The following is a 70,705-nucleotide window of genomic DNA, read 5'->3' on the forward strand; positions in this document are numbered from 1 at the left end:
TTAGTGCTGAGTGACAACAAAAAGGGCTGAGGACATCTTCCTGTGGCAGAGATGTATGGCCAAGGCTTTACGTCCATACATTAGAAGCACAGGGTGGACCAGAGAGTGTGATATGCTCAATATTTGCAGATTTTTGTAAAAGATTTGCTAAGAAGATATGAGCAGGTGGTGGCAGCAATAACTCACTAACCCAAATTACTGCAATTTGCTTTGCTTTATCTGAGCCGAGACCTCCACCCTTTGATGGCAGAAATGGCTATGTCTCCATCAAAGCCTTCTTCCTTTTCCCCCCAGGTGCCAGCAAGACTACTTTTTGACCAGTGAAATGTGGGCAGAAGTATTGTGCACCGCTCCAGGCCTGCCTGGAGAGCTCCCACAGGATTCCCGGGGCTCACTCTTCTCCAGGGGATGCACAGACACAGGAGCTTGGTCCCCAGATGACTGTGGAGGGCTGCTGCTGTCCAGTGACACTGGCAGTGAGCCATGAAGGAATGAGAAATAAGCTGTCATTGGGCAAAGGCCTTGGGGCTCGGGTGTTGTTACACATGGGCCGAGCCCTATCCCTTGCCTTGCTTCGGTCAGGGACCTATTTTTTGTTTTTCTGAGCTGCTCAGTGTCCTCTGTGTGGCTTTCAGCCCCTCTGCCTCAGTACATCTCCATTTCCAGCTCCCTTCTCTCATCCTTCTCTCCTAGCTGTCTGTTTTTTTCAAATATAACCTCTCCACTTGTGCTCTTGACCCTGACCTTACCCACCTTTAGTTCCTCATATATCTATTGTTCTTCAAGTCCGTGTTTTGGAAAGCATTCTCCATTTCCAGCGTCCTCAGCTCCCTCTCCTCCCTCTCTCTGGGCAAGTGCAATCCGCCTTGGCTTCCACCACCTTTGGTTCATGACTCGCCCAGAGGCCACCTTGGTGGTTACATCTGCCAGTGTCTTTGTAGTTCCCACGGCTCAGCCTTGCTCTGGCACCCAGCACCTTCCCCAGGCCCTCCCCTAGAGCAGGGCTGGCTCTTGTCACCACTTTCCTGGTCTTCTGGCAGCTCTTCCTTTCTGGCCCTGGCTGGCTTCAGGGAAGCAGGAAAGGTCTTCCCGACTCAGGCCTCTCCTGTTCCAAGCTCTCTCTCCTTTCACATTCTGTTTTCCAGCTGCCACCTTCATGCAAGATGACAACAAAACCTACCTTTCCCTTGTCCTCTAGGTCTAATCCTTGTACCTCTGTGTCCTAGCCTGCTGCTTTAGGGTGTCAGAGATGACAGGTGGGAGTCAGCAGCTGCCTGTCCCCAGTGTCTGTCTCCTGAGGGGTCCTAAGTCTGGCTTTTCATGTTTGTGGAGTCTCTCTCCTGCTTTGTGTCCTCATTGTCTGTGTAGTTAGGCCTTCTAAGTGGCCAAGTTACCACCTTTTGTTCCTCATCTCCTTTTCACCCCACCTTCCTTTCCTGCCATCTGCCAGTGGGAGCCGACTGACCTGGGCCGGGAGCACAGGCCAATGCATCACGTGCCTGGACGTGGCACCCAGATGGGAAGAGCGTGGGCCTTGGGCTCAGGGAGATCTGGATTCCTGTCCTGGCCCTGCCACCCAGGAACTGTTGACTTTGGCAGTGACTTAATCTTTCTGAGGCTCAGGTTATACATGTAAAATGTGATAACACCTACGTTAACAGGGCTGTGAAAATAAATGAAGGAAGTACGTGATGACCCCAGGGCACACAATAGGTGTCCAGTACCCCTCAACTGCCTCCCTCCCTTCTCCTGCTGGGGGACACCTGGCTGGGGCATTAGTACTTTCCAGTGCTTGTGGCCACAAGGAATGTGGGAAGTGACCACGGCTTGTTCAGTCCTTCAGGCTGACTATGGTTTCCTGCTCAAGGTTCTTGCTGACCCCATAAGGAATTAAAAAATTTTAAACCATCTTTTCATCTCTTCTATTTACTTATTTATTTGTGGTGCCAGGAACCCAGGACCTCATGCATACTAGGCAAGCATTCTACCACTGAGCCATATCCCCAGACCTTCAATCCTTCATTTTGAAGCTCTTATTTCTAGGTCATTTACAGCAACCCACTTCTTCTAAGCCTTAAGCCTTATGTCCTGTGAAAAGAAATGGGGCCTCTGGAAACTCATTTTGTGCACTGCAGATAAAACAGAGGAGCCTGCAGGAGCCTCATGTGTGAGGCCACCTCCCCAGGAGAGCTATTGGCACAGGGGGCACTGTGGGACCCAGATTGGAGTCATGGTGCCTTAGGAAGGGCGACCCAGAGCCATGTCCACACCCAGGGCACCAGAGAGGGGGAAATTCCTTGAAGCATTCAGACCTTCTTCGAGGAAAACACATCTAGCAGCTGGCCTGAGGTCTGAAGAGAGCCTGCAGGTGGGTCCAGCAAGCCAGCACCAGCCCAGTTGCTCTGCCCCTAGTGCAGGTGGGGTGAATCAGGGGCCACATATTTCCAATTCATTTCCAGAGCTTAGTAAAGACCTTCAATTCCTGAGCCAGATCCATTGTAAAGACGAAGAAGTAACAAATACACATCATCATGGAGGTGCCCATTGCAGAAGGGTAACAGCTTTTGGAGAAAGTCCTGCCCCTGTCCAGGGGACTTCACCAACACCTTCCTCTGAGCAGCTGTTGAGGATAGTCAGGCCTGTGGGGTAACAGTCACTCAAGTGCCATTCTGAGCAATGCCACTCACCCTCTGGATGACCCAGGGCAACCCAACTGCGGGACCCCATAGATGTCTGGTTTCAATGGGGGTCATGCAGATGGTGCGTGTGATCTGCTTTGCTCTCTGGGCCCCTGTGTGGCAGCAAGGCTGGTGCAAACCTCCTTGTGCTGAGGCCTACAGGGGCCTTGGCCAGGTTACTCCAGCTTGGGCTGAGTCTCTTGCACTAAAGGCCTTGGCTGCACAAATCTCTCCTAGGGTGAGCGAGGCTTGATGATATAATGAATATGAATGATCGAGCCACTGGGCTGGGAGGACACAGCCATGGAACAACCTCATCCCTCCTAGCTTTGGAGTCTGTGAGAATCTTAGGTAGATGAAAACCAGGAAAATCCATGGACAGAACATGGAATGGCTGCTGATGAGGCAATGTTTGCTTCTCATTGGGTTTTTATCCTTTCCTCACATTAAACAGGTTTTTTATATGGTTTTATGTTTAAGCCCAGCTTCTTTTAAGATTCTGGAAGATTAGGAAGCTCTGCTACCTCACAGACTCACTCTGCTGTGGTCTGACTGTGTCCCCCAAAGTACATGTGTTGGAAACTTAATCCCCAAATTCATGTTAATGTTATTTGAAGGTGGAGCCATTGGGAAATAATTAGGATGGTCATGAGGGTGGGGCTCATAATGGTATTTATGCTTTTATAAGAAGACAAGAGACCCGGGGTGCCATACTTGCCCTGTCTTGTCACATGATACCCTCCGCCATGTTATAGCACAAGGCCCTCACCAGGGCCTACGCAGACGTCAGTGTCGTGCCTTGGACTCCAGCCTCTAGAGCCATGAGCCAAATAAATTTTATTGTTTATAAGTTACTTTGTTTGAGGTATTTTGTTATAGCAACAGAAAATGGACTAATACACATTCTAGACTCAGAACTTGACCCAGGTAACAGATGCGTGAGCACCCTTGATGGCTGAGGAAACGTGGGGAGAGAGAATGGCTCAGTGACTACAGAAAGAGGTAGGTTTTTAAACTACAAGCAGTATCAGAAGTGAATTCACTTGGTATAATCCACATTTGTCTACAACTAGTTTAACAATAGGCTTAAAAAATCTTACGGGGGGCTGTGGCTTTAGCTCAGTGGTTTGGCCACCTCTCCCGTAAGTGCAAGGACCCGAGTTCAATCCCCAGCGCCAAAAAAAAAAAAAAAAAGTCGTGCAGTAGTGCCACTTGTAGCTGAGTTCAGGGCATGTTATTGTCAGCTGCCCCTTTGTTAAGGCCGAGGGACAGGCCAGGGGACAGGCTGACACTTGTGGGAAGTGGCCTTTCGCTTGTTGTCTGTCTAGGTTCTGGTAAGTTCAGCAGCAACACAGAGGAGAAATTATATTTTAATGCTTTTTTTTACATGAGTTCTCTTGAAAAACATTTAAAAACAGGCATATTATCATAGTGGGTGTGGTTTATGTTCTATGCGGAACAAGTCTGAACACAGATCTGGGTCCTATTTTTTGGGTCTTGCTTTTCATTTTTATGTGAAGACAAAGTAAAGTAAGAGACTCATGTTAAATTACCTGGAAATGAGTTTGGTCAGGTTGGCGTAGTCATGGAAACTCCTGACAGCCACATGGCTCCCGTAGTTTCTCGGAGCATATGCAGGCCTCTGTGGTCCCATTAGAACTAACCTAGTCTCTGAAGAAGGATGTTACTCTAATTCATGAGGGCAGTCTCCTTGATCTAATCATGTCTCACCGGGCTCAACCTCTTGAAAGTCCCATCCCTTTAACACCACCACACTAGTGACCAAACTTCCAGCATGTGAACTTTTAGGGGACAAACTACGAACAAACCATAGCACTTATTTTTAAATACATGGTTTTAATTAGAGTTAATTGGTCTATTCTTGTGTCTGTCATTCAACATGCACACATGCGTGTGTCTGTGATAAATATGTGTGCATGTTATTAAGGGCTGAGACATTTATAGGAGTTCAATAACTTGAGAGGTGCTGGGGTTCCCAGGGGTTCCATTTGGGGTCCTCAATGCCCTACATAGGGAAACAGTGCCCATCTCTTTTGCTGTTGGTGCTGTGGTAGGGATGCAAGAACGTTCCTGCCCATGGAAGGCCTGTTCCGTACCAGATGACACAGTCTTCTCTCTGTGTCTCAGCACTGTAGAAATACTTCAGGCGGTCCTCTGTGGAGGAACCTTGCCTAGCTCCCAGTTCACTCTGCCTAGCCCATGAGGCTCACCTTAGCTACCTTGCTGGGCCATTGTTCCACGGAAGACCTCAGTGCTTGGCCTGGGTGGCCCTTCATGGCATGTGGCTCTGCCACACTCTTGCTTGTGGACCAGACAGTCTTCTGCCTCTAACACTTCTCAGTCCATGTCTCTCCATGGGCCCCACCGTGGCCCACCTCTCCCACAGAGGCAGCCCTGGGGGCTTGCATGTCCTCCAAACACACACCTCCCTCTGGCCCTTCGTTATTGCTTTGGGTGTCATCTTCTTGTATATGTGGTACCAAACTGTTTGCAGGAAATTACGGTTTCCTTTACATCTTCCTAGCTCTTAGCTTGAGGGTATTTCCTCGGAGATGGTTATAAGTGAGCTGGGCATGGTGACACATGCCTGTCATGTCAGCTACGTGGGAGGCTGAGACAGGAGGATCCCAAGTTAGTCTAGCCTGAGTAATTTAGTGAGATCCTGTCTCAAAATAAAAAAATAAAAAGGACTGTGGGTGTAGCTCAGTGGTAAAGTGGCTCGGGGTTAATTCTTACTACTGGGGGGGGGTGCGGTGTGGGTGTTAGGCTAGCTTATCTGATTTCAGAGGTGGCCAGATTAGAAATGTGATTAGAAAGGCACAGGGACTGTTTGCTGTTGGTGCAGACCCTCTGTGTTTGGGACAACTGTCATGTAACCTTGACATCTCATTGTCTTACTTGTTTTCCATCCCTGAATCTGAGAGGGTCGACTGGCCCTTTGCTCCTGAGGGGATGTGGAGAGGCAAAATGATGTGTTTCAAATGCACACAACTCTTGGTTGGAGGCTGTGATTCTTATCAGGCTTTTCAAGAGCAGGAGGAGAGACCTCCCAAGCAGGCCTTGCCACCACCTTTGCATAAGCACCTTGTGTGTGCATGTGTCCGTGGCACCATGTGTATGCACACCCACGCACCTGCCACTGGCTCCTGGGAGCCTGAGCAGTCCTAGCCACTGCTTCCTGCTTTGTCAAACTTGTAATCTTGGCAGCTGCCAGATGTGTTGCTGTTTCCAACTCTCCTGGTTGGTTAGCTCCAGGTGGATGGCCCAGACCTGGCCACCCTCTTACTGCTGGCTTCTGGCCATCAGGAGCTCTTAGCTACTGTCACTCCTCAAATGTTGCTGTCTGCCTGAGATCTTGGGGACAGAAAGGGACCTGAAAAGGTCATCTGGTTCTCCTTCCTACTCTGAGATGAGACCATACCTAGGCTCAGCCAGACACCAAAGATCCAGCCTATTAGTAAAACCCACAGAGGAGCCTCCTGGGGATAACTTGCTCCAGTTTCCAACAAGGGCCCACCAGGAAGCAGCCACACTTTCTTCTTCAAATCCTGCTGCTGCTTGTTCCCAGAGGGGCTTTTGGTTGGCTACCTTTTGGACATTAGGTGGAGGGTTTAGGAACTTGCCTATCTGCCATTCCCGCAAAGAGCTTGTATGAGCTCAGGTGGTTATGTCACCTGCCTGCAAGTTGGCTGGCACTCTGGGGCAGTCTGGGCACAGGAGTGCTCAGCCCTGCAGTTGGACAGTGACTGGGTCCAGAATTCTATGGAGCTCAGGCCCTTGTTCTAGAAAGAAATGAGGGCAAAACAGGAGGGCAGAATGAGTCAGAACCTACGTCTATTCATTCACTCACTCAGCAAATTCTCGTTCAGTCCATGTTACATGCCGTGCTGTGTGCTAGGGAGAAAGTATAACTGTAGGCGCTCAATTCCTTGGGCCGCCGAGGCCTATGAAGTCTGTGCCATTCACTGGGTGCACATAGATGAGCATACAGCTGCCCCTTCTCCCTGGGGGATATGTTCCAAGACCCCCAGTGGATGCCTGAAACTACAGATAGCGCTAAACCCTACAAATACTATGTTTTCCCTTTACATACAACCTATGGTAAAATTTAATTTTACATATTGGGCATATGAAGAGATTAACAATGATAGCTAATGATAAAATAGGACAATTATAATGACATACCATACATAACACAAGTTGTGTGAAAGAGGTCTCTCCTCTCTATCTCTCAGGATCTCTTACTGTACTTGTCCTCCTCATGGACCACAGGTGATGGGAACCGTGCGTAAGGGGCGGCCATATTTGCAAAGCCTCTTGTGTGGTCTTGGCTTTCCTGGGGAGTTGCTGAATTGTTGGGCACAGTGGCTTCCTTTATGCTGTCCTTTCTTGGCACCACATGCGTGGCCTGATGTGGTGTGGGCATTCACTGAGCTGGTGCTCAGAGTCAGTTGTCCACCATTCCCGCCCCTCACCTGAATGAGCCCCCGGGGGCCACACGGTTGCTCTGGCCACTTTACCTAATATCACTGCCTTCACCCTCTGGCACCTGAGTGGTGACTCCTCACAATCCATACATTCAAGCCCCAGCCACAGGGCCTCAGCATGTGAGCATATCTGGAAAGAAGCCCTTGGAGAGATGACAAAGGTAAAATGAGATTCTATGGGTGGGCCCTAATCCACTAGGAGTGGTGTTCTACACACAGACACATGCACATAAACACATGTGTAAGGACAATCAGAGAAGACAGCCATTCACATGTAGAGGACAGAGGCCTTAGGAGAAACCAACCCTGTTGACACCTATATCTTTAACTTCCACCTCCAGAACTGTAAGGGTTCAAACTTCTATTGGTCAAGCCACCCATTCTTTGGTATCTGGTCATTGTTGGCCATAGTAGTCCACTTTGTTACTGCGACAAAAAAAAGTCTGAGGAGACTAACTTATAAAGAGAAGTTTATTTAGCTCACAGTTCGGAGTTTCAGACAAGATTGCTGCGCAGTCATTATCTTGAGCTCAGGAGCAAAAGAGGGAGTGTCCTGCCGTCCGCTTTGAGGACATGTCCTCAGTGATCTAAGGACCACCTCCAAGAACACCAGCATATGCACGTTTGGGGGACACAACCCACATTGAAACCAGAGCACAGCCATTGCTGATGAATAACTTACCTGGTATGGGTTGCCATTTCTGTCATACGGCTGAAGGCTGTGACTGCCAGACTCCATGTATGGAATATTAGGCCAGGTCCGGAACCCCTCAGAGTTCCTGTCTCCACATTTCCAAAACAGGATTAATTATAGTTTTGTGGTAAGAATTGAACTGATTTGATGTGGGCTGGGGCAGAGACCAGCTCTGAGTTCCCTACGTGTTTGGAAGCTGGTGTTGAAGAATGTTACATAAAAAACTCCCAAACCCCCAAACCTGCTGCATTCTCTGTAGAACCTGGCATCAGAAGGGCTCAGATCCTACTCCTTGGCAGATTTCTCTGGGTGGGAGCTTGAAGTGTCATCACAATTTATTATTTATTTATTTATTTATTTATTTATTTAGCTTAAATTCTTTTATTGGTACATTTTAGGTATACAATATGTTTACATTTATCATTGGGTGCTTGTACCTGTACATGATGTATCTTGGTTCTTATTTTTTCCCCATTACCTGTGCACCCTTCATCCCTCCACCCTTCCCTATTTACATACTTTGTTTCCATTTTTTTTTCTTTTCTCATAATTTTTCCTTTCCATTCTTCCCTTTCCCCATCTCCTTCCACCACCCCTTACCCCTTTGGACCTTTTCCTATTTCAAAGTATCAATTGTTAGTTATTAATCCTTTTAATCCTTATTTACACTCTCAGTTTCTCACACTAGAGAAACTATTTGGTATTTACACATGTGTGTCTTATTTATTTCACTTAAGAGTATGGCCTCAATATGCATCCATTTAGCTATAAATGACTCTAGTTTCTTGTTCTTTATGGCTGAGTAGAACTCCATTTAAAAAAAAACCCCACATCTTCTTTATCCAGTTTCCAGTTGTTGGGCACTTGGGCTGTTTCCAAGCTTTAGCTATTACAAACTGTGCTGCTATAAACATGGGTACACATATATCTTTTAATTCTTTTGGGAAAATACCCAGCAGGGGAAGAGCTGGGTCAAATGGGACCTCCAGCCCTAGTTCTTTGAGGTATCTCCACAACGATTTCCATAGTGGTTGCACCAGTCTGCCCTCTCACCAACAATGGAGAAGGGTTCCTTTCTCTTCACACCCCCACCAGCATTTGTTATTGGTTGATGTCTTGATAGCAGCCACTCTTTCTGGGGTGAGGTGGAGTCTCAGTGTTGTTTTCATCTGCATCTCTCGAATGACCAGTGATGTTGGACATTTTTTCATATGTTTATTTGGTACTTTTACTTCTTTGTCTGAGAAATGTCTGTTGATTTCAGATGCCCATTTTTGAATTGAGTCTTTGAATTTGGTGGGGTCTGATTTTTTTCAGTTCTTTATAGATTCGAGATAGTAGCCCTTTGTCTGAGTTACAGCTGCTGAAATTTTTTTCCCGCAATGTAGGTTGTCTGTTAGCTCTGTTGGTGATTTCTCTTGCAGTGCAGCAGCTTTTTAATAAGATGAGATTCCAGTTGTTGATTCTTTCTGCTAGTTCCCGTGCTATTGAGGTTTTGTTCATGAAGTCTTTTCCTATGCCAATATCTTCAAGAGTTCTACCTAACTTATCTTCAAACAATCTTAGTGTTTCTGTCTTAATATTTAGATCTTTAATCTACTTTGATCTTAGTTTAGTGCATGGTGATAGATATGGGTCGGGTTTTAATCTTTGGCAGGTTGAAATCCAGTTTTTCCAACACCATTTATTAAATAGGCTATCTTTCCTCCAATGAGGGTGGTTGGCTCCTTTGTCAAAGATGAGGTGGCTGAGTGTGTCTGAAGTTGTTTCTGTATCTTCTAATCTATTCTACTGATCCTCAGGTCTGTTTCTTTGCCAGTACCATGCTGTTTTTATCACAATAGCTTTGTAGTATAGTTTCAAGTTGGGTATTGTGATACCCCCAGCCATGTCTCTGTTGCCCAGAATTGCTTTTGCTATTCTAGGTCTCTTCTGGTTCCAAGTGAATTTTTGGATTATTTTCTATAGTTCTGTGAAGTACATTGTTGGAATTTCAATTGGCATTGCAGTGTATCTATATAGCAGTTTTGGAAGTATGGCCATTTTCACTATATTGGTTCTTCCTACCCAGGAACAAGGGATGTCTTTCCATTTTCTTATATCCTCCCTGATCTCCTTTTTCAGGGTACTGTAGCTTTCAGTGTAGAGGCCTTTTGCTTCCTTTGTTAGATTGATTCCTAGATTTTTTTTTTTGGTACCGGGGATCTAACTCAGGTCCTTGTGCTTGCACAGCAGGTGGCGAAACCACTGAGCTAAATCCCCAGCCCCAGATTCCTAGATATTTCATTTTTTTGAATGCTATTGTAAAAGGAATTTTTTCCCTAATTTCTCTCTCAGTGAGTCTGCTATTTGTGTATAAGAAGGCCATTGTTTTTTGAGTGTTGACCTTATATCCAGCTACTCTACTGAATCTGTCAATGAAATGTAGAAGTCTATTGGTAGAGTTTTTTGGGTCTTCTATGTAAAGTATCATATCATCAGCAAATAATGACAGTTTAACTTCTTCATTTCCTATCTTTATTACTTTTATTTCTTTCTCTCTTCTAATTGCTGTGGCTAATGTTTCCAGAACTATATTGAACAGGAGTGGTGATAGTGGGCATCCTTGTCTTGTTTCTGATTTTAGTGTGAAAGTTTTCAGTTTTTGACCATTTAGTATGATGTTGGCTGTTGATTTTTCATGGATAGCCTTAATCAGGTTGAGATAAAGATCTTCTATTCCAATTTTCTGTAGGGTTTTTATCATGAATGGGTGTTGGATTTTGTTGAATGCCTTTTCTGCATCTATTGAGATGATTGTATAGTTTTTGTCCTCGACTCTGTTAATATAGTGTATTACATTTATTGATTTACGAATGTTGAACCATCCTTGCATCCCTGGGATAAATCTGACTTGGTCAGGGTGTGTGATCTTCTTGATGACCCTCTGTATTCTGTTTTCCAGTATCTTATTGAGGATTTTTGCATCTGGGTTTATTAGGGAGATTGGCCTATAGTTCTCTTTTTGGGTTGGGTCTTTCCCTGGTTTTGGAATCAAAGTAACACTTGCTTCCAGAAATGAGTTTGGAAGCCTTGCTTCCCTTTCAATTTCCTTGATGAGTTTAAAGAGTAATGGCATTAGTTCTTCTTTAAATGTCTTGTAGAATTCAGCAGTGAAGCCATCAGGACCTGGGCTTTTCTTTGTTGGTAAATATTTTATTACATTTTCAATTTCACTCATTGTAATTGGGGTGTTTAGAATTTCTATATCTTCTTCATTTAACTTTGGCAATTCATATGTATCTAGGAATCTGTCCATTTCTTCTGTGTTTTCCATTTTATTAGAGTACAAGTTCTTTAAGTAGGTATTGATGGTCCTCTGGATTTCTGCTGGTTCTGTTGTGACTTCCTCTTTTTCATTCTTAATTGCATGTATTTGTGCCTTTTCTTTCCTTTTTTTGATAAGGTTGGCTACAGGTTTATCGATTTTATTTATTCTTTCAAAAAACCAACTCTTTGATTCATTATTTTTTTTAATCATTCTCTTAGTCTCTATTGCATTGATTTCTGCTCTGATCTTTATAATTTCCTCTCTTGTTCGAGCTTTGGGTTTGTTATTCTCTTCTTTTTCTAGGAGTTTGAGGTTCTGCATTAGGTTATTTATCTGAATTCTCTCTGTTTTCCTAATATGGGCATTCACTGCTATGAATTTCCTGAATAGAACTGCTTTCATTGTGTCCCATAGATTCCCGTATGTTGTACTGGCGTTATCATTTACTTGTAGAAACTGTCTAATTTCTTCTTTAATTTCCTCTGTGACCCATTGGTTGTTCAGGAGGGTGTTATTCAATTTCCAGATATTTGTGGGAGTTTGTCATCACAATTTATGTCACAGCTTTCCAGTGGCAGCCCCTTACTTGGTGGCAGTGGTTGGGGGGACATGTCTCCCAGGCACTGTCTACCTGCCTGGGTTGTGCTGAAGGGTGCAAGAGAGCTAAAGCCCAGAGACTGAGCCCTCAAGGCCAAGGCAGGAATGGAATGGGCTTGGGGGCTGCATGATGGTCTAAGCCATTGGTGCAGAGTGTCAACCAAGCCGACATGTCCCATTTAGCATGTATCCTGCTCTGGTTGCTAGAGTCAGCTTCTTGTCTGTCTGTGGACCCCTGGGGGCATCCAGAGGCACATACCAAAATGTTCTTGGGGTCAGGTGTGACTTTTGACTTCTATTTGGAAGTGATTTCTCACATTGAACCAGCCTTTGAGCCTGTGACCTCTCTCCCTCTCCTCTCCTGAACCCTAACCTCCTGTAGGGCTACTGAAATCCTAGATGTCACCCTGTGAGAAACTGAGTCTGGGAGGGGCTGATGGGGTGGGGCAGGCAAGGGTGGATCATTCTGGAACTCTTCTTTGGGTCAGTTCAGGGACCTCCTCTATACCCCTCAATTATATTTTAATATCTATGCACTTTCACACCACAACGACTGAAACATCCTTAATTAGGTTACACTCACACACACACACACACACACACACACACACACACACACCCAGCTTAACCATGATAGAAAATGCCAAATTCCAGTTGACAGCAAGCCAGCAGCCCAGCCTTTCCTCTGGCTAAACAGAGGGGCCCATTATGCTGGAATATGATTTTCTCATGGTTTGGAACCATTACATCAACCTTGATGTAATAACATTGTTCAACTTCAGAGGTATATTTATTTTGGTTTGGAGTTCAGATGGTTTAGCCGTTAGCCAGAGATTGAGCAAAACCCAGACAAAGCCTCTAAGGTTTGAAATGAAGCACTTTATCTGTTTCTCTTTTCCCCTCCCCAAAACAAATACACTTCACATGGAGTTCTTGTGTCACAGCAAAGGTGATGACCTAGGGGATGATAGATTTTGGATGTGATTTTATTTTCTTTCTAAGGTGGTTGGCCCATGTGCTACTGACCAGCTAGGTGCTGAGGGGGCCAACAAGCCCCCAGCCTGGTAAAGATGCAGGAATCCACTGGCAGCTGATCTGAGGACAGACTGGTCTTTCCAATGAGCCTCCACAAGCCCACTTTTCCTTAAAGAAGTTGATGGGGGAAACGTGTGGATCTACCACTGCCAGGCATGGGGCCTAGTCTCCAGATAAAAGCTCGGGTGCCCCAGGATTCACTGGGGGCTTTCAATTGTTTCTTCCTAGCCCAATCCTTAGAAGACAATTGCAGGCAGAAGGGGCTGTGATAGTGTAAGCAGATGGGCTACTGAATTGACTGTTGAAGCTGGGTGAAGAATGCAAAGGGCTTACTGTATAATTCTCTCTGTTTTTGCTTGCACATGGAAATTTCCACTAGCAGGTTATAATGAAAAAAACTCCTGGGCCCGTTATCTTTGGCTAGCCCCTTTCGTCCTGTAAGAGCTAGGGAAAGGGCAATGCAGGGGGCAGAAGGGCTGGGGAGGGCAGAAGGAGTGGAGTTCTGAAGCACCCAGAACCAAGTCCACGTTGCAGTGGGTGTGGTTGCAGATGGATATCAGAGAAGCATGGACGAAGGGAAGCCTGTGCAGAATTGAGGTGTCATGGTGTTTTTACTTAAAAGAATGTTTTGGGCCCGGGGTAGGAGGTGGGAAGGAGCACACAGTTGGCCTGACTTCCAGAGGCCTTGCCAGGATCGAGCAGCCTAGTATCCACTTTGGCACAGCCAGAGGATCCTGCAGCTTGGGACCCTGAGATGCCAGGAACAGCTGTTCTTGTGCCGAGGTGCTAGAACCTCAGTTTCCTCAGGATGAGCCCTACACCTCCTTCTAGGCCAGTGTGTCTCAGCCCTGGCCCTACACCACCTGGGAAGACTTAAACTTTCCTAATTCCCAGGCAGCATCCCTTTCAAATCTTGTCATAAATTTCTCAGGGTGGCATCCCAATGGCAGTGGTTTGTAAAGCTCCCCAGCAGCTTTCTCTCTCTTTTTCTTTTTCTCTCTTTCTTTCTTCCTTCCTTCCTTTCTTTCTTTTTCCTTCTTTCTTTCATTTTTTCCTGGTACTGGAGAGTGAACCCAGGGGACTCTACCACTGTGCTATATCCCCAGATTTTTTTGTTTTTGAGATAGAGTCTTGCTAAGTTGCTCAGGCTGGGCCCAAACTTTTGATCCTACTGCCTCAGCCTCCTGAGTAGCTGGGATTGCCTGTGTGTACCATCACACTTGCATCACAGGTGCTTCTCAAGGGCAGCCAGAGTTAGAGTCATTGGTCTCTAGGCAGGTGACAGATTTGTGCTCAGCATTGGCCCCTGTGTCACTGTACTCCATGCAGCAGAAGCAGTGTCTCCCATAGAATAGTCCTGCTGAGTTCCATTGCATCCTGTCATTCCAAAGAAATGCAAGTTTGAGCTGGGCTTCTCAGTGCACACCCTTCACCCCAGTGCTCTGGGAAGCTGAGACAGGAGGATCATAAGTTCAAGCCCAGCCTGGGCAACTTAGCAACTCAATGAAACCCCATCTCAAAATAAAAAATAAAGAAGAACAGAGGATGTAGCTCAGTGCAAAAGCCCTGGGTTTAATCTCTAGTACCACTTTTTTAAAAAAATGCAGGTTTGGGAACCTTCCACAACACAAGGTCCTCACCAGGGCAGAACAATTGCTCCAACCAGTGAGCAGTGCCCCCCACCCCCCAGCTGCTGGGTTGAGGTCCTGCTGGGGTGAGGGGAGACAAGGAGATTAGAGGCTGATAGCTTTCCCTCCTCTGGTTTTTGACTCATGTAATAAATGCACTGGATGAGACCACTTGGAACAAACACACACAGAAATGTTGCAGAGCCACCAGTGTCCCGAAAAAGTATTTACCTTTTTATGTGTGATTTTATGTTATTTTCTATTTTGTTCCTTTTTATTGCATCGAAAAGTGAACACGCTGCTCTGAGGAACATGGAGTCCTGAGCCAGTCTTGCTGGACAGCCTGCAGTGTGACAAACGCTGCTCAGATTGTCAGCAGGATGAATTCTAGGACCAGTGACACCCGCTTCCTCCACTGGATGCTGCCCACCAGGTCTTTATGCTATTCTCTGCTTGTCTGTGTTAGGGAATCTCTACAAACCACTTACCATAAGATAAAGTGTGGGTCCCACTCACCTAGCCTCACCCCTTTCCTCTCTACTGCCCAGGGCGAGAGATCAGGAAGCCCCAACAAGGGGCATAGGCAGAGGCACAAGGAAATGCCTGAGTGCCAGCACCTGCACATCCCCTGACTTGGGGGACCTGAGTCAGAGGCTACTTCAGAAAAGTGGCTCAAAGCTCTTCACTTGCAGATAATGAGCAGTCCTGGATGGCAAATTGAGGCAACTGTCCCTGGCACAGGGCTTGTGCCGAGGAGAACTTGGTCCAGCTGTGCTTGGCTCTAACATGACTCTGCCATCCCAGGGAAAGGACAGGTGACCTTGTATTCCACAGTGGGGTCCATGTCTGGACTCCAGGGTATTTCGTTTCCCCCACCTCCAGGGATCTGGCAGAGCCAAGGTGGGGCCTCTCTGTTCTCTGGGGTAACCTGGGACACTTGAGCTTGCCAGAGGGGACCTCCCTACTGTGAACTCCTGTTTCCTCCAGCTCTGCCCCATTTCCCTGCTCTGCCCCACAGGGACACAGCTGGGAAGAGCCTCCTGGCTGGCCTGCCCTCTCTGGGCCTGGTTTCCAAGGTCTCCTCTTCACACTCCGTGGACAGGGCTGGCTCTAGCCAGGTTGGACACCAACCTCTGTGTTGTCAGATCTAGGGCAAAAACTCCATTCTTACCACCCTCAACAGCCTGCGGCACTCAGCTCAGCCTTCATGTCTCACACACTGGCTGCTTTCTCTCCTTCTCTGGCCCTCCCATCTCTGCAGGCCAAAATGCCCAGGGCCCTTGTTCTCCTCCACTGATATTCTCATGCTAGTGAACGCATCTTGCCCCCAGCTTTCAATACTATTTACCTGCTGGCAGCTCCCAAATCTTTTTGACCTCTGCTCTGTATCCCAGACTTCCATATCTACCACCTATTCAGCAGTCCTGCCAAATGCCTGATGGACCTCTCAAAATCAGGAAGACCTTCCCCTGCCCTGGTGCCTCTACCTATCTCTCTGGCCCGACCAGTGGCACTGAATCTTTCTGGTCACTCAGCCTGTCACCTGGATGCTCCTTTTTCTTCTTTTTCTTCTCATAAGTAGTCTATCACCAGGTCCTGGCAGTGCCAGCCCCCAACCCGGGGACCAATCCAGCCGTTTCTCATCACCTCTACTCCAAACCCCCTCATCTCTTACCTGGTTTATTGCAACAGCACCCAACTCACCTCCCTGCTTCAGTTCTGCCTGGCCAGCTCCTTCACCTGCAGCCAAAGTGATCTCACTGGGTAAGTCAAGTCACAGCAGCTTTTGATAAAAGTCTTGAATTCTTTCCCATTGGCCTTGGAATAAAATCCTAGCACCTTTCCATGCCCACTGTGACCACCCAGTATTTATTCTTAGTTTTTTACTTTCTGATTGAACATTTACTTTATTTGGAGCAGTACAGTAACCAGATAGCTGTCTATGTGCACTTTGGGTGGGGTTTCTAGTATTGTCTTGTGAAGGGAGCTACCTCAGCTAACAGAGTGCAAAGTTTTGTTTTTCTATGCTTTCCTTCTTCCTACTGCTTAAAATGGAGACACAATGGATGGTGCTTTGGCAACTATCTCATGATTTATGAGGCAACTGTGATGATGGAAAAGTAGAAGGAGCATGGATCTAGAACAATGATGAAGCCCCCATATCCAGTTAGGATCCTTAATTCTGAGCCTTTCTATGTGCTAGCCATAGATTGAGGCCAAATCTAATCCTAACAAGTAGAACTTACATTTGTCATATGAGCTGGCCTCTCGCTCTCCTATTTCAACTATTACCTTTCTCCTTCACTGTGTCCTGGCCACATTGGCTTTCTTTCTGTTCCTTGGAAGAGCTTTGTCCCATTGTGGAGTCCTTCCTCCAGGTCTCTATGCCTGCTCTTTCTCAGCTTCTGACCTCTTAGACATGCCTTTCCTGACTAATGTGGTCCCTGACCAGTATACTTCCCATTGTTTTTCTTTTTCCTTTTCACTCTGTGAAATCATTTACTTAAAAAAATATGTATATTGCCCATTTCCACCCTTTAGATTATAAGTTCCATGAGAACATAGATTTTGACTTTTGTTCTGCTATATCTCCAGGGCCTGGCATATGATAGGTATTTAATAAGTATTTGTTAAATTAATGAATGGAATAAGACAACTTTTAGAATCTTTTGCAAGAGCCTGGTCTTGAGTATGGCCACACATCATGGAATCCCTCCAGTACATTTGCAAGCAGCTCAGCTGACACCATAGCTCACCATGGGCTGCTGAGCCCAGTCACAGCAGCAGAGACCAGAAGTCAGGGTAGCTCAGTATCTCACGAACAAGACAGAGTTGGACTCATCTGGATGGTGAAGTGTGGACATGCTGTGTGGGAGCTCTATGCAGGCTGCAGGAGGGTACCTGCAGAGGGACTACTGGGAAGTATTTAGTTTTAATGGAGTCAGGAGCTGATTAGGAGAAGCCAAGGTGGGGGCTGGGGTGATACTTGAGCCAAGTTTGGAGAGAGGAGAGTCTTTTCCTGGCAGAGGAGGTGCCGGGAAGGCGCTGCTGGCTGAGCAAACAGCAGAAGTCGAGCTATGGGGGTAATGGGGGAGGGGAGGCCTGCAGTGTGGCTTGGTGTGCCTGGGCTATCCTGGTTCAGGAAGTGAACTTCTTCCTGGGGAGCAGAGGATCACTGGAAAAGACTGCAGGATGGGAGTGAGGTGGTAAAAAAGAATGAGCTATGGACATGTCAGCCGAAGGATTCCTCCTACTGTGACATGCAGGGAGCTCAGCTCAGCAGCCTTGGGCTCATGTAGCAGCCTTTGTGGGCACTGCTGGCTTTACAAACGCATCATGTCCTTTCCCCAGGTCAGGCTGAGGACAGGCACCTCTTAAGGAATTGGCTTGCTCATAGCACAGAGGTGAGTTGCCCCTGACTCCTGGGGCTGATGCTCAGGGGCTCTAGCGAGCATCACTGATTCCTTTCTGTGGCCCCTTGGGAAGCTGAGATAATGGAGAGGACCACCTCTTTCCTCTGCCCACCTCCTCCTGTAGAGCAGGTCTTCTGTATGCCCATCTAATAATTTTCTTTATTGAAATTTATGTAAATTTTGCCATGAAATTTTTCAAACATATTGGAATATGCCAATTAAATATCAGGAAAAAATAGTTCAATGGTGTTGTTATATACAGTATTGGCTAATTCCAGTGGCTCCTCATCTCTTACTGCTGACATTATCTCCAGTATTTGAATTATGTGGCAGGGTTCATTTCTATCTTTTAAACAATGCCTATTTTCCCATTTCTTTTTGGTAGGAAATGAAGTTTTTATATATTTCCTTCCACCGTGTGTACTTTTGACTCCACACCAAGGCGCATCGGTCTCAGTCATTAATTTTTCACTAGGTATTGACTTCAAAACTTCCAAATTAGCCTCAGTTTTCAGTGAGCAACCATTAAATCCTATATAAAGATCCAAGTCAATCAAAGCAGCTGCTGCTTCCTTGGTACCATCAAATGAGTGTACCACTCCACCTACACACGGATCTCTGTTTCTTTTCATTATGTCGAGCCCACATTCCCCTACTGCTACAACTTTCCTCTTGTTGCTCTCCGCAAGATTCAGCAACTCCTCTAAGTAAAGATCAGGGTTCTTCTTTTCAAATTCACCACATCTTGTAGGATGGCAACCAACTGTGCTGAAAAACCTATCTTTTGTTTGCGCCAACTGCAGTGCCTCTTTGCTGCCTTGTAGATCTCCGCCTGTAATCAGAAACTTCTTGACACCAATCTGGAAAGCTCTCTCTAGCCCATCCCTTAAGTCATCTTGATGCTTCTGAACCCCTCTATAAATTCCTTGGAACATAGGGTCTGTCAAGTTGATACCAATATCGACGAACTTGTAGCGACTCATGGCTGTGCCATGGGGTCCTCCCCGGCGGAGCCTGACTGCCCCTTTCCATTCCTGTCTTCCTTCTCCTCGTGCTCCCTAACTTAGCTTTTAGTCTCTGAGTCATCCAACCTCAGGCTGGCTGCATACGGTGGAAATTCCAATATAATGGCAGCGTCATTCCCAAGATTTTCTGTTCTTGTGTCACAGCGGAGCTTAGACAGCACCCCAGGCTGGTGGTATGGCCCTGCAAAGTCACTGTGACCCTATTTTGCTCTTTGGAGGTAGCTGTGTGGAAGGCCTGCCAAGACAGCCCTCCCTGTGTGCACCTGTCAGTGACTGCTCAGGAGGCTTTCCCGAGCCCCCTCTTCCTTCCACCCTATGCAAATCCCATGGTGCCAGAGCCTCCCTGCCACTCACTCTTACAGCAGGATGGTGCTGTGACCTGTTACTGTCCCATATAGTGCTCTGTCCCTACCAGGCCCTCGGACAAGAGTATTATGAATAAAAGAGCAGTTTTTGAACAAAGGATGGAGGCAACAGGAAGGGCTAATCATATTGAGGGGGTCCTGAACCCCAGAAGTCTTTGGAGTGGAGGCAGCTAGTCATCCCCAGTATGTGAGCATGTCTGAGAGTACCTCGATTTAATCACTAAAGGATTTGCGGTGAGCTCCGGTAAATGAGTGTGACTACCTTATCTATAGATACAAACAATGTCCTAGAGGTATTGTGTAACAAAGCATGCACAACCTGCTTTTGACCAGTGACAGTGAATGTCAGCTGAGGAGTGGTTCAGTACCCGTGTCCCTGATGAAAACTGAGACACCAAGAGGTCATTCTTTCTAGGTTTAATTAAGACCCTTGTTCTGTGCTGATACTTGTGAATCAGTAGGAAATTGTAGGTGTGTAAGAAACACTGGGTACACTAAGACTGATGAAGGTCAAATGGAAGTTGCATGCTTTTTGTCCTAAACATGTTTGTTCCCTGTCTACTCTTTTCCTTCTCCCCCTCATCCTCCCCCTCTTCTTCTTCCTCTTCCTCCTCCTCTTCTTCCAGTTTTCATGGGAAATCTCTGGGCAGTCAGGCTATGTTGGCAGGGAGAGCGCTGTGCTCTGCTCAGTTCTGTTGGTGGCACTAATGCCCACTGACTGGGAATCATTTACAACTTGAGCAGAGAGGGTACAATGCATGTGTGTCCTTCAATCGCCAAAATCGCTGGAGCCCTTTACAGTGGGAGCTTCTAATTAGATACAAATATAGTTAAGCATCAAGCAAGAATTGGGTCCTTCCCCTTTTATCCTTTTATTTTTCTTGTCTAGTATTTCAACTCATAACATAATCTACCGTATGGAGAACGGAAGGTGCTGAAAGAGTTGAATGCACTGGGATACAAGGAGGTGTGTAAAAATGGGCTCCTTTCTCAGATTAGCATCTGCTTCATGAGGCCTGGGGCCTGAGGGTGGGAAAGAAGAGTGAAGGCAGGGGAGAGGAGAGAGAATGAGGGCTTCTGCCCAATGCCCAGCCAGGGATAGGGCTGAAGTCTGAGAGGACTTGAAACTAACACAGCTGTAGGAGTCCATCAGGAGGCTGGCTGGGGGAGCTTAAGCTAGTAAAGACTCTAGGGTATTTCTTGTGCACCACAGTGGCTCTCCCTGTGGGGTTTCCTTCAATGGCAAGACTGAGATTCATTCACTGACTGCAAAAATTCAGTTAGTCCTCCATTAGGAAGGGGAGAAATAGGTGAAGCCCTGCAAAATGGTGGGTCACTCTTTAAGCTACCTCATGCTGGCAACTTCGCAGGTACTGAGAACATATGTGTAGCTGGGGGAGGGGGATGACTATGAGGAATAGAGGTCCTCAGCTTTCCTACACCTAAATGGACTAGTGAATTTATTGGTTTTGTTCACAAAGTAAAAAAAGATGTCTTGTAAGCAAATGAGCATAATTTCCTTTATTTCTCTGTTGGCCTTGTCCTATGTTAAAGAGTCTCAGAAATGCTTGGGGGCTATATATATATATATATGCAGAGACAGGTCACATCTCATTCTCTACTGAGTAGATCTCAAAGGTCAGCTCTGAAGTTCAAGAATATCCAAAGACTGAGGAAGGCTGCTTGTGAGAAGTTTGGCACTTAGATCCAAGGATTCCCAAAGGAGACATAGGCAGGATTGGAGACCCAAAGAAAAGTGATCTTAGAAATACCCACTTTTTCTTTGTTGGTTGAAAAATAACCAGCCTACTGGGTTCTCGGCCCCACATAAGTGTGGGGGAGCTGTGTACAAATGCCCATTGCAGAAATGGGGGCATTCTCTACTTTTCTTGCTCACCTTGCCATCTCCTAGATGCTCCCCAGTCCTGAGTCCTGATGCAAGGAGTCCAGTCCTTCCCTGTCCCCTCTTTTGGTCCTCTTTGGCATCCTCCTTTCCTCCAGCCCCCATCTTCTCCATGGAGTGAGACTCCAGTCACTACGATGTTGCCTGTGTCCTCCCAAAATACTCCTGCAAGGAGTGTTTGTCACCTCGTTCCAGGCAGTCAAGGCCCTCTGTACCTCCGCCAGCCTGGATAACTGGACTTGTCCTAGATCTTCGCCTGACCCTATTCTCATGTGGTTCTTTGACCTTGATCACCTTGTCTCTCAGACCCTGCCTCTCTGAGACTCCTCTTACAGATGAGATGCCTTGCTGCTCTGCTTCATCTGCCCCTTCCTGTATGGGTTTGGTCTTCTCAGGAGAATGACAATAGGGGTCAGGGTCTATGACTTATGCATTGCTAGACCCTCAGCAACTAGTTCATCATGAATCAATGGGAAGGAATTCTGTGCTAGGAATAGTTTGTAATTAGCAATTTGAAGTGGGCCACTAACCAACTGCTGTATTTAGCGCTTTTTTTTCCTAGAAAATATATCAACTTGGACAGCCATCCCCAGGGGCCTGCTGTTGAAACATTTTCTGAATGTACAAAACACGTTAAATCCCACTCTTGCCTCCAAGAGCCCCACCCCCATCCCTGCCAGGTGAAGCAGAGGTGAGTCCTCTCAAGCCAGCTCCATCCTGGCTCCATGGTCTCAGTCCTGGATCTGTATGGCTCCAGCAATCTGTATCTTTCTTCCTTCCTTCTTTCTATCCTTTTCTCTTTCTTTCACTGGAGATTGAACCTAGGGCCTTGCGCACGTTAGGCAAGCCTTTTACTAGAGTCACATCTCCACTCATTTTTATTTTTTGACACAGGGTCATACTGAGTTGCCCAGAGTGGCCTTGAACTTTTGATCCTCCTGCCTTAGCCTCCCAAGTATCTGGAATTACAGCTGTGAACCACCACACCTAGCTCTGTATGATTCTTGAGAACAAGCAATGGATTTTAGGTGTTTAGAGACTGAAGAAGTCAGCTCAAAAGTAATGCTACAGATGAGAAGCTGTATGCAATGTAGGCAACAGAAAGGGGGCATAGAATATGTGACATGCCTCTTGTGCCTATGCTTATTTCTGGGAAGAGGACAGCAGCACACACAGAGGGACCTGCTTTAGGGCTGAATGGATACAGACTCTGCCTTGGAGTCCCAGGCTGACCTTTCAGATGTTGGCCAAAGCCCATGTGGGCTCCTTAGTTCCTTCATTTGTCCTGAGTGATGTAATGAAGCACTCACTAAGTCAGGCACTGTGCTGGGTGCTGGGCAGCTCCAGATGAACTGTGCAGAAGGTCTCAATCCTGGAGCTTATGAGTTGCCTGAGATTGCAGGCATCCTCCTGGAGACCACAGCTAGACCTAAGACACAGTCACTGGGGTCCTCAGGATGTGGAGCTCTCTGGCTGTCCCCATGTGAAACCACACCCCCATACACACACATGCTCTTTTGTCAAGGAGTTGGCTCTGTGACCTCAAAGGCATGTGGTGTCTTGGATGTTCTGTGGGTTTGATGTTAGTGTCTGAGCTTGGCCTCTTGCCCCATGGAGGCCCCCTCTGCTGTATCCTCCTTTGTACCCAGGCTTGGGGTCCCATTTCCTGTGCTCTGGGCAGCAGGATACTGTTTGGGCCTGGTATGCAGCTTCTTCCTTGCAGAGGCTGAGTTGTTCTGGAGAAGCATGATGTAGGATGGTGATGTTTGGCAGCATGGCTTGCTACCAGTGGGGAAACACGAAAGCCAAGTCTCTGAGCCCAACTCTGCCAAAGCCTTTCTCCAGCCAAGGGCCCTGTCTTTATCATTGCACCCTTCAGGGGCTGTGGGGCTACGAGATGCACTTGGGGGTCTCAATTTTTTTTGTAAATGAGTCCTAAGACTTGATTTTATGGTTTGCCTTATCATTTTGGAAAATTTCACAAATTGAAACTTAGCAATAGATTATTAAAACAAACAAGCAAACAAACAAACAAAATGGCATGAAAGCAAGTGCTCTGGGCTCCCTGGAGGACACCGCCTCCATCCTACGTGGACCTAATCCATAGTGTCGACACACTTCCTTCCTCCCATCTCCATTGGGCCCCATTCCTTGATGGCGGCAGGGAGCCAGCATACTGTGTGGGGGCGGCCTGGTCTTGCAGCCTGTGTGGAGGGCGTTGGCTACAGCATTGATGTGCATTATTGTATTCAAAACTGACAGGTGTGGTCACATCCCTGGCTGAGACTGAAAGCTGAGGTCACCAGGATAAGGAGGACTGAGCCCACAGCTAAATGAGGCCTTGAAGCAACCCGAACAGGTCTGCATTTCCCAGGAGGGGATGGGGAGCTCCCCCTCCAAAGTACAAGATGATCTGGAAGAACTCAATTTACACCCTTGGCTCCTGTGGGCTGGGGGATCAGCAGAGGGCGGGATAATCCCAGCTTCTCGAGCAGATGGTTTCTGACTACCACTTGACCCAGTTCCTCCCAGCAGATGACTGGCAGCAGGGCCGACAGCTTTGCCACCAGGGAAGAAAAGTGTGGACCCTCCTCCCACCAGCATGGACATTGTGGCATTTGCCTCTCCCTGGTGCCAGGTCAATGGGCAGGATGCTGTACCCTTCCCAAGGTGGGGACCCCTTACCTATCCTTTTTCTCCAGCCCTCTCCAGCCCAGGTGAGGGCTGCTGCAAGGCAGGCCAGGAATGCTGCTGCCCAGGCTTGTGCCTGGGTGTGGGGGGTGTTAAACTCTTTACAGGCTTAATGACTTTTCTCATTCATTCAACCAATCATTCCTTCAATAAGCTCTCCCTAACGATCTGTCAGATCTGACACCAGATAGGACTCATGAGGCCCAGTCGGTTCCTGCAGTGAAGATGGGTGAGTATGTAACAGCCAGGCAAATCACTAATCAGGGCACAAGAGGGCCAGAAAGGGCTTTACTGAGGAGCTAGGGTGGGTCCCAAAGACGGAAGATGAGTATGCCAAGTGATTGGTGACTTTGGTGATGCAGAAGGCCAGAGTGCAAGTTCCTCGTGAGACTATGCAAACAGCATAGTGGGCCCAGCCCGACTTTGAGCATCCCCCTCCTGCCCAGGAACCATGGGCTCCAGCAGAGGGCAGGTGGCGGAAGCCAGACGGGGGCAGCAGAGAACGGGACTCGAATGTCTTAAGAGGGCAGAAGGGCTGCTAAGCGTAGGGAAACTCAGACCGGCCCTAGTTTTGCCCGGCGGACTTTGGGTCGGTTCCTCGGATTGGGAGGGAGGGGGCGCTCCGCCTCCAGACTTGTGGGGCTGTGGTCCTGGCCCAACTCCGTAAGAAAAGCTGGCCTGAAAGTTTCTCCTTTGGGGGAGGGGGACTCCCTCAGCATTGGTCGTCCTTCAGTGTCTGAGGAAAGCCAGAAGGGCCTCCCACCCTACTTGTCCCTCGAAGTCTCGCCTGTTCCCGAGTGAGGCCCAGGTTAGTGAAAAGAGGTGGAGAGGCTGTGTTCCTGACCCAGGGCATTGTACCCTGTGAGCTCTGTCCTGCTGTTTCAGACCCAGGTGGGCACCTGAGGACGATGGGAAGGAACTATTGCACTCGGGGTTCTGGACAGGGCTAGGAGTCAGATTTCCATTGACAGCGTTTCTTGTCTAGTGGCCGGAGCACGGAGTCTGGAACCATTCTTTCTTGGGTTCTGTGAGGAGCTTGCCCAGTCACTTCGTTTGGAGCTCCAGCCAGTCTGACATAGGTGTCACCGAGCCCCTTTATAGCGGAGGAAGCAGAGACAAGAGAAAGTGAGGACTCTATTCGAGAGAGCACTCCAACAAAGCAGGCAGTGTCTGAGCCCTGACTGAAACCTGGGTTTGACTGAGGACAAGATTTCTCAAGGTGGGGTCTGAGGTGCGGAAGACCCCTTCTGCAGGACTATCCCTGGTTCTCAGAGGCTTCGATGCTTGAGGCTGGATCCTCCAACAATCTTGTGGAGGTAGCACCTGACCAGGAGGCCACTGTCTTCCCTGCCCTCCAGCCCGGGAGACCCACGCCTCGCCCAGTTCGACGGCAGCCCTGGGCACTCGGCGAGGGCACTGCTGGCCGCCCTTGCCTCCCCAGGTCCGCCCGAAATAGAGCACCCCGGGAAGGCTGGGGGCGGCCGCCAAGGCAGGAGTCACTACCTGGTCGGGGATGGGGAGGGACGGCGGCGAGGGCGAGCGCCCAATCCCGCGTCTGGAGTCTGTCGGTGTGGCCCGCTGCACAGCCGGGCGAGGGTCTGGGCACCCACGTGGTGGGAAAGTTTCGAGGCAGCAAAAGTGGCCTGGCATTGCGGGGTGGGTGGGTGGGTGGGGGACGCACAGGACAGACTCGCCCCTACTGGAGAAGGCAGAAAGCAAAAAGCAGAGGAGAGCAGAGGTGGGCGGGGGAGCGGGCAGCACCGACCTGAACAGATTCCGCCTTCCCCTCCGCCCCGGGGAAGCCCGAGTGGGGAGGCGCGGACCGTCTCCTCCCGCACGGCCAGGACGACACTCCTCCGCCCCCTTTCTGCCGACGTCTATCTCCACGCGCGCGCACATATGGAGACTGTGCGGCTTTTTTACCCCTCGGGATAAAAAACCCGGAGTGTAAAAGAGAGGGCAAAGCGAAGAACTCCTTCTCGGCGTGCTCTGCTCTCCGCGCGCGGCGGGGCGCAGAGACGCCACCGCCACCCGCCCGCTCTCCCTCGGCCTTGCGGCTTGTGCCAGTGTGAGCGCCAGCGAGGGCACCAATCCCGCGGGAGCCAGAGACTTTTGGGGGCTCGAGTGGACCTCGCCGCCGCCGAGCCAGGCAGAAGACAGGGACGAGGAGGGCTCCGCGTCCCGCCAGCCCGGGCAGGCACGCAGGCGGAGGGAGCGAGCGAGGCGGTGCGGAGGCCGGGGGAAGCGCGCCGCGGCCCGTTCTACAGTGGATGCGGCGCCGCGGGAGCCTGGAGACAACTTTGTCGCGTGACGCGCCGAGAGGACTGCAGGGCCCGCGGCCGAGGGCTCGGCTCCGCCTGTGAGCGGGCCCGCGCGGCGGCGCTTCCCGGCACCGCGCTCACACGCGCCGCCGCCCGCCGGTCCGCGGCGGGGACGACCTGCTCGTCCGTCGCCGCCGCTGGTGGCGCTTCCCCGGCGCGAGGCAGCGAGGGCGAGGCGCTCAAGTGCGAGCGGGGGCCCCGCCGCAGCGCCCGCCGCAGCGCCGCGCCAAACGGCTCCCGGCTGCGCTCCTGGGGCTCCGGCACCTTCGCTTCCGTCTTGACCAAGTTGTGCCGATCGGCCGTTTCGTCACCTTGCCAGCCCAGCGGCCAGGCCGCCGCCGCCGCTGCTTTTGCTTCACCCGAGCGAGGACTGCGGGGCCCCGACGCGGAGAGGATGGGCAGAAGGCTGCAGATGCTGAGGCGCCCCGAGACGCCCGTGCAGCAGTGACCGGCCGAACCCAGCCTACCCCGCGCGGCCCTCCCGACCCCATCGCCCCTTCCCCGCCGCGCGGGAACCCCCGCGGCCGGTCCGGTCCCCTCCCCCTGCGAGCCGGCGGCGGCCCTCCCGGCAGGCAGGCGGGCGGGCGGAGGCCCCGGCGGGCAGGCAAGGGCGGGGGCGGGGCGGGGCGGTGCGCCCCGAGCCCGAAGCCCGGAGCCCGGCCCAGCGCTCGGCTCGCTCGCCTCGCGGCGGGCGCCCTCGTCGCCAGCGGCGCACCATGGACGGGCTGCCCGGTCGGGCGGTGGGGGCCGCCTGCCTTCTGCTCCTGGCGGCCGGCTGGCTGAGGCCCGAAGCCTGGGGCTCCCCCACGCCCCCGCCGTCGCCCGCTGCGCCGCCGCCGTCCCCGCCGCCTGGAGCTCCGGGTGGCTCCCAGGACACCTGTACGTCGTGCGGCGGCTTCCGGCGACCGGAGGAGCTGGGCCGAGTGGACGGCGACTTCCTGGAGGCGGTGAAGCGGCACATATTGAACCGCCTGCAGTTGCGGGGTCGGCCCAACATCACGCACGCGGTCCCCAAGGCCGCTATGGTCACTGCTCTGCGCAAGCTGCACGCGGGCAAGGTGCGCGAGGACGGCCGCGTGGAGATCCCGCACCTCGACGGCCACGCCAGCCCGGGCGCAGACGGCCAGGAGCGCGTTTCGGAAATCATCAGCTTTGCGGAGACAGGTGGGTCCGGCCTTCCGGCGGTCCAGGCGCCCTCCCTTCTTCTCTACCCTCTTCCTTCCCTTTCTCCCTCCCTGTCTTTGCCAGCTCCGGCCGCCGCTTCCGCCGCATCCCGCGCGCCCCGGGGACAACCTGGACTCCCGGCTGAGATTTTCGGTGTGGCTCTGTGCGTTCCGCCTAGGTTGCAGTCCATTTCCCCCAGGCCGCAGACCCCTTTCCTGCTCCCCGACCCCCGCCCCCGAGAGCCCTGCCCTTCGCCCCTATTCTCGAGAATTGGGCCCCAGCGCCTCTGGGCGCACGTCCCCCTCCTGGCAGATGCGAGCAGCCCTGGCTCTGCGGGCACTTGCTTGGTGATTGCTTAATGTTTTTGTTTCCCACGATCGGAGTGTAGGCTTAGCAATGTGGATGGAGATGTGTGTGCTTGTTGATATACATGGGCCGGTGGAGTGTGGAGTGTGTGTGTGTGTGTGTGTGTGTGTGTGTGTGTGTGTGTGTGTGAGAGAGAGAGAGAGAGAGAGAGAGAGAGAGAGAGAGAGAGAGAGAGAGAGAGAGAGAGAGAGAGAGAGAGAGAGCAGGCCCTCGGGCTGCTTCCATTGCCGGGTGGCGTGGGCTTGCCAGGATTGCTGAAGCCTCTGCGGGGAGAGCTAGGCAACCTCTCTTCCAGAATCAGGCTGAAGAAAAAGCAGGCTTCTCAACAGGTCTATCATTTAAGCAGAGAAAGACACGACTTTGGGGACATCCCCGTGGTTTTCCTCTTGTTTGGCAACCGCGACAGCCTTCTGGTCAGAGAGCCGCAGAGTTGGTAGTTAACAAAGGGTAGGGCTCTTCTGGAATTTTACCCTGGCCCCAGATTGCAACTCCCTACCTCTGTTGAAATGTAAAATTCAGAAAGAGAAAAATCTTTGAGAAGTTTAAAACAGGGAGGAAAACGTGCCCGGTGCTGAAATGCTGCAAGTGCTTTTGACTCTGCTGTCCTTTTCAGGACATGAATGAGCCAGGCTGGCTTTTGTGCCTGGAGCTCAGCTGCATTTGTGCAGAGGGGACTGCAGAGAAGGTCGCAGGAGAGGGGGACTCCCTGGTGCAGTGGAGGGGGGCAGGCAGGGAGTCTGAGAGAGGAGGGGGGATTGGTTGTGGCCCTGGCTGCAAATCCCCCCTCTCGAGGCAGCAGGAAGACCTTTCTGGTGGCTCCTGGGGATGAAAAGGGATGAAAAGTTTTGCATGGCCGGGTGTGGAGAAAAGCAGAGACAATCAGGGTTAGTTTGTGCTTAGAAAGAAATGCATTGCCATTTTAGCTGTCTGCCTGAGTCAGGGAAAGCTCAACATGCAATTAGAGGGCTTGGATTAAAAGGTGCCTTTGGGCCCAGGGTAGAAATGTGATTTGGGAAGGACGAGGAGGCCTTTTGGTCCTGGTGGCACAAAATGACAGCGGGGGCCGTTATATTTCTGGTCCGTTTCATGGAGCCAGCTCTTTGACTTATAAATAACAGATTCAGGTCACAGGCAGCTTGTCCAAGACCAGCTTTTAAGGCTGCAGTTTCCCCCATTTTGAAGTCAGATGTCAGTGTTATTAGAGGAGCGAGGGAAAGCCTGAGGAGGGGCCAGGGCAGCCATAGTGGACAATTTGATAAAACCAGCCGTGTCCAGAGTTACCTTACTCCTGGAAAAAAAGAAAAGAAAAAAGTAGAGATTGCCAGAGGGAAGGGTCACGGAAATGTAGGATGGGCTACCCCTTTTTCCTTGGAGATTTTGAACATGCCATGAACAGGGAGCCAGGGTCTTGTCAAAGAATTGGACCTCAAGTTTCAAGGGTGAATGCCCTATACCTTGAAACTCCTCAGAAACAAGGGGTGCACTTTGCAGCCTGCAAAGCAGACGTTCCTATGTCAGAAATCTGAGCAGAGCTTGCTTGTTTGCAGTAGAGGTTCCACTGGGGGTTGGATCACATCATGCTTAGGTAAACACTGGAAAGAGGCGGTAGGTGGCTCAGCTTGATTTTGCAATGCCCTAAGTTCACCAAAAAATAGGACCTGCTTAAAACAATCCACCCCCAAATCTTCTCTGCCATCCTGGTTTTCCAGATTTCACAGATACCCATAACAACTTGTTAAGGTCTTGGTCTTCTGACAAGTTCTTCTGTTGAGCTTTGAGGCCCAACAGCCAGTCTCTAGGGAGCCCTGTAAGGGGGAGAGGTGAGGCAGGGTTTTGGAGGCCCAGGCTCTTAAGCTCCAACCCGGTCTGGGTTTCTCAATGGGAAATGATGTTTTCTGCCTCTCCCAGGTTACAGGCAGAGGTCTGGGCGCCAGGAATGGTATTTCTGGTCAGTAACATATTCCAGCTGCGTGGTGAGTGTGTGTTCAGCACCAGGCAGCGGAGTGCATTTCCCTGTTGCCTCATGTTCTCCTGAAGTTAACTTGGCCTGTTCTCCCCCTTCCCTGCAGATGGCTTGGCCTCCTCTCGGGTCCGCCTGTACTTCTTCATCTCCAATGAAGGCAATCAGAACCTGTTTGTGGTGCAGGCCAGCCTGTGGCTTTACCTGAAGCTCCTGCCGTATGTCCTGGAGAAGGGCAGCCGGCGGAAGGTTCGAGTCAAAATATACTTCCAGGAGCAGGGCCATGGTGACAGGTGGAATGTGGTGGAGAAGAAGGTGGACCTCAAGCGCAGTGGCTGGCACACCTTCCCACTCACAGAGGCCATACAGGCCCTATTTGAGCGAGGCGAGCGGAGGCTCAACCTGGACGTGCAGTGTGACAGCTGCCAGGAGCTGGCCGTGGTGCCAGTGTTTGTGGACCCAGGCGAGGAGTCACACCGGCCCTTCGTGGTGGTGCAGGCCCGGCTAGGGGACAGCAGGCACCGCATTCGCAAGCGGGGCCTGGAGTGTGATGGCCGGACCAACCTCTGTTGCAGGCAACAGTTCTTCATCGACTTCCGGCTCATTGGCTGGAATGACTGGATCATTGCACCCACTGGCTACTACGGGAACTACTGCGAGGGCAGCTGCCCAGCCTACCTGGCAGGGGTCCCAGGCTCTGCCTCCTCCTTCCATACAGCGGTGGTGAACCAGTACCGCATGCGGGGCCTGAACCCTGGCCCTGTGAACTCCTGTTGCATCCCCACCAAGCTGAGCTCCATGTCCATGCTCTACTTCGATGATGAGTACAACATCGTCAAGCGAGATGTGCCCAACATGATTGTCGAGGAATGTGGCTGTGCCTGACAGTGGCGGGCAGGGAAGCAGAGGAGGTGCTGCTCAGGGGACAGAGCCCCCTGTGGGGGCAGGAGGTGCATAGTGGGCTGAGCATGCTCATTCCATCGGGCTGCAGAGAGAATGTCAGGGTGGGGCTCAAATGCATTTTCTGCTACTTTGTAGTGCAGCCAGTCAAAACCAGAGGATGAGCCCTCGACCAACATGAGACTTTCAAATGCACATGTAGACACGCACAACCAGATGCATCCTGCCATCCACACAGCAGCCTCCAGGATACCAGCAAATGGATGTGGAGACAAATGGCAGCTTAGCTACCAATGCCTGTCAGTTGGAGAGAATGGGGTGAGCAGCCACCATTCCCACCAGCTGGCCTGGCCACTCTGAATTGCGCCTTCTGAGCACACATAAAAGCACAAAGACAGAGACACAGAGAGGGAGGGAGAGAGAGAGAGAGAGAGAGAGAGAGAGAGAGAGAGAGAGAGAGAGAGAGAGAGAGAGAGAGAGAGAGGGGAGAAAGAGAGCACCACTGAGAAGAAAAGCAGGGTGGGAGTGTGCAGCCAGGCAGAGGGCTGTGTGCTGTGCATCCCCTTGGACTATACCAGGTCTGCTCTGCTGCCACAGCTCTTGGTAGAATCGTGTTTGCTTCTTCCCCACCTGGCATTCTCTGTGCTGCAAGACTAGGGGAGCTGTCCTTCCACACCTTGGAGAGGGAAAATGGCCCAGGAAGGACACCACCTGTCAGACCGTAGCACAGGGCAATGACTGACTTGTCATTGAGTCCCTGATATGTGTGTGTGTGTGTGTGTGTGTGTGTGTGTGTGTGTGTGTGATTGTGGGGTGGGGAGGGAGGGAGGGAGAGGAGGAGAGGGGTCTCAATTTGATGCTTTAACTGATCTCCAGCAGCTGACAGGTTGACAGGTTATTTGTGCCAGCTGTAGAACTGAAAAGAGACTTATCTATCAGGTATGACCTTTTAAGTGAAAAGCCCAGTTGTTCTAAATGAGAAGAGAAAAAGTTGCAATCTGTGCCCATTGCTGGGGTCATTCCTCTAGGGCTGCTTGCAGAGGGGTGAGAATAACCACTAGTCCAAGGGCTGAGCCCAGAGGAGGCAATGTGGGATAAGGGCATTCCGGAAATGCTGGTAGGGGTTTCCCCAGCTCGGGTTGAGAAAGGGGAGCTGCTTAGCTGGTCTTGGAGAGATGGGGAAGGCTTTCAGCTGCTTTGCAGAAGTTGCCCATGTGGGTGGGCCTTGGCCAGCAGAGCTGGCCGTGGATGTGGTCCCTGCCTGCTCACCTGCCCACCTGCCCGCCCCGCATAGCACTTGTAGACCTGCCTGAATGCACATGATATAGCACTTGCCGATCTGCGTGTGTCCAGAAGTGGCTGTGGGAAGAGCGCTGGACTGACTTTCCCCATACATGTCCAAGTGCCATGTGAACTATGCAATTTAAAGGGTTGACCCACACTAGACGAAACTGGACTCGTACAACTCTTTTTATATTTTTTATACTTGAAATGAAATCCTTTGCTTCTTTTTTAAGCGAATGATTGCTTTTAATGTTTGCACTGATTTAGTTGCATGATTAGTCAGAAACTGCCATTTGAAAAAAGAAGTTATTTTTATAGCAGCAAAAAAAGAATACAGTTAAATGTATTATACATAATTTTGGAACCAAAGAGGCCAACAGATCAGTTTTAATTTTTATTAGATGGTGAGGCCATCTTCTATGAGGTGAACGTTCTGAACAATCCTTTGAGTGGCCTGCCAATGTTTCAGGGTATAAGTGGATTTTGTTTATTCAGTTTGATGTGTCTTTTCTATTCTTACACACCCAGAAGGTAGAGTAAAAATGACTATGGTAGAATGCAGGTGTGTATCCTTAAATCCTCATTTTTATGTTTATTTAATAATGCTCCCCTTAGGTTCTGTTTCATAATAATTTAAAACCAAACAATTTCCCCATAGACTGGCTGTTAAAGTATTTTACGTTTGTGTACAGTTTAAGAAAATAAAAGATTGAGTGCCACAGGCTTCCTGCCTTGTGTGATGTCTGGGCCTGGGCTGGAGGTGGGCAGCTGGGAGGAGGGTCAGCCCAGGTGTCCAGCTGGGATGCCAGCAGCCTCACAGCTCACTCCCGGCTTTCTCTGAGTCCTTGCCATGAGACGTATGTCAGTCAGAAGCCAGGAAACATGGCAGAAGATCAAAATGAAGGACAATTAGCAAATTCATGAATTACACATTTGTTTACCCTTCTAGTCCCAAGGCTAATTATGCTCCACTGAGGCTGTGTCCGTTACCATTTGAAAGTCCCCATCCCGGGAAGGAAATGGACAGCCTGGCTCGGCAAAGGCCCCTGACCTCACTCACCTCCAAGTGCTGATACGAGTGATGGGAACCCAGAAGGAGCTTCCCACCTTGGGATAGGAGGGTGACTAGAAAGACTGTGAGTTCAGTAATTATCCTTTCCTGTGGGGGCTTAAGCTGGTGGAAAGTGGTGGTGGTGATAATACAGCTCAGCTACAACCTCAAAGTGACGGAAGACCTGTGAGCCCTGATCTGTGCAGCCCCTGCACCCCACATCTTCATTTCCAAAGGTTGGGATCAGAAGTCCAGAGAGTCCAAGGGTCATGGCCAACCTATTTGTTTCCCTAGGAGGACAGCAGTCCTGTGGTCTTCCTTCAGGCTGTGCAGGCCCAACTGGGCACTGTCTTGAGTCTGTATCACTTGTGGTCTTCCCAGAAAAATCTCAGGACATTTGGGATTCTCTAACCATTAAGGTAACAATGGGGAAACAGAGGGAGGCCAGACAGCTACAGGGGGTATTTGGATTCACACAGCCACCTGGTGGCAGGGGATATTCTTCTGGCCTGTGTGTCTTTCCATTCTTTGCCTACCAGGAGAATGTCTGCTCTGCTGGGGGATTATGTTGATCAGTATAAACTTCACAGGGGGAAAAAAGTAAAATGTGCTAATGTCAGGGCTGGCCTTGCCATTTTTGGGGAGTATGTTGTGACCCACTTGTCTCCCAGCTCTGTGTGCTGGGCCTAGCTGCTAATGGTTCCAAGCCCTCAACCTACCCCCTGCCTCACTCCACCCTAGGATTTTTTGCAGATGAAAGCCAGGAGGGGCAGTGTGACCACAGGGCCCTCTGCTATTTGGGTATTGAGCACCTGTGGGTGTCTCCTAGGACTGGGCTTCCCAGGCTGGTCCTTTGGGTACAAGGGAGGATTCCAGAGTCATGAGAGTAGGGTCCTGGCAGGCATTATCCCTGAGTGGCTCTCTGCTGCCCCATGCTAGCATATGTCCCTGTGGGGTCTGGCTGCCCTGGGGTCCCTTTCCTGGGACCACACAGCCTGGCTTCCTGTGGTCACAGCTTCCTTTGTCCTTCTTTCCTCACTCAACACTCTGTTCTGTCTTCCTGTTGCTTTCTTTCCATTCTCTCTCCTGTCCCCAGTGGGCTTTCTGGCCTGAGGGCCCATGTCTCCCTGAAGAGTCCCCTTGAACCCACCCCGCCAGGACCTGAGAGCAGGCAGCCCTCTCCATCCAGACCTAATGCCTCTGGCTGAATTCCCCCAGCAAGACTTGAAGGTGTCCCTCCTTCCTTCCCTGCCATCCTCTTTCTTCTTATTGCTTCCAGGCCATTACCACTCATGCTGGGACCAGGGGGATAGGCAGAGCTCCGAAATCACTGTCCTGATCCCTCGGATGCCTCTCCCCAGCCCTCTGCAGTGCCTGAGGGCCCCCATGTGGGGCTCACACTGGCTAACCCTCAAAGTTCTTAGCAACTTGACGGAGCCCGAGGCTTGATTTGGAGGATCCTGGGGAAGGAGAGCATTCACACTTTTCTCTTCTCTTCTCCACATCCCAGTAAGGAAGACTAAGGGCTGGGATTGGAGAGCCTGAGGACCTTCTCGGTTTGCATTGCCCTTCCAGCCCTCTCAGGGCCTGGCTCAAAATGGGCACATGGGCTCCCTGTGGGATAGCACTTAGAAGGGACTCTGATATGTCAGAGCTGTGCCCCTGCTCCCCAAGACATGGTGTGACACTGTCGCCAGGCAGGGCCCTGCCATGGTGCCAGGAAGGGCCTGGAAGAGGGACTCAACAGCTCTAGTGCTGTGGTTGGGCCCTGACCCACCTGGAAGTCAGGCTGGCCCTGGGCCACACCTGCCAGGCCCTCTGCAAAGCACTGTGAGCACCATTGCTAGGGATTCCCAAAAGGCTCTAAGCCCATCTTGCCTTTGACCTTGGAGAACCCCAAAGTGCCCAGACCTGTGAGGATCCTGAGTTACCAGAGGCAGGGACTGTATGTATGTGTTGACAAGGAGGTCACAGGCTGCCACCAAACCACAGAAACTGCTGTGGGCTGAGGAAAGCATGCCTTTGCAGGCAAAGCAGCAGAAACAAAACCCGTTTCTGTGAGTAGAGGCCCTGTGTGCTGCCCAGCCAGGTTGCTAGGCTTTCAGCGGGATGCTTGGAGCCCAAGACAGGCCTCCTGGTGGGGTTGTGAGTGGGGAAGTAGGGGGCAGAGTGCTGTAGAGGCTGCGCATGCACAGTTGTAGTGTGCAGTCGTGGTGTGCACGGAGGTGCGTGTGTGAGGGCTGGGGTAGGTAGGGCACCAGGGGTGTGGACGGGGAATTGTGGGTAAGATAGAGTGAAGTGCTGTTTGGAGATGGTAGGTGTGACTGTGTGTGCTGAGCATGTAGGGCTCGAGGCTGGGACTGTGGGCGCGTGCAGTTGGCTGTTTGTTTGGAGTGCGTGGTTGGCTGTTCCTGAGGTTGTGAGGTTGTGTGGGTGAGTGTGAGACCGTGTGTGGGGTGAGGACTGGCTGACTGTATGGGTGTGGCTACACGCTTGGCTGTGTGCACTCCTTGTCATTTTCATTTCCTCCTCTTCAAGTGGTAGTGCACCCGGCCAGCTGTGGATTTTGCCATTGGGGTAGTTTTTTAAATTGGGGCAATTGCAGAGAATTCCCCTTGCAGCTAGCATTCATGATTTCCTTCATGTACAGAAGGTGCTGGGCAAGCTGGGCTGTGTGGGCACAGGTGCCACTTTTGCAGCCTGTGCAGGTTACCTTGGTGTGGTTTTCCAGTCTCTGCTGCCCTGCTCTGGGCACTCAGTTCCAGGGCATCACCAGGGTGTCAGCAGCCTCAAAGCCAGAGCACTTGGAAAGTGGAAAGTTACCATGTGGTCATTCAGTCTCTCAGCAGACATTACTGGGTGCCTTTTCTACTCAGGTATCATCTCAGTTTAGTCCTCACAACAACCTGGGGCTGGAAGGGCACAGGTATCATTAATGTCATTTATGGTCGAGAATAGTGAGACTGACATCAAGGAAGCAATGCACTGGAGGCTGCACAGCTCAGGAGGAGCAGAGCGGGGATTTTGGCCTAGGCAGCTGTTCCAGAGTCACTCATAACCAGTTGGCTGTGCACAGGACTGTGACAGTGCCTATCAGAAGCTGCTGAGAACACTGACATGTCTAGGATAGGGCTAGGCTCTGGATGGTTTCCTTCTTGTTGTTTTCCAGCATATTCTCAGGAAGGGTGTTGGGCACCCAGCTGGAGCCCCGCCCTTCTGTCTCTGCAGCACACCTCTTTGTCCTCATTCATTCCAGGAGTATTCACAGGGCCCTGGACCATGACGTCAGCACACATTCACTAGAACCGGCCTCCCTACTTCAGTCTCTGCAAGCTCCCTAAGGACAGGTGGGTGTGGCCGTTTTACTGATGGGAAGTTAAGGTACAGGGGAATAGAGGGTCTTTTTCAAGGCCTCACGGCTGTTCAGGGACAACCAGCCCATGGTCTTCCAGTTGCTGCCTTCTCTTCCTGCAGTGTTCTGGAGAGACCCTCTGGTCCTTGAGTCCCAGGGAGCTGGGGAACAGAAGGTTCAGAGGGAGTGTGGCTGTAAGGGCAGAGGGGCCTACGGCTGCTGCCCCCCAGATGTCCTGGTTCTCTCCACCCCATCTTGTCCCCAAAGGGGGCCCTGAAGCTCCATCTACCTCCAGGCCCAGGTGCCTGCCCATCTGTAGGTCCCACCTGCTGAGAATGGCCCCACTTGTGAGCAGGAATGGGATCTGTCTGGGGTCATCCCAGGTCCTTGAAGAATCTGATGGGGTGAGGACCCACGGGGCTCTGAGAACATGGGCACTGACAGTGTTTTCCAGTGGGATTTCAAAGGTGAAATCACCCTATGGGGGCACAGAGAGCAAAGGAGAGGAGACATAAGGAGCCTTTACCTCCTTCCTCCTACTGCAGGGAGCTTTTAGTGCCTCTGTGTCCTCTGGGAGGGGCTGTGCTAGGGGGCCTGTTGGGGGACAGCCCTGCCAGGCTGCTGTGGCTCCCCCCTCGAAGGCAGCCTCCTGTTCTAGCCTCCTGGCTTTCCACCCACCCTTCCCTCATCTTGGCTCCTGTGTCTGCCCTGAGAAGCCCCAGGGACAGGGGTGAGGGTAGGTGTCAGGGTGGTATTTCTGGTGCTTGTGCAGGATAAGGGTTGTGGGGGGTAGGGCTTGCTGTGCTTAGCATCTGCCCCTCACACTTACTGTGGGGCCTATAGATACAGCACAAGTCAGGCTTCAGGGTCCTCCGGGTAGGCAGGGGGAGGGGACGCTTCCTGGGTGCCAAGTCCATGTGTGTGTGTGTGTGTGTGTGTGTGTGTGTGTGTGTGTGTGTAGACACCACAGGACATCTCTGTCCTCCAGGGAGCTCCAGTCTGGTGGACACAGCCCAGCTGAGCTCGTAGCTTGTTCTTAGGCCATTGAAGGCCCCCATTGACTAGTGGGTAAGGGAACCACCAGGCCCCAGAGGACCCTTCTGAGCTTGCCATCCTCTGTGAGGTTGTCCAGCTCTGCACTGGGGCTTCCTGGATGTCATCTCCTCCTTAAAGAATCCTAGAAGGGAGGCAAATCAGAGCTATCATCCCCTATTGCAAATGAGCACCATAGAGAGCAGGGCAAGAACGCTGAGGCCCTAACTTCCCTGCTGAGGGGTGGGCAGAGGGCTGGCAGGCCTTGTGCTTCACAGGCTGGGCACAAACAGGCCCCCTCCCCACCCTTGACTGGAGGTGGTAGAAACCCCTGCCTTGGGGCATAGCTTTACTCCTGGGGTACCCCTGATCTGTAGGAGGTAGGCCTTGGACATCGGGAACTGCTGGCCCTGGAGCTCAGAAGGGGCTGGTGCAACCTAGTTCCTGCCACAGACTGGTACTGCAGACGACACAGGAGAGAACCAAAGAGTTTTCCAAAGTAGGGCCCTCCTGCTGCTGTCCTATGTGGCACTGTCACTCTTGACCCCCAGTAGCAAGTTGGAGGGCTCAGGGTTACTCCCCTCCCCACCCAGAGCCAGAGGTCCCTCCTCCACTGCCATGTGTGGGTGGAAGTTGCATCCCCACCTGGCAGCCCTTGCTTTTGCATCTCCCAAAACGCCTCCCTTCCCTGAACATCTTTTCTTCCCTGTTGGGCTCTGCTGCCTGTGACTCATCCTCCAGGGCTTGGGTGCAGGAGCTGGACTCTCAGGACCCACGGAAGCTGGCTCCAGCCTCACCCATGGGTGGTTGACTGTGTGCACCCTTGCCTCCTCCAGAGGGTGCAGGATGGATTTCAAGGGAGTAGGACATGGTATGATCTACCACTCTACCCATAGGGCTGGGACAGAGCAAGGCACATTTCTTTTTTTTTCATTAAGTTTATTGGTACATTTAGGTATAAAAGACAGTTACATTCATCGTTGGGATCTTGTACCTTTACATGACGTATCTTGGTTCTTATTTTTTCCCCCTCACCTGCCCTCCCTTCACCGCCCCCCCCCATTTACAAAGACTTTGTTTCCATTTTTTCCTTTCCTCATATTTTTTCTTTTCCCTTCTTTCCTTTCCCCTACCCCTCCCACTTCCCCTACTCCTTTAGACCTTTTCTTCCTATTTCACATTATCAATTACATCATTTGAACCTTATTTACACTGTTAGTATTTTCACACCAGAGAAACTATTTGGTATTTACACATGTGTGTCCTATTTATTTCACTTAAGAATATGGCCTCAATCAATGCACATTTCTTAAATGACAGAAGGAGTGCTGGGCTCAGGCACAAGCTGCCTCTGCTCACCCATTTCCTTGCTGGAGCATCTGAGGCTGAGGTCAGCAGGACCCAGGGAGAAGCTCAGCACTGGCTGGGACCAGAAGCCAGCACTCCAGGCCACACTTTTGTTATTTTTCTTGCTTTTAAGAGCATCCTGTACTCCGCAGGTGATTCATGTAATAGCATTTTCAAAAGCCTATAATTTGCCCCAGTATTCAGGTCTAAGGCAAGACTGCCGCCGCAGGCAAAGGCAATGCCAATCCAAGCGGGTGGCACTGGGAGCCAGAGCGCCAATAAAGATTCATGCTGGCTTCCTGTCCTCGCTGGCTCCCGAGCAGGCATCTCTCCCACCTCGAGAGAGTGTGGCTTGTCACCCGAGGGTGTCTCGTAAAGCTCAGCTTTAATTAATCAATTGCTGAGCGATGAATCGGTTAATGCAGAGCCTCACTCCCCCGTGGGTGACTGGCACATTAACAAGGGCCAATTATTTCAGCATTAATAATTAATCTCCAACCAAGCAAGGGAAGAGTGGAAATCGGCTCCACCAGCCAGCCTGCCACCCGGTGCTGCTCACAGTTGAATCCAGAGGAGCTGCCTGAGGCCTCACAGTTGAGAGTCTTCTTTGCTATTGTAGGGCAAGAAAGTCCCCGGAGGAGGCCTCAGGGCCTAGACCCTTGAGGGCAGGGGCTGTGTGTGCTGTGCGGTGCTATGGCTGCAGCGCAGGGAGCAGCACCTGTAGGTCTTCAGTGAGTAGTTGTTGATTGACAGCTTATCCAGGACCAGCCACCCCATTGTTATGTGACTGTACCTCTTTTTCACCCTCTGTAGCTGAACTCAGGACGTTGTACTTGCAAGGCAGGCACAGTGCCACTGAGCTAAATCCCTGGCCCTGTAGCCGACAGATTTCTCATTTGAAAGGTGATGGGATTAGACTTAATGTTCATTAAAGTACCTCCTGTGTGCTAGGCTGGTTACTTGTCCACCTGGAAGCCACATGCCTGTCCCTTGAAGGACATTTATCTGTCAGTCTGTGGCCACAGCCATTTCTGCCCCTGGGACGGCACTGGGAGTGGCAAGCTGTCCTGAGCTGGCCAGGCAGAGTCGTACTGGCCTCCACTGCAAGATCACCCAAGGGCCTCGTTGGCAGGTCAGTGACTCTAGCCATGGTGGCAGGAGGATGATGGCTTCACGCAGGCTTGCCGCTTCAGAGCCTGGACTGGCTGGCATGCCAAGTTGGAAGTGATGGGCTCTTCTGGGTCAGTGACAAAGCAGGCGACTGTGCTGTCATCCGCAAGTTGGGGGAGGGCTGGTCCTTTGAGTCATGGTGGTGTCAGTGGTGGGAAGTGGGGCAGGGGGAGACCATTCACAGGCTGTTGAGGTCTGAGAACTGTAGAGAAGCCCCATCTTGTTCTACAAATGGGGAAACTGAGGTCCAAAGAGGGGCCCCACAGCTAAAGGAGCTCGGTTTAATAGTCCAGAGTCTTCCCAAGTGCTTGCTCTGTGCACCTGGCTGTGGAGCTCCTCCTAGGCCAAGGCTCAGCCCCCAGATTCCATCTTGGGCTGGTGCTGTGGTATATCCAAGTGAGCACACAGCTCAGGGAGAGAGGTAGGCCATGGGACCAGAAAGAGGAAAGCAGTCACACGGAGGGCTTCTTGGAGGAGGCAGTCCCAGGCAGTTTCCTGCAGGGTCCACCCTAGGCCTGGGACTCCCTGCTCCTGTTCCTGCTCCTGTAGTTTCTGACAGGGTCCAAGGATGGGTCTCCAGGAAGACTGTGGCATGGCGCCCCAGACTTCCACTGTGTGCCCTAGGGGTGGTTGCTTAATCTGTCTGTGCCTGAGTTCCCTCATCATACAACGGAACTAAAAATACTATTTACATCGTGAGCTCACTCGGATTAAATGAGATAGCAATAATAAGAGCTACTTCTGGCTCGGTACGCATGGTCTTTATACTGTTTGCGCAAATGTTTTTAATCCAGCTGATCTGTCACAGCTCCAGGAGCATTGGCACTTCTACCTCACAGATCAAGCTGAGTCTGTGACTTACTTGCCCAAGGTCACACAGTAGGACAGGAAGGAGCTGGAGCTAAGTCTCAGGCCTTGTGCTCCAGAGTCCAAGTCCCTGGCTCCAGCAGGAGGACTCGGAGCTCTGCTGAACTTGTGAAGTTGGCTCAGCCTATAGAGGGGGTTGATGCCCCTCTCCCTTGCCTCCCTCAGGCATTGAAGAGACAGGCTGCTCCTCTTAGGGCCACCAGGATGGCTGTGACCCTCCTTCTAGGACAAAGCAGAGGCAGGGCTTGGGAGTCATTTCAGGAAGTAGTGAACCAAGTTAATCCAGCACTGCTGGCCCCAGAGTTCACATTCTCTTATTTCCTTTATTGCCCTTTAGCAGGTGCCCGGGGAGCCCTCTCTTCCATCAGCAGGGCCAGCTGGCTGGGCATGGATTGGTGAGCAATGCTAAGGGGCACCAAGGAGCAGTGCCCCAGTTCACTGTTGAAGCCTCTCTGAGCCTGTCTGCCTTGGCCCTGGCTCACCTGGGGGTAACCAGGCCCCGCTGAGGCCACTGGGCTGCAGACAACAGGGGACACTAAGCCTTTGAGCCATGCAGGGGCCCCTGCCAGCCCAATGCCTCCAGCACTTATTCCAGAACAGATAACTATGGCCAGTGACCAAAATCCATAGGCTAAGCATGATTTTTACATTTTTAAATGGTTGAAAACAAATCAAAAGAAGAATATTTCACAACATGAAAATAATATGGCATTGAAATTTAGTGCCTATAAATAAAATTTTATTAGAATATGTCTATTCATACATCAATTAGGACAGAAGCCTGTGTGGTCTGCAAAACCTAAGCATATACTGTCTGACCCGTTGCAGAAAGCATTTACTGGCCACTGGTCTGGAAGCCTCTTAGCAGGGCAGATGTCCTAGCAGGCCACCATAGTTGCCCCTCATCCTCCTCCTGGGAGCCACCCTATTTCCATGTCCCCACTATTCCGATGGATGCAGAGATGGACTCGTGACCCTGCCAAGACAACCAGTCACCTGAATGTTGAAATGTACCATGAACATGAGTATCATGAACATAGAGTAAGGGCTTAGAGGGTTCACATGGTGCTCTGGGATTCTCCAGCATCCTCCTAATATCCAGCACAGGGGAGAGTAATGAAGAATGGCAAATGGCTGGCTGTGTGCATGAAAACGAGCAACATCACCATGCATGTTAAGATGGCTACTCCAGAGGTTGGCACAGGAGACAGAGAGAGAGAGAGAGAGAGAGAGAGAGAGAGAGAGAGAGAGAGAGAGAGAGCTGGGCGTGGTGCTACGCACCTGTAATTCAGCACTTGGGAGGCTGAGGCAGGAGGATTATGAGTTTGAGACTAGCCTGGACTACGTACCGAGGACCCTATCTCAAGTTAAAAAATAACTGAAAGCAGGGTCTTCAATGGATATTTGGACAGTCATGTGCATGGCAGCACTACTCTAGGTAGCCCAAAGTGGGAAGCAATGCAAGTATCCACAGGTGGGTGAGCCTGCACTCTGTGCACAGGGGAACTCAGTCCAGTCTTGAAAAAGAAGGAATTCAGCCACATGGGGAAACCTGAGGATGCCATGCTCAGTGCAGTGAGCCAGACACAAAAGGACAAGTACTGCAGGTTCCACCTGGATGGGGCCTAGAGCAGGCGCAGATCTGTGGAGACAGCAGAGCCCATGAGGGGGACAAGGAGCCAATGTCCACTGGGTACAGAGTTTCAGTTTGGGCCGATGAACACGTTCTGTTAATGGGTGGTGGAGGTGATTCCACAGAACATGAACACGCATTACACACCGACGTAAGTATACACCCGGACGTGGCTAAGATGATATATTTTATGGTAGGAATATTTTTCAACAATTAAAAAATTTAACAAACCCATAGGACACCCAGCAACAGAAGTGACACCCCCAGGGCACCGCTGTATGGGCCTCACTGGCTGAAGATGGCAGAGTCCTTGGGGCCCACAATCCTCACTCTTCCCACGGCAGGTGCTCCAGGGGTCACCTTGCTTGGCCACACTTGCCCCAGCCCCCTCAGGTCCTCTGTGAGTCAGTGGCTGTGTGCACCCCATTCCTTTGGGTGCCAGGCCTCCCCTGAGGCAGATTTGGAGAGAGGTTCCACTGCAGGAACCTCCCTTACATATAGGCCTGGGCAGAGGTGCCCTCATGGGCTCTGAGTGTGTTCCTCTTGGTGGGCGCCGGACAGGTGCTTTTCCATCTTATTTTATCCTGGCCAAGTTCCTCAACCTGACCTGGACATTGTTCCCTGCCCTTCACTGGATGGCCTCCAGGCTGCAGACTGAGGGGTGTGAAGGGTCTGGAAAGGCCTGGAACCTGTGGTCTTGCCAAGTGGGGCACTGACAGCCAGGGGCTAAGTGGTCAGGAGGGTGCTGGGTCCTGCCAGGAAGGCTTGCATCTGTCCCTGAACACTTGTCTCCCACATTGCTGCTTGAGCATTTAAAAGTAGGCCCTCCACCATTGATGGGCAGAATCCAAAGGGGAGAGCAGGGCCAGGCCCAAGCAGGCCTCTGCAGGGAGACTGGGGAGTTGGGTGAGCCATGAATAAATGGGAATTGTGGTATATGCAGTGATATTAACCAGGAACTTTCTTCTGTCTGTTAGATGCGGTCATAATGCATGTCTGAAATGTCTTCCAACACATTGTCACAGTTCTTTGTCTGTTGTGGAAGTCTGGAGGCCGGTGGATAGGAGTATCAGAAAGATCTTCTTGAAGGAGGTGGTTCCTGAGCCATGGGGACAGATGGAGCTGGCCAGGAAATAAGGGCAAAGGGAAAGCTATTTTAGGGTTTGGACACAGCAGCAGCAGGCCCAGCCTTGGCATTTAGTGTTCCCCATTCCCCAGGTATCTCTCCCCCATCCAGGTCCCCAGAAGGTCAACATGATGCCTCTGGCTCTCATATTTCCTTCACACACCTCTCCCCCATTTCCCTCCTCAAGGCCATGGGCTGTGTCCCCATCTTGATTCGTCAGAGCCTTTGGAGAATGAATTGATATAAAGATGCTTCTTCAAAAGGACACTCACACCTTCTATTATCTATTTACTTTTTTCTTTTGAGGCAGTGGGGTGGGGTTGTCTCATTAACTTCAAACTCCTAAGCTCAGGCAATCCTTTTGCCTCAGCCTCCCAAGAATCTGGGACTACATGTATGCTCCATGGAGACTGGCAACATTTTATTTTTCAAAAATAGAATATCATCTACTGGTTTCACTGACATGGGCATAAGGCATATCCACTTAGGAATTAGGAAAACCCAGGAAAATTAAAGGAAATGAATAAAACCTCACCAGTAATCTCAGCAACCAGGGCTGCCCCCAGTGAACTTGATGATGGATTTGTGCATGTGTGGGCCTATACTGCAGATCGTATGCACAGAGCTAAGCCTGCCTTCTCATGTAATAGCATGGCTGGGGAATTTTCCTCCTCCACCAAACATTCTTTAAAGAGCAGTATAGTGGCTGCATCTTAATTGAGGACCTTCTTTCTTATTGTTGGATAATTACAGTGTTTCCAGTTTTTCCCCTTGGTAAACAACACTGTGATGAACAATCCCATGGCAATGGAGTCACTGATGGACAGGTTACTGACTACCAGCAATGGGGTCATAATGGGGAGCAGAGGCCCAGCAGGCAGGGCACAGGGAGTACTTGGAGCAGAGCTTCTTGAACTTTAGCATGAAACAGAGCCCTGAGGGTCTTCAGAAAACAGATTAAGGTGTAGTGGTCCTGGTGGGAGTGAGAATTTGCATTTCTCACAAACATCTAGCCAGTGAAGCTGGCAGTAGGAAAGCCACACCTGGAGCAGCATGGCTTCTTTGATGAGTCTTCCCCAGGGCAACCACCAGCTAGGATGGGGCTCTGGGGAGGACCTTAGCTGGCCAGGACTCCTGTACCTTTTGGGAATGCAGCCCCTGTGGGGCCCCAGGCAGTATGCAGCCAGCAGTCTCTTCCATCTCTCCCTGAGCTGCTTGGGGGGGGGGGTCCCTGATTCTCAGCGGATCTGGGAGGCCACTCTGGCTCTGTGGTCTGTAGCACATCAGTGCTGCTCAGCCTTGGTTGGTCCTCCCTTGCCCCTGGGGGCCACCTGTGCCACTGATGCTCTTGCCTGCTGTTTGGCTGCCCAGATGCTCCTTTCTCTGCTGGTGGCTGTTCTGTGATGGCTGTGTCTCATTTTGCCCATCACTAAGATGGGAGAATTGTAGGAGTCCTGGTACAGAGATAGTGTAAGATGACCTGAGTGGGGTGAGTAGCAGTCAGCAAGATCTCAGTATTGTTGGGTTTTATTACTATGAGCAGTGAGTAGGTGACCAAGGGGGCAGAGGTGGGGGGTAGAGGCAAAGCCAACTCCCAAGCTGACCTACATTTCCATACTCATCTGTGAACCCCTATTCATTTCTTAGCTTCTTGAAATAAGAAGTTAATCACTCACATGGTCGTATCAGGGGTGCGGTGAATGGGGTATCCCAGGCAGAGGGACTGGGATGTGCAAAGGCCCTCAGGCCGTAAACTGCTTCCTCTGTGTAGAAACTGCAAGAAGCCCAGGGAGTGAAGGCAAAGTGAGTAGGGAGAAAACATCACTACCAAAGGTCAGAGTCAGTGGCTTGTGTGTAATGGAGTACTGGGGTAGATTATGGCAAGAGCATGGTGTGGCTGGACTTATTTTTACAAAAGATCCCATCCCTCTAGCTGCTGTGTGGACAATAGGCCTTAGTGAGAGAGATGCAGTGAGCCTGCAGAGGCTCCCCAAATTCCAGGAAGGGGCTCATGGGGTGGGGTGTGGAAATGTGCAACAGGGCCTAGGCTCAGCTGGGATCTGAAGGTGGGACAGGCTGTGGTCAGTGCAAGGCAGGGACAGGCTCAGGGACACAGAGCCTGAGGTTGTGATGTAGATGATGAAATGAGGACACCCAAGCAGGAGGCCTGGCTCCTTTGCCTACTGAGCGTGGTCTGTGGGCCACCCCAGGACAGGTACTCAAGGCTGGGTGTGGGACTTTGCACTGCTGCCCACCAGGATGCCACCTGGGACTCACCTCGTGGCTCTGACCTCCCTCCCAGCCACCCCAGAGCGAGGACCCAGAATATGCTTCGTGTCTGGGCAGCCACCGGCCTCCTGTCCTGGGGCTGGGAGATGGGCCCAGTCCCTGCCTGGCCATGAAGTGGCTGAAGGCCCCATTCTATTTCATCCTCCATGGCCTCATTTCTTGTGAAAGAGGACGCGGAGGGTTCTGCAGAATTCCAGGGCATCTTCGGGACTGGTACCCAGGAGAGATGAGGTGGGTGGTGTGTGCGTGTGGGTGTGCCCGTGTGTGCATGTGTGGGCATGCTGCATGTGTTGGCTTGGGGGGCACTGTCTGAGATGCGATGGGCCAGCTGTCCGCAGGGAGGAGCTGGCGGAAGTTCAGCAGCTTTTGAGAATCTGTCCCAGACAAGATCCCTGCAGGCCCCAGAACAGTTCCCCACTCACAAAATGACGGTGGTCGGACTTCTTGGGCCACAGTCGTGGGGCCAAAGTCTTCCTGGCAGCATCCTGGGTCTCCATGGGGCTGAGAGGGAAGGGGGTGGGATTCGAGTGAGGCAGGGAAGCTGGGAATTTGTGGATACTGTGTGTGTCTGGGAGCAAGTTCTGCATGCAAATAGGTTGGAGCCAGCCAGTTTCAGCCAAGTTTCCCTGCACGTCCCAGGGGCAGGGAGTCACCATACAAACACTACCTGAGGAAATGCGCCCAGCATGCAGGGGTGAAGGAGCGGGGATTTCCAAGCTGATTTCCCAGAGGGGCTGGGATGCTGCCTCTAGCATAGATGACCAGGCTGGAGCTGCCCACAGTGCTCTGCATTCTGTGGGCTATGAGGCAAGTGTTCTGGGGGAAGAACTGTCTCTTTTGGCGAGGTTCACCTAAGCCAGTCCCTGAACGCTTAGGAGGCCTTGCAAAGACCAGTGCTTGGACTCCTGCAGCCTCAGAAGATATGTAAGGTCCTGTTCTTACCTAGTCTAGCCTCTTCACTAACTGCTGGTGAAGGGAGGCCCAGAAACATTGCTTCACTTCCCCAAGGTCACACAGCAACTAGCAGATGAGCAAGAAACAACTCAGCCAACAAATTTAAGGACATTGAGTGAACCAGGGGCCCTTGGAATCTTCCTTCCCTTCCTCCGTTTCTCTCTCTTGTCTTCCTTGTTATTCAAGAAAAATTTATTTGAATATCACCCAAGGCCAGTGGTGCCTCAGAAATTCCTAGTCTGTGAGAATCTCCTGTAGGGGTGAGCCGCCCCGCCCTCAGAAGGGCTTGTGGACGAACTGCTGCAATGAGCTATTTCTAAGGTAGGAAGTGAGAAACTAGATCATGGAGCCCTGGGGAAGGGCTGTGGTTGGCACAGAAAGGAACTGATCTTGGCAGGAAGCAGGCGAGGCAGGGGGCTCCCCCACAGCTGGGACCACGGGCTGGTCCTGGGGGTCCTCTGGGTCCCAGTGACACGAGCAGGGCTTGTCCTCCGGTTCTCATTCCAGTGTGTTTGAACCCAGGCAGGTCCTGTTTGTGGAGGGCAGGTGGCAACTGCGTCTGTGGGTTGGGCACCCAGGTGTCCTGTCCTGCCTCACTGTCTGTCTGTCAGGCCAAATGCCTGCCTTACTCACCTGGGCCCTGAGTCACCTCTTTTCAGAATACTGCCTGGTTCCTGGAACAGAGTTGGGCATCTGAGGTGGGCCTGACTCATTTCTGCTTTACCTGAGGGTCTGAAGGGTCCCAAACGAGGGGGTGGGGCTCTCAGCGGCTGTTTTAGCCTCAAAAGAGGCCAGACTAGGGCTCTGAGAGCTACAGGGGTGAGAGAGAGTGATGAGGGCAGGGTCGTCTCATCTGGGCCCCTGCAGCAGGCACCGTGGCAGGCAGGGGCTGGGTGGTGTGCATGGGGCAGGTAGGTGGTGGCTTCGGTCGAGTGCTGGGGCCCAGCCTAAGGGTGTACTGTGTGGGCTCCAAAGCAGGGCTGCCTTTGTTGGAATCCCAGCCCTACTGTTTCCATGGCTTTGGGCAAAGCATATCTCTTCTTTGAGCTTCAGTTTCTCCCTCTGCAAATAGGGATAATAATAGAGCCTCAACAAATTGTGTCAAGAGTTTAATGAGATAATGTATCTACAACTCTTGGTGTATAATAAAGGCACAGTAAGTGTTAGCAATCATCTTCACCACTAACAGCACCATCATCGCCATCATTGTTATTAAGAGAGATGGACAGGGCTCTGTGACCCAGGAGCTCAGGAAAGAAGCCAAGGAGGGAATGGGGAGTTTCCCTGCATTGGGCACACAGAGACGGGAGGAGAGACGAGGAGTTTGGGCAGTCCCTGGGTGGCAGGGTAGGTAGAGGACAGGGGAAGGCTGAGGAAGGGACTCTCTGGTTCTTTTTTTCCCCCCTCAGGTTCTTTTGGATATATACTTAGGACTGGAATTGCTGGGTCATATATAAGTCTAAGGTTTAAGTTTTTGAGAGACTACCAAACTTTCTCCCACTTCAGCTGTTCCATTTTACTCTTCCTGTTCTCTACATTCTCTCCAAAACTTATCTTTGCTCTTTCTGATTACAGTCAAACTTGTGGGTGTGAATTGGTATCTGACTGAGGTTTTTATTTGCATTCCCCTGATGACTAATAATGCTGAGCATCTTTTCATGTGCTCATTGGCCATTTGTATATTTTCTTTGGAGAAATGTCTATTCGGATCCTCGCCCATTTTAAATTACACTATTTGTCTTTTTATTATTGATGTATAAGAAATCTTAATATATTCGGGATATAAGTCCCCCATCAAAGACAAAATTTACAAACATCTCTCATTCTGTTTTTTACCCCACTTTTTCAATGATGTTGATGCATGAAAATTTTACATTTTGATAAAGTTCAGTTTATCTGTGTTTTCTTTTGCTTCCTGCACTTGTGTTTTATCTAAGAAGTTATTGCCTAATCTGAGGTCGTGAAGATTTATACCTATGTTTTCTTGTAAGAGTTTTATCACATTTTTTTCCCAGTACTTGGGATCAAACTCAGGACCTTGAGCTTGCCAGGCAGGCATGGCACTACTGAGCTACAACCCTGGCCCTCTTTTCTTTTTTTTTCTTTTTTTGCTTAAATTCTTTTATTGGTACATTTTAGGTATACAATACTTTTACATTTATCATTGGGTGCTTGTACCTGTACATGATGTATCTTAGTTCTTATTTTTACCCCATTACCTGTGCACCCTTCACCCCCTCCACCCTTCCCTATTTACAAAGACTTTGTTTCCATTTTTTTCTTTTCTCATAATTTTTCCTTTCTCTTCTTTCCTTTCCCCTTCCCCTCCCACTTCCTGTACCCCTTTGGTCCTTTTCATCCTATTTCAAACTATCAATTATTTGTTTTAATCATTTTAATCCTTATTTACACTTTCAGTTTCTCACACCAGAGAGAGTATTCGGTATTTACACATGTGTGTCCTATTTACTTCACTTAAGAAAATGGCCTCAATATGCATTATGCATCCATTTAGCTACAAATGTCTCTAGTTTCTCATTCTTTTTTTTTTTTTTGTATTAAATTCTTTTATTGGTACTTTGTAGGTATACAACACAATTACATTTCTCATTGGGAATTGTACCTTTACATAATGCATCTTGGTTCTTATTTTTTCCCCATTCCTAGCCCTCCCTTCATGCCCTCCACCCTTCCCTATTTACAAAGACTTTATGTCCATTTCTTAGCATTTTTCCTTTCCCTTCTTTCCTTTCCCCTGCCCCTCCCACTACCCCTACCACTTTGGACCTTTTCTTCTTATTTTACATTATCGATTATTCATTCTAATCATTGGTACATTTTAGGTATACAATATAACGACATTCATCATTGGAAATTTGCACCTTTACATAGTCTCTCTTGGTTCTTATTTTTCACCCTTGCCCAGCCCTCCCTTCAACCCCTCCAGTCCTCCCTATTTACAAAGATTTTGTTCCTATTTTTCCATTATCTCATATTAATTCCATTCCCTTCTTTCCTTTCCCCTACCCCTCCCACCTCCTTCCCTTTTGCCCCTTTTCTTCCTATATCACATTACGTATCATACATTTTAGTCCCCATTTACACTTTCAGTTTCTCACACCAGAGAAACTATTTGGTATTTACACATGTGTGTCCTATTTATTTCACTTAAGAGTATCGCCTCAATGTGCATCCACTTAGCTATAAATGTCTCTAAGTTCTCATTTTTTATGGCTGAGTAGTACTCCATTTTATTTTTTAAAAACCCCACATTTTCTTTATCCAATCTCCAGTTGATGGGCATTTGGGCTATTTCCAAGTTTTAGCTATTACAAACTGCACTGCTATGAACATGGGTGCACATATATCACTGTGGTATGATTCTTTTAATTCTTTGGGGAAGATCCCCAGCAGTGGAAGAGCAGGGTCAAATGGGTCTTCCAGTCCTAGTTCTTTGAGGTATCTCCATACTGATTTCCACAGTGGTTGCACCAGTCTACATTCCCACCAGCAGTGGAGCAGGGTTCCTCTTTCCCCACAGCCCTGCCAGCATTTGTTATTGGTTGATTTCATGATACCAGCCATTCTTTCTGGAGTGAAGTGGAATCTCAGCGTTGTTTTCATTTGCATCTCTTGAATGACCAGTGATGTTGAACATTTTTTCATGTATTTATTTGCTATTTCTACTTCTTTGTCTGAGAAATGTCTGTTCTTTTCAGATGCCCATTTTTCAATTGGGTCTTAAATTTGGGAGGTCTGACCTTTTAAATTTCTTTATAGATTCAAGATAGGAGACTTTTGTCTGAGGAAAAGCAGGAGAAGATTTTTTCCCACATTGTGGGTTGTCTCTTCACACTGCTGGTGATTTCTCTTGTTGTGCAGAAGCCTTTTAATAAGAAGAGATCCCATTTGTTGATTGTTTGTGGTAGTTCATGGGCAACTGAGGTTTTGTTCATAAAATCTTTTCCTACACTGCTGTCTTCAAGGGTTCTACCTAACCTCTGTTCCAACTGGTTCAGAGTTTCTATTTTAATATTTAGATCTTTAATCCATTTTGATTTTAGTTTAGTGCATGGTGAGAGATATAGGTCTAGTTTTAATCTTTGGCAAGTTGAAGCCCAATTTTTCCAGCACCATTTATTAAAGAGGCTATCTTTCCTCCAGTGAGGGTGTTTGGCTCCTTTATCGAAGATGAGATGGCTGAGTGTGTCTGGAGTTGTTTCTGCATCTTCTAATCTGTTCCACTGTTCCACAGGTCTATTTCTTTGCCAGTACCATGCTGTTTTTATCACAGTAGCTTTGTAGTACAGTTGCAGGTTGGGGATTGTGATATCCCCTGCCATGTCTGTGTTACCTAGAATTGCTTTTGCTATTCTGGGTCTGTTCTTGTTCCAAATGAATTTTTGGATTGTTTTCTCAAGGTCTATGAAGTATGCTGCTGGGATCTCAATTGGAATTGCATTAAATCTATATAACAGTTTTGGAAGTATGGCCATTTTCACTATATTAATCCTTCCTACCCAGGAGCAGGGGATGTCTGTCCATTTTCTGATATCATCTTCAATCTCTCTTTTCAGAGTGCCATAGTTTTCAGAGAAGAGGTCTTTGATTTCTTTCGTTAGGTTGATTCCTAGGTATTTCAGTTTTTTGGATGCTATTGTGAAAGGAATTGGTTGCCCTATTTCTCTCTCAGTGAGTCTGTCATTCATGTAGAGGAAAGCTATTGATTTTTGTGTGTTGACCTTGTAACCAGCTACTTGACTGAATTTGGTTATTAAGTCTAGAAGACTTTTGGTGGAGTTCTTGGGGTCTTTCGATATAGAGTATCATGTCATCTGCAAATAATGACAATTTGAGTTCTTCATTTCCTATCTTTATTCCTTTTATTTCTTTCTCTTTTCTAATTGTTGTGGCTAATGTTTCCAGAACTATATTGAACAAGAGTGGTGATAGTGGACATCCTTGTCTTGTTCCTGATTTTAGTGTGAAGGATTTCAGTTTTTGACCATTTAGTATGATATTGGCTGTTGGTTTTTCATAGATGGCTTCTATCAGTTTGAGGTAGAGACCATCTATTCCAATTTTTTGTAGGGTTTTTATCATAAATGCATGTTGGATTTTGTCAAATGCTTTTTCTGCATCTATGGAGATAATCATATGGTTTTTGTCCTTGGCTCTATTGATATAGTAAATTACATTGATTGCTTTGCATATATTGAACCATCCCTGCATCCCTGGGATGAATCCCACTTGATCAGGGTGTATGATCTTCTTGATGATCTTCTGCATTCTGTTTGCCATTATCTTATTAAGGATTTTTGCATCTATGTTCATTAGTGAGATTGGCCTATAGTTCTCTTTTTCAGTTGGGTCTTTCTCTGCTTTGGGGATCAAGGTGATGCTTGCTTCCAGGAATGAATTTGGGAGTACTGCTTCCTTTTCAATTTCATTGAAGAGTTTAAACAGTAGTAGCAGCAGTTCCTCTCTAAATGTCTTGTAGAATTCAGCAGTGAAGCCATCAGGGCCTGGGCTTTTCTTAGTTGATAAGTTTTTACTTACATTTTCAATTTCATTGGTTGATATTGGGTTGTTCAGAATTTTTAGGCCTTCTTTGTTCAACTTTGGTAATTCCTATGTATCTAGGAATCTGTCCATTTCTTCTGTGTTGTCCATCTTATTGGCGTATAGGTTCTGGAAGTAGGTATTGATGATGCTCTGGATTTCTGCTGGGTCTGTTGTAATTTCACCCTTTTCATTCCTAATTGCATGGATTTGGGCCTTTTCTTTCCTTTTTCTGAAAAAGTTGGCTAAAGGTTTGTCAATTTTGTTGATTCTTTCAAAGAACCAACTCTTGGCTTCATTGATTTTTTGTATCGTTCTCTTAGTCTACATTCCATTGATTTCTCCTCTGATCTTTATAATTTCCTTCCTTGTATGAGCTTTGGGTTTGTCGTGCTCTTTTTCTAGAAGTTTGAGGTTCAGCATCAGGTTGTTTAATTGGGATCGTTCTGTTTTCCTAATATGCGCATTCACTGCTATGAATTTCCCTTGTAAGACAGCTTTCATTGTGTCCCATAGATTCCTATATGTTGTATTGTCATTGTCATTTAATTAAAGGAACTGTCTCATTTTTTCTTTAATTTCCTCTGTGACCCATTGGTTATTCAGAAGTGTGTTGTTCAATTTCCACGTGTTTATGAAATTTTTTGAGTTTCTTTTGCTATGGATCTCCAATTTCCTTGCACTGTGGTCTGCTAATATACAGGGGATAACTTCAATTCCTTTCCACTTACTTAAACATGGTCTCTGTGTGAGTATGTGATCTATTTTGGAGAATGACCCATGTGCAGCTGAGAAGAATGTGTATTCTGATTTTGTGGGGTGGAAGACTCTGTAAACATCTGTTAAGTTCATTTGTTCAAGAGTTCGATTGAGTTCTAGTATTTCATTACTTATTTTTTGTCTAGTTGATCTATCATTTGTGACAGTAGGGTGTTGAGGTCTCCCACTACAATTGTATTAGTGCATATATGACTTTTCATGTCCATTAGTATTTGTTTTATATAGTTGGGTGCACTAGTGTTTGGTGCGTAGATATTTATGATTGTCATCTCTTCCTCCTGGTCCCTGGCCCTCTTATAAGGGTTTCATAGTCTAATACTTATATTATTAGTGCTCACATTATTTAGATCTTTGGGGGTTTTATTTTCTGATGGTTTGAGGTAGGGATCTAGCTTTATTCTTTTGTACGTAAATATCTAGTTGCCCCAGGATCCTTTATTTAAAAGACTATTCTTTCCCACATTGAATTGCCTGGGCACCTTATTAAAAACCAGTTTAGGGCCAGGGATTTAGCTCAGTGGTTTTGCCGCCTGCTGCACAAGCGTAAGGACCCAAGTTCGATCCCCGGTACCAAAAAAAAAAAAAAAAAAAACCAGTTTAGTTCAGTGGCACCACACTTGCCTGGCAAGTGCAAGGTCCTCAGTTTGATCCCTGGTACCAAAAAAACCCCCCAAAAAACAAATCCCCCAAAAACAGTTGACCAAAAACATGAAGCTTACTTCTGGACTGCCAATGCTATTCTATTGCACTATGTGTCTATCTTGATGCCATTAACAAACTGTCTTGTTTATTATAGCTTTGTCATAGTTTTCAAATTGGGAAGTGTTTGTTCTCAAACTTTGTTTTGATTATTTTGGGTCCATTGAATATCCATATTAATTTTAGTATCAGTTTTTCATTTTCTGGAAAGAAGCGAGGTGGAATTTTGATGGAGATTGCATTGAATCTGTAGAACAAGTTAAGGAGTATTTAGCCTTTTAGTTTTCAGGAAATAATTTTTCCACTTGTTAAACTTGTTGAAAATATGTATTTTTGATAGTATTAAAAATGGAATTATCTTCTTAATTTTCAGATTGCCCTTTGCAAGTGTGCAGACATAGAGTTGGTTTTTGTGTATCGATCTTAGATTTTGCAACTTTCCTGGACCCATTTTGTTAGTTCTTATTGTCTTTTCGGTGGGTTCCTTAGGATTTTCTATATACAAGGTCACAATATCTAAAAACAGAGATGATTTTACTTCTTCTTTTCCAATCTTGGTGACTTTATTTCATTCTGTAGCCTAAGTTCCTTGGCTAGAGCTTTTGGTGCATCTGCTTTTGCACAGAAAGGGGGCCCATACTCCATCTGCACACAGAGTCCTGGGCTAAGTCCTTCTAGCTTCTTGGGGAACTCCATCCATCTCTATGCACACACACATGTGTGGCTCTGTCTTCACCCTCCCTTGCCCCTTTCCTTTATCTTTCATCACTGAACTGTACCAATCTCTTCTCACTCCCCTTGACTCCAATATTGTCCTTTATCTTTCCAGATCCTGTTTTACTTCTGCCCCAAAGCACCGCTCTTAGTTTAGCCCAGGTGCTGCCCTCTTCCACCCCTTGTGAGCAGCCACTTCCTCTTCATTTCCCTTGGTGTCCCTTGGCAAGGGCTGCTGGTTTCCAGGACATGTGATCATGATGGAACAAAGGGAGCAGAGTCCCAAGTGCAAGCCAGGAGGCCATTGAAGGAGTAGAGGTCTGCAGGGTCAAAGCCACCATGGAATCTAGCAAGAAGCATGTCTGGCTGGGCCTGGGCCACTGAGGCTCATCTTTTGGAGGGTACCAATGCTTGGAGCAGGACAACAGTCCTGAACAGGTCTTGATGGATACCTACGAGGCAAGATAGGTATGAGGCCTATTCCAGTCACCTGTTTCCTCCCAGGGTGGGGAGACCTTGACTCAGAAGGCTGCAGAACCACTGCCAGGAAGTGCCTTGGACTCCCAAGGTCAGCAGGTTGGAGGCCAGGAGGTTGAAGGCAGGCAAGAGCTCAAGATCAGGGCTGGGGATTTAGCTCAGTGGTTCTGCCACCTGCCTTGCAAGCGCAAGGTCCCGAGTTCGACCCGGTACCAAAAAAAAAAAAAAAAAAGAAAGAAAGAAAGAGCTCGAGATCAGAGTAAGGCAGATAATCCCCAAAAGTACACAGGGAGAAATGTGGTGTTGCACTTTGGTCAGTTCCAGGGTGAAGTTCGGCCAATGAGTTGAGAGAAAGAAGGAGAGAATAAGATGACCAAAGGAAGCCAGCAAGGGGTCACCAAGGATAAACTGGGGGGCCCAAATCTTGTTTACTTTTCCCATGGGTCAGTTCTGGGACTGCTGTGGTATGGAGGGTGCATTGGGCTTTCAGCAGGCTGGTTGAGAAGGTGACTTGGGGCACCCTTGTGAACCTAATGGAAAAATGTGGAGTGTGAGAGAGTGCATTCAAAGAAGGCAACTTCCTTTTTTCCATCCAAGATTTTATACCTTGGTGTTGACTCAAAAGCAACTCTCCAGGGCCAGAGAGCCTGCCTCACACACATGACCTGAACAAGGTACATAGCTGTCTGCCTGTCTCCCAGGGGCTCAACTCTTCTCTCTCAGGTGAGAAGCCACAGGAGGGCAGGGGTCAGGTCTGGCTTCAGGAGGAAGAGCTAATGGCTGGGGAGAGAGCAAGAGGTCAAAAAGATGGCCAGCAAGTGCCAACCCTAGGAGAGGCCCAAATGGGATTACTGGGAAAAAAGAACAAGGAGCCGAGGGTTGCCACTTGGGTGAGTGTGTGTGAACACAGAATGCTCTCTTTCCTGCGGACATGAATTCACACAGGGGGAACATGCATTCACACACAGGGAATGTGCAGTCACATACGGGGGACATATAGTCATATACAGGAGACATGCAGTCATCACATATTCACATGCAGGGAACATGGGTTCACACACAGGGGACACGCATTCACATACAGGGGACACTCATATGTGTATGGAAACGAGTGAGAGACTTCTGTCCAGCTCTACCTCTAACACCTATAGTTGTGTCTGGGGAGGAAAGCGGGACATTGGTGGGACTTGATTTTCAAGTAGATTTTAGCTATCATTGTGCTTTGTTTCTCTTCTGAGGGTAATGCATTCACGAATTTACTGATTAAAAATTAAATATGATGCAAAAAGAATTTTTTTTATGAAAAAAGGAAAATTTCCATGGCCTGGCAAGTAGAACTACCACAAGGAAACACGAACTTCCACACTTAGGTTGAGCACACACCATTTTTCCTGGGAGCCGCCCTGGCCAAGCCTGTGCCAGGAAGGGGGTGAGTGCATAGAACCCCTGGCTTCAGAGAGGATAGAGGGACACAGGGCTTCCCTTTGACATGGGGAGGAAACTGGCTGTCCAGAGGGAGGGCTGAAGTAAAGGGTGGGTCTGCAAGGGAGGGGGTGTCTTAGCAAGGTCCTGAAAGGGGTGTGAGAGTTATGCAGGGGAGCGGAGGGCATGAGGGAGAGAGAACAGCAGAGAAAAGGCTAAGAGGGTTACAATCAATACAAGTATTAGGGACAGCGTGGATCTTGGTGATAGAGCCTGTGCTTAGCAAGACAAGACCCTGGGTTTGAGCCTCAGCACCACCAAAAACAAAACAAAGCAAACAAAAAATCCTACCCCCCCCAACACTAGAAAGTACATATACTGCTTCCAAAAGCACGTGCTAGGTCCCATACTGTCCTGATGTACAGACAAAAAACTGAAACTCAGAGAGATAAAGCAACTTGCCTATGGTTGCTCTGCAGGCACTACATCTCAGTTTTGTTTGTTTGTTTGTTTGTTTGTTTTTTGAGTCAGTCTCTTGCTATGTAGTTCAGGCTGGCCTTGAAATCACTGCATATCCCAAGCTTTTGTTGAACTTGAGGTGATTCTCCTACCTCAGCTTCCTGAGTGCTGAGATTACAGTGTGCGCCACCACACCCAGCTTATGTTTGAGCTTTTAACCTCCAGAGTTTCTTAGACGAGAGGGAGTACGGGAGGTGCAGTTAGAACAGTGACAACGAGCTGGGAAGGGACTGGAGGAGGGGACAGCCTTTTCTATGTATAAATCCCTGGGGAACTTGGAAGAGGAATTGATAGCCCTGTCTCTGTGGGGGTTGTGTTGTCTCAGAAGCTGTGGCCTGTCTGGGGGTCCAATGAGACAGACACCATGTCTCAGCACCAGCCTGTCCCCAGTAAAGTAGACAGCAGGGATGGGGACCAGGAAAGGGCCATGTGAAAAGAGCTGAGTGTGCAGGTCAGGGAAGCCTCCTGAAGGGCAGCACCAGACATGTGGAGGTGGCAAAAAGGGCAGGTACCTGATGACACTCACACCGGGTCTTTGGGCCATGCCACACCATGATGCCAGAGGAAGAGTAGGTTCGTCCTGGGCAGAGCCCCCTGGATGAGGTAGGCGACCTAAGCCTGGTGGTTTTGCCATCCTGCTGGGCTTATGTCCCTGTGCGGGTCAGGTCAGAGGCTCCTGGTCTCTGCCTGGACAGGGGCAGGAGGGCCGACGGGGAAGGTGCTAGGAGCCCATCCCACCCTCCAGCTTCCGTGTCCTCCAGCCTGGTGGAAACTCAAGCCTTCTGTGGGGCTGCTGTGTGGGGCAGTGGAGCTCAGGAGCAGAGAGCTTGGCCCAGCAAAGTACCAAAGAGGGACAGGCCTGGAGACCCCCAGCGGAGAAAGGAGTTGAGGCCACCCCTCGGGAATCACAAACATCTTCTCTGAAACCCTAAGCAGGCTTGGGATGCGTCTTGGCTTTTGCATATTGCCTCTCCCCAACTTTTTCTTTTTTTTTTCAATACTGAGGATTGAACCCAAGGCATTCACACTAAGTTGCATTTCCAGCCATTTTAATTTTTTATCTTATTGTTAGAGACAGGGTCTTTCTAAGTTGCTAAGTGGCTCAGGCTAGGTAGGCTCAAACTTTTAATCCTCCTGCCTCAGTCTTGTAGAATGCTGGGATTATAGGCAGGCACCACCATGCTTGGCTCCATGGGACACTGAGGAGGAGGACAGACTCCAGGCTGTGTCTTCCTCTTAGTCTGGGAGCTCCCTCCCTCACCTAAGGGACCTGCCTGTCCAGCTGCTGAGGACCTCGTGGTGTGATAATCCCAGCATCTGGGTAGGCCCAAGTGTCTGGGTCATTTTTGTTGCCCCTCAAAATTCTTGAAGCATCCACTCTGAAAGGGGATGTTCCCACATCGCCCATCATTGTGTCCCCTAGGAGACCCTTCACCATCCTGGGGCCTGAACTGGCTGCCTCCCAAGCCCCACCCTCCCATTGATGTCCCCTATCGCTGTTGTGTCTTACTGCTGGCTGGGGGATTTGTGATCTGTAGCTGTGGCTGGGGGCTGGCTGGGGCAGGCTCCCTTTGCCCCAGCTCCTCCCCACCAAGGCCCCTGGTCATCCCCCGCCCCGGGGTGGGGGGGCTGCAGAGAGCTAGCTCTTGAATGTTTCCAAGCAGGCAGAGCCTCAGGTGCAGCCAAAGAGCCCAGATGCTGGTGGACTCGCCCCTAGGCTGCGTTTGCTGCTTCCTGGTTGGGGTGGGGAGAGCCCGTGTCCGGAGTCCACGCTGCCTCATTCTTCACGTGGCAGAGGGCTCTGCCTAGCAACGCTGGGCTGTATGAATGGGGACTCTGTGGTGGAAACTGAGGAAGCCACAGGCTCTTGTCTTCTGCCAGGCTCTCCCAAGACTTGTCACTTCTGTTATTGGTATGTGGCTTTGGGTATTCTAAGCTCTTAGCCCCATCCACTAGACCTTGGTGAGTCCAGGTCTTCCTGCAGCTGGCAGACATGGGCATGGCCAGTCTGCTGCATAGTCAATAGGCCAGGCGCCCAGGTGAGGGTACCTCACCCCCTGCCTACTCTGCTGTCCCAGGAAGATCCCTATCATAGGCCTGGCCCTGCCCTTGCTGGCTTCAATTTGTCCTGTGACAAATGAATGGATTAGACTAGGTGTGTTTTAAAGCCTTTTCTAGGCATCCCAGCTCTGGCAGGGACCAGGACCCTCCCTCCTTGCACTCTGCTGTGGCTCCCAGAAGAAGGCCTGGGTTCAGATGCCCCTGGAGTGAGAGAGAAGCTCAGATGCCCTGAAGGGGGCTGGGAACTTCGGAGATGATGATGAAGAGGCTGAGTCCTGAGTGTGGGGAACAGATGGCCTGTGTTTGCTGCATTTGAATCCAGGCTCTGCCACTGATGGTGGAAGTGGAAGGACCAGGGACCCCAGAAGAGAGAACTCTCTGAAGGGCAAGGGACTTGCTGGTCCTCCCTCCTCACTTTGTCCCACATATGTATCTCAGCCCAGAAAGCCAGGTCATGATCTGGGACTCAGGCGATCTCTGTGCCCTCAGCCAGCCTAGCCCTGGTGACCTTTGACTCCTCCTCCGATAGGCAGCATCTCCTCCTCACTGCTGTTCCCTTGCTCTATTACTTGGTAGGGGCTCCTCTTTCCTCCTCCCCAGTCCTTGGGGCCCCATGACCTCCTGCCTCTCTCCCTTCCCTACTTCACGAGTTATAAACAGACCTTCAGATGGGTGTCACAGGCGGCTGCACCTTTGGGCCTGGAACTGGAATGAGGTATGAGCTCCAGGTTGGTTTCTAGCTTTGGCCGGCCCTGGTTTTTGGGTACACATGGTAGACACTCTCATCAGGCTCTGGCTGGGAGCCTGGCACCTGCTATGGGCTCAGTGCTGAGCCTGGATGCTTTCTTATAACCTGCATAGCAGCTTGAGGAGGTAAGGAAACCGAGGCACTGTATCTAAGTAACTTGTCCCAAACCACAGCTGGTTAGAGCCAGGATTTAAAGGCAAACCCACCGGACAGGCCTAAGCTCTGAGCCATGACGTGGATGTAGCAGAGGGCCATCACACGGCGTGCCTGAGTCTCAGCTCTTTCATCTGTGAAATGGAGACACAGCATGCCCCTCCCAGACCTATTTTGAAGGCTGAATAATATCTGTTTTGTTTTTTTTTTCTTTTCATTGTTGAGGATGGAATCCAGGGTTTCACACATGCTAAGCAAGGGCTCTAATCACTAAGCTACATCCCAAACCTTTTTATTATTTACATTTTAAGACAGGGTCTCGGGCTGGGGATTTAGCTCTGTGGTTCCACTGCCTACCTTGCAACCTCAAGGACCCGAGTTCGATCTTCAGTACCACAAAAAAAAAAAAAAGACAGGATCTCTCTAAGTTGCCCAGGCTGTCCTTGAACTGCCTCTCAGGTAGCTGTAATTGCAGGTGAGTGGTCCTACACCCAGGTAGGATGTCCAGCTTTTAACAGGTCTAGCACAGCACTGGCTGCATAATGTGCTCAGTAAATATTCTCTTCCTGTTCTTTGCTGTGGGTTGCATTCCTCAGTGCCACCTGGATATGACCTGAGAGCCAGGCCCTGTGCCTCATTGGCATGAAAGTGACAGTAGGGGCCCCCCCACCAGGGTGCCCACCCATCCCGGGCCATCCCAGGGGAGCCATGGAGCATGGTGGGGTCCATCCACACCCTGGTCCCCCTCTGCCCAGCCCCTTGCCAAGCCTCTTTACCACTCCTCACACCTCCTCTACCTGCAGGCACACTTGACCCTTGTGACCCTGAGAAACAGGTGCCACCACAGCCCCTTCTGTGCTTGTCCCTCTGCCCTCGTGTCCCAAGTGCCGCCTGGAATGCTCTGCACCTGGGCTCCAGAGCCATCTCTGCATCTTGCTTGCGTTGCCCCCCATGCCCGCTGCCTCTGCCCCACGCACCCCTCCTGCCTCATCTCACTGTAGTGTGGTTCTGTGCTTCCAGACGGGTCCGTCTGCAGGCAGAATACCAGGGCCTCGTGGCAGGAGTCCAGCATGCTATGAACCTTCTCCAGACAAGAACCTCCTCTCCCATGAGGCCAATTCTGGGCACTCTGGGTTCTCTGGGTGCAGCTGTGGTCCTGCCCCTGTGCAGCTCAGCTGCTCACTCCTACTTTTTCTCCTCAGAGCCAGTGGCCTGGGCTGGTATCTGCTGCTGCTGTCCCCCAGCTGGGCATGGTGACTGCATACTGTACACGAGCCAGCATGTCCTGCTCTGTGAAATGGGCTAAAGAGTACTTACAGGCAGGCATGAGGATCCAGTGAGTCAGCATTTGCAAGGGGCTGACTCAGGGGAGCAGGAGACAGGTGCTCATTTTCATTCCAGAGGAGCAGCCCAGGGGACAGGGGTGGCGCCAGCAGCTGGGATGTCAGGTCAGCAAAGGCACCTGCTGCGTCATAGCCTGAGGTTCATTCTGGGGAGAAGCAGGAAGTGCAGCCCCGCTTCTGCAGCCAGTGCTCCCAGAGTGCTGGGCTGTGGGGAAGGGGAGACGCTGGACTGGGGGTCAGTGTGGGCCAATGCAGGGGGGAGCATGGCTTAATGGAAGTGGGGGAACAGTCCAAAAATTGCCTGGTGTGAGGGGAAACCTCGCACCAGGGGGAGTGGGAGTTGAGACCTGTGGAGAGGAGTCTTTCTCAGTGGTGCTAGGCTTCAATGCCTAGTCAAGGGGAAAGGGAAGGAAGGGCAGAAGAAAACAGTGGCTCTTCATACTCATGATCCCCAGACATTTTGGAAGTACGAGAGCTCTATACCACTGCTTAATTTGAGGGAACCAAGGCTCAGAGGTCAAGTGACTTGCCCAAGGTCATACAGCTTCCCTCCATAGTGGACTCCAGATTTGATCTGAAAATCAACATAGAACCTCTGGTTTTCAGGTTGGGGCAAAGCATGGAGAAACATTCCCAGAGAAGGCAGAGGTGAAGGGTATGGGGGCTGCACTAGGCAGGGGGATCAGAGAACCTGTACAAGCTGGGAGGAGGGGTGGAGGGGTGTATGCAAATCTGAGAAAGGACTGGTCTGTACGCCAAGAGGAACAGGTGACCCAGACTTCCGGATCCCTGGCACTAGCACTGCCCGCTCTGTGGCTTGGGGCTCTGACGTTCTCCTTTCCACCCAGACTTGTTTCCAGAATTTAAAGCCTTGGAACTGGAGGGGCTGGGCTGCCCCAGAGTTCTGTCCCCCTCTCCCAGGGATCCTCTCACTTCTCAGCATAGCTAGTGAGTGCAGAGCTGAGGCTATGCTCCCCCAGGCTAGATGGGGGCCTCTGGGGCCCAGCAAAGCAGAGCTGTCTGCACACAGCTGGCCACAGGACCCACACTGCCAGGGCAGTGGTAGAATAGGGGTCGGGGTGAGGTGAGGGTGTGGATGTACCAGCAGGAAGCCAGTGATTCAGAGCAAAGTCTGGGACCAGGCACTTGGGGAGCTCCATAGTTCACCATGGGGCCAGAGCAAGGGGCTGGGTGGGGAGGGCATGCTCATATTTGCTACAGATGCCCTGGAGAAATAAATGCCCAAGTGTCTTTGCTCCCTTCAGAAAGCACTTCACCAAGCACTTACATTTGCCCCAGGGGTTCAGAAATAAAAAGGTAGAAGGAAAGAAACTTGCAGGGATTTGTCTTCCTCCTCTGTGCCGCAGGCAGAATCCAGGGGCATTTATCAGGTCCTGAGGTGGTGGCCATGAGGACGAAGTGACCCAGGCTCTGCACAGTGCCTACTAATGGAAGGCCATTTGGGAAAGAGGGGCCGATGTGGAAACTGAGGTTTAAGAGATTAAAGCATTTGCCCCAAGACTCAGAGTAGTAAGTGACAGGGCCTGGATTTGAAGCCAGGTTTGTTGGATGCCAAAGCCCTGAGGAACCCGAGTCCTCAGAGCCACCTCTTCTCATCTTCCTGACCTACCCACTTGGCCAAGCTGGCCACGTGGCTATTGGGGAGCTATGTCCTATGGCACCCATGGATTGACTGTCCCGGGAGGTCCCCTGGGTCTTCCTAGACCCTGTAGGGCCTGCAGGGGTACAGATCTTAAGCAGAGTGTGGGTTGTTTCTGCTCAGATGCCGGGTGCCTCCCCAAGTCCTCCAGGCACAGGGGCAGAGTCCTCTGCTGCCTGATGTACACTGGCTGGTCTCATGGCCGGCCACTGAGTTGGAGAGTAGTGCTTGTTTTGAATGTGATGGTGTTGGAAGAGGAAATGTTTTCAGGAGAAGGGCAGGTGATGCAATGAGGCAGGTAGAAGGGCGGCTGCTTAATCTCACCTGTCTGTTGTATGTCCCTCTACCTGGCCAGCACCCTGTCTCCTGGCTGTGAGCAGACCTGGTTGCTGGAGCCACAGGGAGTAGGTGTCAGGGGCATCTGGCAAGGGAGCTGCTGCCAGAGGCAGGAAACCAACTGGGGTCCTGGCCAGTCTCATCCTGGCCATCTTAGAGACACATCCCCTAACCACTGCTCCTCAGCCTAAGGAGTTAACACATGTGCTGAGTCCTTAGGAAGGGCTCTCAGGAAGGTGGCTCTTTGTGCCTAGAACTATCCACAGTTTTATCACTAAAATCTATTAGTCCCATGCAAACCTGGGCAGTTGGTCACCCCAAGAGTCTCCTAGGCCTCAGACTGAGTCATGGTTTTTCTCCTGTGTCACAGGGGTGGAAAGCAAGGCTGGTGGTTCTGTGGTTAGAGCTGGTGGGATGTCCTTCTATCACTGAAGTGGACATAGGCCTTGAGAAACAGATGTGGCCTGGCTCCCGGGAGGTCCCTTGGGTCTTTCTAGGCCCTGAGATCATCTGAGGGGGACACAGTGACCCAAGAATGAGAGCAGGCCCATCCGTGGCTCTGGTTTGTGGCCTGAAGGCTAGGGTCTGTGGGTCAGGAAGCCTTTGGAAAATGAGGCCTGAGACCCTGGGCCCCTAGGCCCTACCCAAACAAGTGCTCCAGGGGAGCAGGCCAGAATCCCACACCCAGAGGGGCTGCTGTCTGGCTCATGGCCCAGAGCTCACCCATTGTGGTGAGGGCCTATTTGTACCAGGCACTGTGCCTTGCTCTGGGGACTGGATGAAAATCAAGGGGCACAGGCCCCACCCTCCTGGAACCAGGAAGAGAACTGGGGCAGGATGAGGGCGGGGGGAGAGACACACAGACCACCTAAGAGGGACAGAGAGACTTACCTGCAGCTGCAGTCAGTGTCACCAAGGAGAAAGGGAGATCAGAGCTTCACCCCAGTTTGGGGGGCTCTGAGGAGAGTGCTTATATGGAACCCCAAAATGATGAGGAGCAGTGGGGAGCTCTATGGGGCAGTGACTAAGCTAGTTCCTTTTTCATTGTGTGACCTTGGGTGAGTTGATTGGCCTCTCTGAGCCTTGGGTTCCTCTGCTGCGCACAAGTATTTCTCCCAGTTGAAGGGGAAAGTGGATGACAGACTTAGCTGCTTTGTTAGAGGAACAGTGATGTTTAATCGACTGCCTGTGAGCCTGGATGTGTCCCGAGAGGCAGCATGGAAAAGATCTGAGTCAAAACCTTCACCCAAGCTCAAGGCCCAGAGCAACCTCCACCCCAGAAGAGGTACTCAGCTCCACTAGAGCCGGCATCTGGGGACAAGGGCCAATTCCTGAGAGATAAGATGAGTAACATGCAACAATTAGAGACCAATTATGGCTTAATTGTGCCTCCTGGTCAGTGTCTCCCTGGAGCCCCCCAGCCAGTTTCTCAACCTGCCAATGTAGCTCTTCCAGATTTTAAAAAATTCTACAATCCCTATGCTATGGTCTTCGAAGGTGGACCCTGGTCAGCAGCCTCCTACCTCCTGGGGACTCTTAAGAGACGAAAGTTGTTGGGCCCACCTGAGGGCTGAACCTGAGACCCTGGGGTGGTACTGGTCCTCAGGTGACTGGGGTCCACTTTCAGCACCACAGTGGGACTGTTGGGGCACCAGCAGCACCAGGTGGAGGTTGACTGATCTCTACGGGGCCTGTCTGTCCGGAGCATGTGCCCTGTGCACTCGAATCCGGTCCTCCCTGAAACTTGGGAGAGGGAGGGGGACGACTGACCCTTTTCCCAGGTGGACACACCGGAGCTGGTCCTTGTCATACAGTTGGTGGTGGCAGGGCCAAGGGTGTATGCCCAGGTGCTGGGCCCCAGGCTCACTGCATGAACTGCTCCCCGGGCCACCCTGAGGCTCTGTGCACTGTGACCTGAACAAAGTCATGACCGGGAGGCAGCCCAGGTCCTGCACGTCCAGCACTAGGACTGAGGGCAAATCATCTCCCTGGCCTCAGTCTCCCCTCTGCAGAAAGGGGACAACAGCGCCTACCATGTGAAGAGTCTGTAGGTCACAAGGGAAGCATCTGGTAGGCAATGCCCACCGTGGGCTGGGGGGCTCCTTTCTCTCAGAGGTCGCAGAGAGGTAACTGGCTCATTCCTCACTTTTAGCATTGGGGGAGCAAAACAAGCATTTGTGATCTGGAGGGGAAGCAGGGTATAGTGGAGTACATAGGCCCTGAGGCCCTAGAGACAGGATTTAAATTTTACTGTGCTGGTCAGGCTGTGCAGCCTTGGATAGGGTATTCAACCCCCCCCCCCCCCCGCCGCCCCGGGCTCAGTGTCTTCATCTGAATGGAAGTGGCCAGGTCTCCAGCAAGTCTCAGTAGCCTATAGCAAAGTAGCCTTTTCTGAGCTACTTGTGAGCAAGCTGCGACTTGGTCTTCAGGTCCCAGCTGCACACCTTGTTCCCTTCTACACCCCCAAAATACTCCTTCCCCCAACCGCTAAGGATTTGCAAATTCACAGGCAGGAAGCTTAATCCGAGTATACTTCAGTTTCTCCATCTGAGAAATGGGCGTGCTAAACAGATCAGGATTGCAGACCTGCCCAGTGCAGGCCCTGTGCTGGGAGGATGGACTCCCTCGGGCCGGGACTACCTCCCCTAGGCTCAGGGCTGCCTCTGGAAAGGCTCCTGGGTCCTCAAAGTTTCTAGGTGAGCCTCAGGCTCTTGCTCATCTCTTATGACCTCTCCAAGGCTGGGGGCAAACAATCAGAAGACAGCAGCTGGAGGGTATGGGGTGATAGGCAGTTACTGTGAGGGCTTCCTGGGCCTGGAGGTGCCCGGGGAGGGCCTCAGCCCAGGCATGTCTGGACACATACCGGGGTTGAGTCTAGTTGCCCTGGGCAGACACAATAGAGGGCCTTGAAGCCAGGGCAGGGGTGAGGGGCAGGAGCACCACTGACCTCCCACTGCCTAGTAGATGATAAGACCTCGGAGGGTTGGTGAGGAGCTGCCTGCCCCCCACTCCCCGTTGCCCTCCTGCAGCCCTTTCTGCAGGCATGGCCTTGGGAAGGGCCCCTTCCATCCCTTGTCCCTTTTCCAGAGATATCTGGTAGGGCAGGAGTGGGAACCTTCCACTGACCTGGGTTCAAGTCCAGGCTCTGTCATCTCTTGGTTGTGTCACTCTGGATGGATCATGAAGTTGCCTCTCTGAACTGGCTCAATGGGGCCTGGCGTTGAGGATGGCTGCCTGCAAGATGCCAGTCATGCAATAGGCACTCAGAGCAGAGGGGAGGTGATTTTAAAGATTGAGCACTTACTGTATGTTCTGATGGGGATGGAACGATGGGGCCAACGAGACCCTCGCCCTCAGAGAGTGCTTCTCCAGCTGGCCAATCTGGCTGACCTGTAGCTGGCCACTTGTTCCCAGTTGACTGGGCCTACAAATATCTTTATGGGCCCCTTTGATGTCCTGAAGTGTACTACCCTGTCTGTCCATTCTGGGAGGCCCACAAAGGGGATGGGCTGGTGTCTTGGGGTTGCCAGCATCCTTCATGGGGCAGTGTGGTCTGGCAGCTCCTGCATTGGGCCAGTCTGAAGTCCCTTGGTGGTGTCAACTACCTCTGCCACCCAGTCCCATTGAAAAGCCTGGGGTCGGGAGGACAGAGAAGGCTGCAGGGTCAATTCTGCCAAATCGGCTGACAGGCTTGGAGTGGCAGGGCCTGAGAACTCAGTCAGAGCTGCCTTCTCACCAGGCACCGCTGCCTCTTAAGGGCCTCTGCTGTGTCTGCCAGGGACAAGGAGACTCAACCCTGTATCTTGCCATCTTATGGCCAGATAAGCCTCGGCTGGTCAGGGACAGCTGAGACCCCTCCCCAGTATCCCCAGCCTCAAGACAAGCCCTGACAATGGCTGGGGGTCACAAACCTGACCTCGGGCACCCGTGGGTCTGGGCTAAAATGGAGAGCAGGGGAGGATAACAAGAGCCCTCATCCAAGTGCTTGCTTTTAAATGCAGAGCACACATTTTCATCTGGCCCCACTGGCCACCCTCACAGAGCCGGACTCTGCCTGGGACAAGGTCCCCACAGGAAAGGAATGCCAGTGGATTCGAAGAGCATTTCTAGCTCTGTGGGACCCTGCCCAGGCTGGGCCTCTAGAACCAGGGTGGATGCAAAGCGCCCCTGGGAAGGCAGGCAGACGCTCAATCTAGGAGGACCGGCTGGGCTGGGTGGGGGCCGGTGGGGGAGGAGGCTGGAGGCCTGGCAGAGGGAATGCAAATTGGCATCATGAATTATGCATCAGCCCGAGCTTCTCACACATTGGGGCTGAATGAAATCATGTTTGCCTGGGAAAGGGGGAGGGGAAGACAGGACAAAGATGTGCAGGGCCTGGCTCTGGGAGGTGGGAAAGGGTGTCTTACTATATTTTCCAAGGGGCCAGGGGACGGTGGCTGGGCAGGAATTGGAGGCATCTCCCTGATGCCATCTTTTGCTGTGTGACCTCAAGCCAGACTCTTACCCTTTCTGATCAGCCAGTTTTCTTATGGATATAAGTCAGGTATGAACCTCTGCCCTGTCTCACCATGGCTGTGAGAGGAAATTAAGTTGTATATGAGTCCTTTAGCCAAGGAAAATGGTTATTTTTAAAAAGTAAGAACGATTTTTAGTATACTTATTTTTTGAATGCTTCCTTTCAGGGTGCAGAGCTAAGTGCTTTACATTTATTGTTTGTGAGATTCTCTCAACCATGCTGGTACCCCAGGATTATTATTAAGTCCTAAGGTCACAGAGCTGGATAAGGGGCAGAGTCAGAATTGAATGCAGTCCTTGTAGCTGTAGGGTCACTGAGCTGTGGCTGTGGGAGGGGGCTGCTCTGTCACACTGCGACAGGTTTTAGTCTAGCTTCAGAGAAGGGGTGATCTTTCTGAGTAACAAGGGTCTGGAGGCATCTTGGGGGCTGTGGCAGAGCTGATGCAGTCATAACTGGTCTGGACTGTTCCCCAGAATGCCTGACAAGATGCTGCCATAGAGGAACTAGTCAAGAATCCTTCAAATGTGCAATGATTTCAAGCAAAAAGAAAAACAAGAGCCAACATTTATTTATTTATTTATTTTGCAGCACCAGGGATTGAACTCGGGACCTTGGGCTTGCGAGGCAGGTATGGCTCCACTGAGCTAAATCTCCGGCCCGAGCCAGCATTTATTGAGCAACTACTGTATTGTAGGCCTGTTCCTGGTGCCATATGTGGCTGAAAAACCAGTATGCCTTAGAGGGCAGCTGTTGTCATGCCCATCTTACAGATGCAAAAGTCTCTTCTTTATTCCACTCGTTCTGAATGAGTCCCACATTGTGTACACTTAGTACTGGAGGAACCAACATAAAGGACTGGGGAATGATAAATTAAAATGGTGAAGGTGGGTTCATGTTAAAATTAGGAACAAGACAAGGATGTTCAGTATCACCACTCCTGTTCAATATAGTTCTGGAAACACTAGCCACAGCTATTAGACAAGAGAAAGAAATAAAAGGAATAAAAATAGGAAAGGAAGAAGTTAAACTGTCATTATTTGCTGACGATATGATACTCTACATAAAAGACCCCAAAATTCTGCCAAAATACTTCTAGACTTAATTGACAGATTCAGTAGAGTAGCTGGATACAAGGTAAACACTCAAAAATCAATAGCCTTCTTGTACACAAATAACAGACTCAATGAGAGAGAAATTAAGAAAACAATTCCTTTTTTTCCTCCTTAAATTCTTTTATTGGTACATTTTAGGTATACAATATGTTTACATTTATCATTGGGTGCTTGTACTTGTACACGATGTGTCTTGGTTTTTTATTTTTTCCCCCATTACCTGTGTGCCCTTCACCCCCTCCACCCTTCCCTATTTACATAGACTTCATTTCCATTTTTTAAAATTTTCCCATAATTTTTCCTTTCCCTTCTTAAGGAAACAATTCCTTTCACAATAGCATACAAAAAAAATGAAATATCTAGGAATCAATCTAACAAAGGAGACAAAAGACCTCTACACTGAAAACTACAGCACTTTGAAAAAAGAAATCAAAGAGGATATAAGAAAATGGAAAGATATACCTTGTTTCTGGGTAGGAAGGCCCAATGTAGTGAAAATGGCCATACCTCCAAAGCTGCTATACAGATTCAATGCAATCCTGATTGACACCCCAACAGTATATTTCACAGAACTAGAGAGAATAATCCAAAAATTCACTTGGAACCAGAAGAGACCTAGAATAGCAAAAGCAATTATAGGCAACAGAGACATGACAGGAGGTATCACAATCCCCAACTTGAAACTGTACTACAAAGCCACTGTGATAAAAACAGCATGGTACTGGCAAAGAAACAGACCTGAGGATCAGTAGAATAGATTAGAAGATACAGAAACAACTCCAGACATACTTAGCTATCTCATCTTTGACAAAGGACCAACCATCCTCACTGGAGGAAAGATAGCCTCTTTAATAAATGGTGTTGGAAAAAGTGGATTTCAACCTGCCAAAGATTAAAACTAGACCCATATCTTTCACCATGCACTAAACTAAAATTGAAGTGGATTAAAGATCTAAATATTAAAACAGAAACATTAAACTTACTGGAAGGTATGTTTGGTAGAACTCTTGAAGACATTGGCATAGGAAAAGATTTTATGAACTCATCCTCAGTGGCATGGGAACTTGCACAAAGAGTCAACAACTGGGATCTCATCTTATTAAAAAGCTTCTGCACTGCAAGAGAAACCATCAACAGAGCGAAAAGACAACCTACAATGTGGGAAAATTTTTTACCAGCTGTTCCTCAGACAAAGGTCTACTATCTAGAATATATAAAGAACTCAAAAAAAATCAGACCCCCCAAATATAAAAACCCGATTGAAAAATGGGCATCTGAAATGAACAGACATTTCTCAGACAAACAAGTAAAAGCAGCAAATAAATATATGAAAAAAAAGTTCAACATCAATGGTCATTCCAGAGATGCAGATGAAAACAACACTAAGATTCCACCTCACTCCAGAAAGAATGCCTGCTATCAAGAATTCAACCAATAACAAATGTTGGCGGGGCTATGGGGAGAAAGGAACCTTTCTTCATTGTTGGTAAGAGTGCAGACTGGTGCAACCACTGTGGGAATCAATATGGAGATACCTCAAAGATCTAGGGTTAGAGGTCTCATTTGACGCAGCTATTCCTCTGCTGGGTATCTTCCCAAAAGAATTAAAAGAATCATACCACAGTGATATATGCACACCCATGTTTATAGCAGCACAGTTTATAATAGCTAAAACATGGAAATAGCCCAAATGCCCATCAACTGGAGACTGGATAAAGAAGATGTGGTTCTTTAATACAATGGAGTACTACTCTGCCATAAAGAATGAGAAACTAGAGACATTTATAGCTAATGGATGCACATTGAGGTCATACTCTTACATGAAATAAATAGTACACACATGTGTAAATACCAAATAGTTTCTCTGGTGTAAAATACTAAAAGTGTAAATAAGGTTCAAATGATATAATTGTTAATGTTAAATAGGAAGAAAAGGTCTA

The 70,705-nt window shown here is 49.8% G+C and overlaps 1 protein-coding gene and 1 pseudogene across 1 annotated transcript; one reads left to right on the forward strand and one right to left on the reverse strand.

Moving 5' to 3' along the window:
• Positions 1-18,081: 18,081 nt before the first annotated feature.
• LOC110344293 (deoxyribonuclease TATDN1 pseudogene) lies at positions 18,082-18,846 on the reverse strand (annotated as a pseudogene).
• Positions 18,847-26,869: 8,023 nt separating this feature from the next.
• On the forward strand, positions 26,870-32,566 carry Inhbb (inhibin subunit beta B). The gene is made up of 2 exons (XM_087198148.1): positions 26,870-27,332; positions 29,768-32,566. Exons 1-2 carry the CDS (start codon positions 26,885-26,887, stop codon positions 30,541-30,543), a joined length of 1,224 nt encoding a protein of 407 aa, XP_087054274.1. The 5' UTR covers positions 26,870-26,884; the 3' UTR covers positions 30,544-32,566.
• The last annotated feature ends 38,139 nt before the right edge of the window (positions 32,567-70,705 follow it).

Source organism: Heterocephalus glaber, unplaced genomic scaffold, assembly GCF_053883595.1.
Source record: "Heterocephalus glaber isolate CG9 unplaced genomic scaffold, H.glaber_assembly_v1.0 deba00000347, whole genome shotgun sequence".
Lineage (NCBI taxonomy): Eukaryota > Metazoa > Chordata > Mammalia > Rodentia > Bathyergidae > Heterocephalus > Heterocephalus glaber.

What these genes read in the sequence shown, in the direction of transcription:
- Inhbb (XM_087198148.1), top strand. Translation starts at nt 26,885, where the DNA reads ATGGACGGGCTGCCCGGTCGGGCGGTGGGGGCCGCCTGCCTTCTGCTC. An exon ending in CATCAGCTTTGCGGAGACAG is followed by an intron (nt 27,333 to 29,767) that starts GTGGGTCCGGCC and finishes CCTTCCCTGCAG; the next exon opens with ATGGCTTGGCCTCCTCTCGG.